This window comes from Petaurus breviceps, unplaced genomic scaffold, assembly GCF_028583685.1.
Source record: "Petaurus breviceps papuanus isolate PSGF00001 unplaced genomic scaffold, PetGlider_PUasm1.0 140, whole genome shotgun sequence".
Lineage (NCBI taxonomy): Eukaryota > Metazoa > Chordata > Mammalia > Diprotodontia > Petauridae > Petaurus > Petaurus breviceps.
The window spans coordinates 19,017,120-19,089,208 of NW_027185698.1; positions in this window are offsets into that span (position 1 = coordinate 19,017,120).

Here is a 72,089-nt window from a genome sequence, read left to right on the forward strand (position 1 = left end):
ATCCCTAGCTACTTCATCTGCTTTCCTGTTCTTTCTTTTCCCACAAAACCCTGACGTACATCTCCTTTATTTTCTCCCCTCTCTTCCTAAAGCTGCTTCTTACTACCTTCTCCTTTTCTTAAAAGTCCCCAGAGGATGCTCTGTATTCATTTAGGCAGATGTTAGTAACTCAGTTGTTTCTCTTCCCTTTCCATTTTGGGTCCTCACAGCTGGCCCAGCTGGGCCTGCCTCCCTGTTTTATGAGGACATGCACTTGGGCAGTTTGCATAGATATGTCCTTTGTCACCACAAATTCTCTTCTTTCAGGAGGCTCCACTCTGTCCAAAACCCCTTTTCCTGAGGGCACATTATTCTCAGAATATTTTTAAATCATCTCTAAAGCATGCCTTTGGCTGTCCCTTATCCCAGCCAAAACTCATCTCTATCTATAAATGAAAAAGTACCTGGCAGGTAGTTAACTCCATTCTCCAGATTCCACTGTTCTTCCTTGTCCAGACCCCCAAGCTGTCTGAAATTTTTACAGGACAAATTTATGCATCACAATATCTTTTAAACCATTTTATTCAGTGTCTCTTATATCATGAAGAAAATGAACAGAGCCTTGAGGAAATGGAATGACAAGGAATGACAATGGAAAGGAATGACAAGGTTCTTCCAGCAGTTCTCATCTTTTTTCTGCTTCTAAAGTTTCCAAAATAAATTCACTTTCTCTATGGATCTAAAATTCACTTCAAGTGTAAACATCTGCCAAAGTCCCCACATTAGCTGATTTCCAAAACACTTCTCTCAACCACTCTGTGCTTGCTTCTTTTCAGCAATACAATAAGCATTTAATAAGTACCTAGTAGGTGCTAGGTATGAGGCTAGGCATTTGGGATACAAAGCTAAAAATAGCCCCTGCCCTCAGGGAGTTTATATTCTTCATAGGTGTACGTGTGGGGTTGAAGGTGGCAACAAGTATACAGATATAAAAGCATAAAATAAAAGCAAATTGAAAACTATTTGTTGTGGTGTCATTGCCAACTGTGGTGATGAGGAATATTGTCATGTAGAAGATGATGCTTAAACTGAAGTTGGAACGAGTAAGTCAAGAGAAAAGAATCAGGAATTAGAATACAGAGCATTCTTTTTTTTTTTTTTTTAAGCAATCGGGGTTAGGTAACTTGCTGAAGGTTACACGGCCAGTTATTTCTGGGTGTGGTGCTGAGTATCTGAGCCCGGGATTCGATCCAGGTCATGCCAACACTGGAGCTTGTGCTTTTACTCGCTGAGCCACCTGGCCACCCCTAAGCAATTGGGGTTAAGTAACTTGCTCAAGGTTACACGGCCAGGTGTTTTGGGTGGGTGCTAAGTTTCTGAGTCTGGGATTAGATCTCCAGGTCATCCAGATACTGGAGCTGGTGCTCCTACTCGCTGTGCTACCTGGCTGCCCCTACAGAGCATTCTTAACACACAAAGTCAGGGAGATGGTCGATGGGAGTCTGTATATATACATATATATGCATGCATATATGTATTGTGTATATGTGTACATATGAATACACGGGCATATGAGTATATATATGCACGTGTGTATCTATGTACATAGATATAGATACACACACCTACACATACACACACATATGCATTTTGTATATGTGATGTCCAGTTTGGTTGAAATGTATAGTGCATGAAGAGGAGTAATGTGAAATTAGTCTGGAAAGATAGATGGGAGGCAGGTTGTGAAGGACTTTAAATGCCATCCCAAGGAGTTTTACTTTCTAGTATGTTTCACACATGCCTACATGTTTGCATGACAGGGGAAAACAAACCTCACACATCCTTTTCACAAGCTGGTACCATAATTGCAGGAGCCAATCCACTTCAGTTAAAAATGAGTGTGGTGTCCCAATGCAAGCCTGTGGTACTCTGTTTAAGATCATTATCCTGCTGGTTACTGACAAGGAGAGAAGAAACAGCCAATGCTTTTCATTTTCAGGCCCCTCTTTGTGGCTCTAGATAAGTTAAGATTTCAGAGTAGAAGCTTAGCCCTTTTAAAATAACACATGTTTACAAAGATGATGCTAAGTATTAATCAACAACTTGTATAGAAAATGGATCCTATTTAGGAATAAAGGTACAGTTCCCTCCAAAAATATTTTAGGAGGAGAAGCATAAGAATTATTATAATCTTTTATTGAAATGTAAGATTACAATCTAATAAGTATTGCTGTGAATACACATCCACTAATGTCCTACTTCAGTGTCTATCATTGTAAAAGGCTCATGACCCTTTAATTCCTGGAGGCTATGAGAGTGGAGTATAAACTCCAAATTCCACTAATGTGAATAGGCTTTGAGAACAGAGATCAGGGGAAACTCCCCCCCCACACACACCCTCCCTTAGTACCTTTCTCCCTTCATTGGTGACTTACTACTCCCTGGGACTATCATTTTGGGAGGGACCCCAGACACGACTCACCTCAGTCATACTTTGACTCTTTTCAGATTCAATCTCCATCTCCTCCTTAACCCACATGCCTGGAGAATATGTTTCCTCACCACTTTCTGCCCATACCCCCTTTACCAACATCCAACACCATTATCTGTATATATTGTCTTCCATTATAATGTATGTATCTTGAGAAGGGATTGTCTTGCTTGAATGTATGTGTATGTTTGTATATCCAGAATTTAGCACAGTGCCTAGCACATATTAAATCCTTGGTAAATGTTCATTCTGTCTGTCTCTGTCTCTCTCTTCCCCCTTTCCCTCTCTCTATATCTTCTCTTTTCTTCTCTTTCCCTCCCTCCCCTGTCCACTTTTTCTCCCTCTCCGTCCTTCTCTCATTCTTTCCTTCCCTCCCTCTCTCCCATCCATGGGTTGGGACCAAGATAGAAGTTCATCACTGAATTGGCTGCATGCTGATGGATTTTTCAGCCTTACAAATTATCAGAGATGACCTGTATGAGAAGAGAATAATCATAACAATGAAATTAGTATCCCTGTACTATTATTATTACTACCAAGCCTTTCTAAGAAATGAGTACAAATTACAGGAAGAGAAGCAATAGTTGTAGAAACTCAATATATTAACACATAGTCAACTTAGTGAATCTTAGACCATAAATTATATGAAAACTAACATAAATTATAAGTGATTTTATTTTATTTTGATTTACTCTAATTGTTTTTGATTAGTTGTACCCCCCCCACCAGTCCTTTGTGCCTCATTCTGTGGACCTTAATCTTGCAAAGTTCCAGTTAACTTTAATCCAACACCCTAAATGAAAAAAATAGGTTATAAAATACTTAGAGAAAATATTTACCCAATGCCTAGGAGTAGGTCAGATGTTTTAAATCAATTAATCAATCAATAAGTACTTATGGAGTACATACTCTTCAATAACATTTATTCAACAAACATTTATTAAGTCTTCTGTGTGAAGGATTCTGTGTGAAGTGAGAGAGAGAAAAAAATTGAGAAAAGACACAGTTCCAGACCTCAGGGAGTTTATAGTCTAGAAGAAGGAAAAGGAACATAGTGCTAATTATAATGCATAGTATTACATGAATAAGTGCATTACAGATAAGGTGAGATGCTAAGTCAGATGGGAAGAGGGTTGTTCATTGACATAGGTATGTGGGGGGTATCAGGGAAGGCTTCCCAGAGGACTGGCATTTGAGATAAATGTTAAATGATAATTAGAAATTCAATTGGCAAACAAAGAGGAGAAAGGACATTTCAGGTACAGGGAACTACATGAGCCAAGTTATATAGGCAGGAGAATGAGATCTATATTCAATGGATGGAGACTCATCCCTGAGCAGGCATTTAGGGGTAGTAAAGAGGAGTTCCATGAAATAAGGTTGGCAAGATAGTACAGTTTTGTAAGGCTGTGCAGACCTGAATTCAAGGGCAAAGGTGTTTTCAGGTCTTTTTTCATTCAGTAATAGAGCATCACTGAGGATTTTTGAGAAGGGAAATAACATGACCATACTTATACATAAGGAAGGTTATTCTAGCATGGTATTAAGTGCAGATTGGAGAAGTGAAGAAAGTGGAGAGGAAGGGACAACTGTTGGGAAGGTATTCCATTAGATCAGGCAGGTGATAACGAAGAACTGAACTAAGATATTGTCAGTGGGAAAAGAGGAGAGGACAGACTGAGAGATATGACTAAGGTAGTAGAGAGAGTCTGTAGAAACTCATAGATTGATACAGAAGGAAGAGTCATAAAATCTCAACTTGGAGGGAGCTGAGAAGCTAGCTAACCTAACCATTACTGAACAGAAATCTCTTCCACAGCAAAACAAAACAAAATAAACAAATAAAAACCCAGTGGTTATAAATCTGCTACTTGAAGATCTCTCCTAAGTGTACCCTCCCTCTCCCAAGGACACTCATTGTACCTTAGGGCTGTTTTAATCATTAGGAAGTGTTTTCTTATATCTAGCTGAAATCCATCTCTCTGAATCTTCTACCCATTTTAGATGGCCATACATAGGCATACATGCATGCACATATATATGTATGCAAGTACATACACATGTGTATATCTATATATATATGTGTGTGTGTGTGTTTCTGTGCCCGTAAGTATGTATACTTATATGTATGTATACATATGTGTATATTTATACTATGCATACACAAATATAGTCTATATTTTATTTCAGAAATCCACAAGTATTTATTAAACACTTTGTAATTGCTAGGGGGAAAGTGTGTGTGTGTGTCTATGTGTGTGGATTTTTTTCCAGAAATCAACAAGCATTCACTAAACACTATGTGCCAAGTACTCTGCTAAGTATTGGGGATATGAAGAATGGCAAAAAAAAAATTTTTCCCTGCCCTCATAGAGCATGCATTTCTATGGGGGAAGGGAGAGATAACATGAAAATAACTAGGTGCATGGAAGGTAAATACAGAGAAGTGGAAAGATAACAAAGGAACTGGAAGTTAAGGATGACTAAGGAAGGCTTCTGCAGAAGGTGGGCTTGAAATCAGAGCAGAGCAAGTCTAATACTTATGTACATGACAGACCTTTAACTATCTGAAAGTAGATAATATGTTTTCACTGTATTCTTTTCTCCTGATTAATTAAATCATCTAGTATTTATTAAATGTCTACAATGTACCAGAAACAGTATGTGGTGCTGTGCATACAAAGACAAATGTGAATATTTGAGAACAGTCCTAATTTTCAAGAAGCTTACATTACACTGGGGGAGATAACACACACACACACACACACACACACACACACACAGAAAGAAAATAAATGCAACATAAATAAAAGGGGATTTTGGCAGAGAGGGAACTAGCAACTGATTAGATGCTGGGGGTAAAGTCATCCTTTTAATAATATAACTCTAGCACTAAATGCCCTCAGTTCCTTTGAATTAGAATAATATAGCACAGTCTGTTTTTCCCTCACCATTCTGACTTCTCTTTTCTGTATTTATAATATTTTAAATTGTCAATATCTTTTCTAAAATGTGGTACATGGAACTAAACATAATATTCCAAATATGTTATAAGCATAATAAAATAAGATTGTGAAAGTTTCCCCTCATTCTAAGTAGTATGTCTCTCTTCTTTTGTTTTGTTTTTCTTGTTTTGTTGAGTGGGGATTTGGAGGGGGAAGGCAGGGCAATTAGGGTTGAGTGACTTGCACAAGGTCATAGTGTTATAGTAAGTGTCAAGTGTCTGAGGCTGGATTTGAACTCAGGTCTTCCTGACTCCAGGGCTGGTGCTCTATTCACTGAGCCACCTAGACACCCTTAGTATGTCTCTGTTAATTAAACCTATGATCCTATTAGGCTTTCTACCTGCCATATAGTACTACCTTTTTCTTACTCATTCTTTCTTTGTACATCTTCAGACTTTCAGGAAACTTTAGAAGCTCCTTCTGTTCATCAGTCTGTAAGCTTATAAGTCACTAAAATTCTTAGATTTTGCTATTCAAATAGCTTTTTAAAAGTTATACCTTCCCCCATTTTGTGCTTGGACAGTTGACTTTTTAAACTCAAGTGCAAGACTATAAATTTATTCTTATTAAATTTCATCTTATTAGATTTAGCCCTTCATTTCAGCCTGTCAAGATCTTTTGGAATCTTTATACTCTGTCACTCAATGTGTTAGCTATCCTTCCTAGCTTCCTGTCACATGCAACTTTGATAAATATGCTACCTGTGCATTCTTCTAGGTCATTTGTAAAAATAAAGAACAGCACAAGACCAAGGACAGCTCCCTGTAGTATTCCACTAGAAATTCTCCCTCCAATTTGACATTGATTCTTTATAGACTGTTCTTTCGTTCAATCATTCAACCAGTCCTGAAACTACATAACTGTATAATAATATAGAAGCAGCTGTGATGTAGCAGAAAGAGAATTGGGCTTTGAGTCAGAGGAATTAGGTTGCTTAGCTCTGCCATTTACTAGGTATATGACCTTGGGCAAGTCATTCCCTCTCTGAGTTTCAGTTTGCTCATCTGTTGAAAGAGGGGATTAGATAACCTTTAAGGTCTCATCTAGATTTAAATCTATTATCCCATTATTTTCATCTTGTTTGAAATCATATCATAAGTCTCCTAACAGACTTTACCTAATTCCTTTCCAAAATCCAGGTATGCAACGTGGAAGATTCTCCTGATCAAGCAGTATAGTTACCTTGTCAGAAAAGGAAATGGTGTTAGTCTGGCATGACCTATTCTTAATAAAGGATGTTGGTATTAGTGATCACAATTTCTTATGCTCAAAATTCATCCCTTTAATAATATACTTTAGAATTTTGCCAGAAACCAAAGTCAAGGTCACAAGCCTGTAGTAAGACTTCACCTTCCTGCCGGCAAAAAAAAAAATCTGGATATTTGCCCATTATCAGTCCTGCAGTACTCCTTCCTCTTGACATGATTTTTCAAATATCACCGACAACAGCCCAATAATTATAAGGTCTCACATCCATCTTAGACTCAACAATTAGGCTTATGGGCAATAAACAACCTACTTAAAGGGGACTCTAAGGCATCACAGATCCTAAGCCTCATTATTAGGTGATAGACAGTGGTTATTTTTGTTTGTTTGATTTCTGATGATTCAGTGGTCATGAATTGAATACCACTGACATGTGCCGGGTATCAGATAGGAAAGGGTAGAGTCATCGGATAACTCTGATGAGGAATTTTTAAACTCTGTTTCCTTAGAGTTTAGTTAGGTGTTAGAGTGAGAAAATTCTTTGCAGTTGAGTACTAGACTGGGGCTGCAACATAGGGTTACCATTCTTTTAACTTTACTGATGATCCAGCAGATACCCTTGACTTGACTTCCTTATCCTACTAATCCTAAAGTTTTCTAATTCATTAGGAGGACTTTGAACCTCCCAAAAATATTTCATTGGAGCAGGGGGCAATTACAGACAGCTCTCCTCTTATACTCACACATGTACACAATGCTGTGCCCTGATTTCTCCTCAATGATACTAATCTATCTGTCATAATTCATCCAAACATGGGGCCCAGTCAATGTCAGTGGCGTCATGGATTGTGGAGCTAAAATTGAAAAAGAATTAGCCAAATGAGGGCAGCTAGGTGGTGCAGTGAATAGAGCACTGGCCCTGGAGACAGGAGGACCTGAGTTTGAATCCAGAATGAGACACTTAACACAAAAACTAGCCATGTAACCTTGGGCAAGTCACTTAACCCCAATTGCCCTCCAAAAAAAAAAAAAAAGCAAAAAAAAAAAGTATTAGCCAAATGTATTTTCCTTAAGACTAGGAAAATTTGCCCTTCTGTGACCTCCAAAGCATATTAGCACAGACTTTATAAGCAGCTTAAAGTACATTATTGTTTATTCATTGATGTTAGAAAGTCAATAATTTAACTTATTGGTGCCATACAGACCTGCATCCCTATGGAATCAGATAGGCTTATCACTTATCACTGTTTAGAAGAGCAAGTCAAATCTGATTTTTGATCAAGGGTGATTAACATAATCTTAGTTCTGGCCTCCCATTATGATCATGGACAGATTTCCTGTGTCTAACCCCTGAAATCAATTCTATAGAATGTGAGAGAGGGGTCCTTAGAGGTGCGGGAGAAGAGAAGAGAAGAGAAGGGGTGGAAAAGGTGGTCACAGTGGACTTGTTTGTTGAAATGAGTCAGACACATTCCCCACTGTGCTAGTCTCATAAGTGTCTCCTAAAGGAGTCAATTAAAGGAAATACTGCTTTTCTTAGAATGCAGAAAAATAGATTTCTGTTTCTTCATATTTTCTTCATATTTTGACTAGTCACTTCCATATATCCATAACTAAGATTTTTCAGCCAAGAGAAACTTAGCTAAACTGCTCAGCAAATCTTACTGTCTTTGTATCTGCTCTGTGCCATCAAACTATCCCTAGAATATCTGTGGGTTTTGAATATACTAAGATTTTCATGACCTTGGAGCTTGCTTATAGACATTTGTGTTCTTTGTTAAGTATTTTTTTTTTGCTTTTTGGAGGGCAGTTGGGGTTAAGTGACTTGCCCAAAGTCACACCACTAATAAGTGTGTCAAGTGTCTGGGGCCAGATTTGAACTCAGGTCCTCCTGACTCCAGGGCCAGTGCTCTAATCACTGCACCACCTAGCTGCCCCTGTTAAGTATTCTTTATAGAAAAGGCAATTCTTTTGCTTGTGGAATTGTCTTAGAGTCATTTCATAGACCTGGATAACTTATTATCTAGTCTGACCAAGAGCAAATCACAAACTCTCTGGGGCAACTAGGTTAGCAACAGCAGTAGTTAGAGTGCGGGGCTTGTAGTCGGGGAGATCTGAATTGAAATCCAGACTCAAACACTTACTATCTGTGTGAGCCTGGACAAGTCATTTAACCTCTTTCAATTTCAATTTCCCCAACTTTAAAATGGGGTTCATAATAATAATGCTTATCTCCTAGGGTTATTGTGAGGATCAAATGAGAAATATTTGCATTTGTAAAGTACAGTGTGTTACTCATGAGAACAAACCCAAAGCTCTGAAATAGTTTTAAAAAGAAATGTATTATGTTGTTTGGTAGAAAAGAGTGAACCAGAAAGGAAGTGTGGTTCCCATAGAATTCTGACAAAGCATTTGTGCACTAGTCACCCATGAATCACCTGACAAAGATAGCACATGCAAGTCACACAAATCACCTGAAGGTAACTCAAAACAAAAGCTTGGGCTGACCCCAAACACAACTATTTTGGGTAAATCTGGAACCTGGGCAAATCCCAAATTCCTTGCAACAATCTCCTACCTTCCTAGAGAGTTCCTGGGCTTAGGAAAACATTCTGGGTACAAATAATCTCCAGTTAGATTTAAATAGTATAATAATCAGCTTTCTAAACAATATCATAAAACATTCTTCCCACAAGTGCTTGGTGCATAGCATGTGTTTGACAAATGTTTCTTTCATTCCTTCCTCTTGGCCTCAGTTTCTTTATATGTAGGATGAGGGGGCTAGACTATATGACTTCTAAAGTATAATCTAGCTCTCCATACATGATGTTACATGATCTACATACTACCATCCTTTCAGTCACCTAGATTCACAATCTCCTAATTATATCTTTGTCCCTTCTCTGAATATCACCCTATTACTATCCGCCATATAAAATCACTTTCCGAGTCCTGTCAGATCTACCTCCAGATCATCAGCCATATTCACTCCCTTTTCTCCACTCAACTGTTACCCTAGTTTGGCTCCTCATTATTTTTCATCTGGATAACTGCAACAGTTCTTTAATTTGTTTCTCTGCCTCATCTTTCCCCTCTTGAATTCATATTATACATAAAATTATATTCCTAAAACATAAATCCAACCATGTATTTCCCGTTTAAAAAGTTCTACTACCTCCCTATTTTATCTAGAATAAAACTTAAAATTCAAAATTCTTAGCTTGGCTTTTAAAGCTCCAATCTAATTTTCACCTGCTTTTCTGTCTGTTTCACATTTCTCCCCTTCAACCACCATACTCTGTTTTAGTCATGCTGACCCATTAGTAATTCCTCATATACGATATTGCATTTCTCACCCTCTGGAAAGGTAGTTCCCTCATATCTGGCATCATTCCTTTTTACCTTCCCTTTATAGATTTCCTAGCTTACTCAAAGCCAGTGGCACCTACTTCATGAAATCTTTCTAGATTCTCACCTCCATCCATTTTTAGGGCTTTCTCCTCCTTAACATGATTATATTTTCCATATGGGTAGTTAGGTGGCACAATGTATAGAACGTTGGGCCCAGAGTCAGGAAGACTCATCTTTCTGAGTTTAAATCTGTCTTCAAGAAACTTACTAGATAAGTGAACCTGAACAAGTCATTTAACTTAGTCTAGGTTTTTTACTTGTAAAATATGCTGGAGAAGGAAATGGCAAAATGCTGCAGTATCTTTGCAAAGAAAAGTCCAATTGAGGTTATGACGAGTCAGTTATGACTGAAATGACCAAAGAACAAGAACATTTTCTATATAACCTGGATATACTTATTTGTGTATGTGTTGCATTTCACTATCCTGTCCAATAGATCATAAGCTCCTTGTGGACAAGGACTGTTTTGTTGTTTTTATAACCACAGCACCTAGCACAGTCTCTGGCACAAAACAAGTTCTTGGCAAATTTTTGTCAAATTAAATTACTTTTCAGTTTGTCCAGATCTAAAAAACTTAACTTATTGTTGGCTGTTACATATGGCTTTACTATCTTTTCACTTATCTTGGACTTCAACTCCTAGTAAATCATTTTTACTTTATTTTTGTCCTCGCAAGGAAAAAAAAAAGAAGAAAAAAAGAAAAAGAAAGAAAAAAGGTATTATGGTTTGGTGAAAATTGGATGAATGACCTGGAGCTCATTAGATGACAGAAACAAGGAAGGGAAGTTCAAGGAAGGCATTTTGACCTAGAGATCCTGCTGCTGGGAGATCAAAGATAGGAAAAAAGGCAGGGGGAGGACTTATATACACCACATTATTCATAAGAGCATTTTTGTATCAGCAAAAAACTAGAAACAGAACACATGTGTATTGTTTGGCAGATGGCCAAGAAATTGTGGTACATGAATGTAATAGAATGTTGCTATGCTATAAGCATCAATGAAAATGAAACTTTCAGGAAAGCATGAGAAGACATGTGAACAAATGCCAAGTGAAATACACAGAACCAAGAACACAACATAACACAAGGGCTCCTACAGTGTAAGATAAGAGTCAGAACAACACCAAAAAACAAAAAGACAAAGGTGAATGTGCTTAATTACAATGACCAAGCCTTGCCCCTGAAAAAGAGAGGCAAATGCAACTCACTCTCTTCTTTGCAGAGACAGGTATATACTGTCATTCAATTGATGTGCTAGATAGCTTTACTCAACTGCATTTTTAGCCCTTCTCTTCTCTTATTCTTTGCTACAAAAGATGGCTCGCTAGGTAGGGATAGGAAAAATATATCTGAAAATTAAGGTGATGCAAAAACAAAAGGTACCGATATTTTTTTAAATAAGAAGTACAGGGAAGGGATGTTGGTGAATGTCAGTGAATGATTTATAGTAATGACATACAGTGTGCCCTAAAAATAAGTAGAATTTAGATGGGGAGGCAGGGGAGGGAGCAGGGGACAGTCTTACTGGATCATAAGATGTGGGTTTGGGGGTAGAGAAAAATAATGCAATGTTGGAGGGTTCTGGTGGGGCTAGATTATGATCTTGAAAGCCAGGCAGGATGTATCATAGCTTCAGAGAGAAAAGAAAATTATCTTAAATTTCATTCAAAATAATTGCTTTTGCTCTGTTGCTAAGGTTCCAAGTCCTAAGTTGTATTGATTGGACAAAGCCCTGCCTAAAACAGGGAATCAGAAACTTATGGCCATAAATTCTGACTCCCCAGCAATCTTGCTGTATGACAGTAGACAAATCTCAGCCCCTACTGCTTCTGTGCTTCTGTTTTTTCATCTGTAAATTGGATTTGCCTTATCTCCCCTACAGGAAGGTTAGGAGGAATAACTAAATAGAAGCAATGAAAAACATACACTTTCCTCACACTGGATTCTTTCTCTGATGTACCCAAGCACAGAGTGGACACTCAATAAATGTTGATTAACTGACTACAGTAATGTTCAGGTCATGCTAGAGCAGTCCTGGGGATAAGTGATCTAATTTGAACACCACCAATATATGCAGACTCAACACCTGCTACCATCTTGTGGAAAAGGAAAAGAAAGATCCAACTTGAGAATGGAATCTCCTTGGGTAAATAAGAATGCATCAAATTGATATTATTATATAGCTGCTGATATACATATATGTGGGAAAGTAAACCAAATGCCATTCCATTACTTACTAGAAAGTCACACCCCTTTGTTATATACTGATACCTTTCTTCTTAGGTCAAAATATTCAATCAATGAATTAAACTTTTTGTTACTTAAGAAAAGAAAATTGTACAAATTATCTTGTTCTTAAGGAATTTCATGGTATAAACAATTTCACCTGGTAAAAGATTTATTTTGGGATATCATTTATCTAATTCATATCGATAAACCTTTGGCATAGATGATAGATTTAGGGCTGAAAAGAACATTAGAAATAATTTAGTCCACCTTCATTTGGGTTAATGTAGCTGCCATGCTAAAGGAATAATAACAACTCATATTTTATCTAAATTTTAAGTTATGTACAAATACTTTCCTCATACCTAAGAGGCAGCTATTGCAAATGCTATTCTTGGTACTTCAAAGTTATAATATTTTATTTTTCTAATTACATGTGAAATTATCTTAACCTTTATTTTTTTATAATTTTGAGTTCCAAATTCTCTCCCACACTCCATCCCTTCCCTTATCATTGAGAAAGAAAGCAATTTGATAAAGATTATACATATTCTGATAGATTGAAAATATTATTACTTCCATTTTACAGATAAGAAAACAAAGACCCAGAGAGATTGTGTGATTGGTTCAAGGTCAGAGTGTGAGAACCAGATCTAGCGCTTTTTTGACATTCATGCCACCTCATAGAGTTGCTTTAAAAAGTCCATAAATAGAGTGCTGCTTTACCTATGACATCTCATTTTTTTTGAGGGAAATAAAACACATTTTAAAAGAAAAACTTGAGAAATATTGGTACATTTATTCAAAATGTCAAGGTTTAGAGCTTTTAACCTTAGCCTACAGGGGAATGCATGAATGCATATAGCCATGGTAAGAATAATAGCAGCCTGAGTTAACTGTGAGGAGAAGGTAGAGGTAGAAAGGAAATGAACCAGAGCATTGAAGGTCCCAACACCTACCATAAAACCATTCTGACACATCCAAGTTATCCCAAACAGCCAGTGCTCCCATGAATATATTCTTTGGGATTATGTTTACCTTCTTTTTCTTCTCTATATTAGTGATTGGGATGAGTTTGGAGAGTGTGGTTGTTATCAGGGTTTTGTGGAAGGAGAAGGAAGCAGGAAAAGAAGAATGGATGAGGAGATAATGCTATGATCCAGACCACTAAAGGGTGTTAGAGAAGGGGCAAGAAAATTGTGGGTCAATATAGTTTAATCACAGGAAGGCGAAAGAGTTCTTGCTCAAAATATCTCACTATTTTTTTTAACATTTACTAATGATTATGTATTCATATTCCCTGATAGGTGGGTTAAAGATCTCTTAAAATGTGGACTATATTTTCTATATCTTCTTGATCAACCATATAGCCTATTATAGGACTTAAGATCTCGTCAGGGTTCAGTAAATATTTGCTGATTGATTCTCTAGTGTTTTAAGATATAGATATACAGAGGAGACAGGATTTAAAAAAATTCAACTGTGCCAATTGTTTGGAATCTAATAGAATACCATTCATCTCATACAAAGTCTTCCTATTGTACTTTGATTAAATCTGTCATAAGTGCTTACTTGTCCTAACCACTTTTCTTCACTGTTTCTTACACTATTTCTATCGTAGGAGACTTAAGAACCCTGCTATCTGATAAATACCAAAGCACTTACAGAGATTTCCAAACTGCCCTTGTTTTGGTGGGATTTAAGTGAATATCAAGTAATTTGGGGATGTTTTGTCTGCTCCATATCACTGTGATCTTAACATGAAATTGACTACAAATACTTTTGCCAGCAGAGATGGGGACCTATATAGAAGCACTATGGGTTAGTGATAAGAGAACTGGATTTGGAGTTAGAGGACCTGGGCTTAAATCCTGCTCTTTTCATTGAGGCCATGTGATTCTGGACAAGTCTCACAATCTTTCTGGACTCAGGTTTCCCATCTGTAAAAGGAGGGTTTTAGATTTGATGGTCTTCAGGTCCCTTTCACTTCTAAATCTATAAATAATAACTGACAAGCATTTGTAATGAACATTTGGGATCCTGGCCTACCCCAAGCTGTAGATTTTAGTGACAAATGCAATGTGATCCTAAGTGCCTCCTTACATTATTGCTGTGCTAAATTTTAGACAACTGAAATAATGCTGAGCTATATACCAAAGGTTCTGTATATAGAAAGCAGGTTCTACATAAAGGTCTCTGAGAAAATAGCATCATGGTAAATCTGGCAGAGATTGCATTGCAATGTGCCTTGTTTGAACTGCCTCTGTGTTAATTTCTATGGCACTTCATCAGTAGAATGTCAGGAAGATGTCTGTATTTCATGCTCATCAAGCACGTGTGGAAAGTTATGCTAGCGAGATACCTTTTTCTTATGTTCAATACATTCTCTCATTTGCCTGAAGAGAATTAGAACCTGACTTCTGACCTCTATTAATGCTCCTAATCTAATTGTTCTCGGCATGCGTTTATAAGGATTATTCGCCACACTCTCTGCTGTGGCCTTGCTATTTCCTCCTCCCAGATGCTTAGTCACCTGCTGAGGCAGGCACCCTCATTGGAGAGCACAGGGAGGTGATGTGATATATGCAGCAAGGGAGAGCCTGAGAGGGAGATTTCAGATTCCCTTCAAAGGTAAAATTCAGAATTGTGGAATATCTGCTCCCAGGCTTTTCTAGAAGAGCACCTTCCCCTTTTTTTCCAGTGTATACTAAAAATGGTTAATATTTTATGCCATTTTGAGGTAGATGAGAGATTCTTAGATTAAAGTAGACAGCATAGAATCTTCAGGCAGGAAGGGCACTCAGACGTAATTTGACTCAACCCTCTCCCCATTCTACAGAAAAGAGAAATAATACAGTCAAGGGCAAGTAGGCTTTCTAGGACCCTGGTGTCTTGAAGTCTAGCCCTCTGTTTATTTCACTCATCTATTGCCTATCCCTCACGCACAGGGACACATACTAACTCTGTAGTTTATCTTGTCAGATGCTCCCTGTTCCATTTAGTGCTCCCCTTCCAGTTTCAGGGTGCTGGCATTTCTTAAAGACTGGGATGCAGTGAATAGAACACTGGCCCTGGAGTCAGGAAGACCTGAGTTCAAATCCGGCCTCAAAAACTAGCCATGTGACCCTGGGCAAGTCACTTAACTCCAATTGCCCACCAAAAAGCAAAAAACAAAAAAAAAAAAAACTGGGGTGGAGGGACTCTGACTTGAAATATGACTCCAGAGGAATTCTTCCATCTCTTCCAATGGCTACCTCCTTTCTAGGCCCCTTTAGGGTAATTCCTTATAAACAAGACACTTTCCATTGTGTTTTATTTACTGTAAATGTACTTAATATCTCCTTATCTATACATACGATGTCATTCCTTTCCTTTCAATGGATATAAGATCCTTAGAGACAAGGACTTTCTCCATTTTTGTCTTTTTAAAATTTCAATTTCATTCACTAGCACAGTGCTTGATCAGATCTGTGTTTTTCCAGAACTCCTACAGAAGAAATTCCCTTTTTCAATGCAGATCAGCCCCCAATTAATAATTTGCAGATTCATATTGTTGCCTGGGGCACTAAGATATTAAATGCCCTTAAATGCCCACATTTACACAATCATAAAAGCTCCAAGGTGGGACTCAACTCAGATCTTTCTGACTATAAGGCCAGCTCTCTATTCAGTATACCACACTGCCTTGAACAGAGTAGGTGTCTAATAAATGCTCATTGAATTGATTTAAACATATACCACTGTTTCCCTTCTCTACTGGGCTTTTTAGAGCTCCCCTGCAACTCACGAGGTCTCCCTGTCCTCATCTAGAAAAGGCCTCCATGCTCTGACAAAGCTGAATAATTATTTCTTACTGTATATTATGTTTAATGGCTGAGTTCTTTCCACATAACCTTCTATTAACCCATATCCTAAATAATTCCATTTCAAAATAGACTATAAATCCATTAGGCTGCAGCGAATGCTCACATTGCATGCTCCATTTACAGATGCTACCACTGTCCTTGATATGGGAAACCTCCTTTGCTCCCTCTCACATATTTTAACTGGCTTAGGGTAGGGGGTGGGGAGGTGGAGAAGAGCAGGGGGTGTCTCTGTTAGGTAAAAAGCCCGATAGGTAGCCGTTAATATCCCAGAAGTTGCAATAATGTTTGTCTGGGCACAATACCCCAATTCGGTGGCGCTCTAACCAGTCCCTCTTCTTCCCTTCATTCCCAGGCAGCACCCTAGGACTCATTTATCATATAGGAACAACTCACCCCTCTAGTGGTGGGAGCGTGGAACTGCGGCTCTGCACATAGCTCTTTCTGCAGCTTTATCAGTTCAACTGTATCTATAGATTTTTCAAATAAGGTTTTCCTCTTTATGCTGGTTTGTTATTAAATATAACCCAGTAGAGAAATCTCTTTAAAATGTTAATTTGCTTTCTTATGTTTATACACAACGAAATGCCTAAAGCTATAAACAGACATTACTAACACTAATAGGTTTTTGTTTACACTCATCTCCATTTTTTCCTTGTTTAGACCCAAATAGAAATTGATTGGGAAATGGTTTCAGTATACTTTACAGAGTTAAATAATAATGAAAGAATAGCTTTTCCAATAAGCTTCCAATAAAGACTTCCATTATGTTCAAATCAATAAGTGGCAGTGAAATGAGAGCTGGGTATAGACTGAAGGGACCTGGACTCCTCTCCTAGCAGTGCGACTTACCACCTGTGTGACCTTGGGCAAGTCATCTAACCTCTTTGCATGGGGGGGTCAGTCTCCTCATCTGTAAAATTTCAGAGTTGGACTAGATGACCTTCGAAGTCCTTTTTCAGTTCTTAATCTATGATCTGATGATTCAGCCAAAGAAGGAGAGAGAGATAAATGGTACTACAGAAAAGAAAGTATGGCTACCAGTCAATATTCATTACTCCATTTGAGGTGATATTAAATTCATGAAGCTCCTGCCAAGTTAATTTGGGGGGGGGGGGGTGAGGGGGGGGTAGGAATTTTCAGTCCTAACTTCCATAGACTATTTTTAAGACATAAATACATTTGAAAAATTTCCACCATGCATGGGACACTGTCACCCACCTCCAGGCTTATCTGTGGTTCTGCTCCAAATCATGCTGCCTTCCTTTTAGGAATTCTAAGGACAAGATGTAGTCAAGGTTGTGGCTGTAGCACATGTACTGTAATTTGATTGCCTGTAATCTGAAAGAATGGTGAGCCTCTCCCAACCCTGCATTTTCATTGTCCTCCCTCTCCCCTTTTAGGGAGCATATGGGCATATAAATTAAGAATATCCTAGGGCTTGATCCAGAGTTTTCTGCCAATAGGTTCTTTATTTCATTAATACTCAGTATTTCAGGAGTATTAGAATAATACTAATCTTATCTTTCAGATATGCAGCAATAAAATGGGATATAACAGTAGTGCTAAATGTAGAATTGGGATTGGATTTGATTCTTTTTTAAACTAAAAAGCATTAAACACAATGCATCTATTGAACCAGACTTCCAAAATAATTTCACTATAATTCAGACACTGTGACATATTAGAAACTAAAGATTGTTATAGTGAATATTAGCTTTTTTCTTTCTTCTGCTGACATCATAGCAATTTATAAGGAGGCATTATTATCTCAATAGATATGGATGTCACGCAGTCATTATCCCCAGATCATAACATGGTGGACCATTAATGACTCCTTCAGAGACCTTATGGTCTGAGATGTTAACGAGTGGTTGGGGAATCCTAAATCTTGGGACTGCTGGCAGGGTACTATGGACCATAGCAAAATCTTCTGAGCTATTACAGTGAATCCTGTCAATTTCCATTAAGAAGCTTCTTAATTCCCCAATCATTAACACAATGAAAGGACTTATTCTACTATACTGTAGTTAGGGCATGTCTAAGCCATAAATCCATGCTGTGGTCTACCTTTTTCCTCCATCTCTCTCTAATATGATATTGGGGAAGGCAGAGATTTAACAATAAAATATTTTGGGGACGCAGAACTATAATTTCATTGATATCAGGAACTTTGTGTGTAAACCTCCTTCACTGATGATAGGAATGGATAACACAACCCAAACTTACAATCTTAGATTCTTGCCTGGGTCACAGAGATGTAAAGTAACTTGCTTTTAGTCACTTTTTTTTTATTTCAGAGACAGGACTTAACCCGTTTAAAAAAAATCTGAACTTAAAAAGAGCAAATAAAACTACATTTCCATAGTATTAATATAGAAAAAGAAAATTGTGCATGAAACTAGAGATTTCTCTTAGTATAGCTTGTTTTTTTTAAGTTCATAAATCCAAGCTATACTTTCAGAATTGTCATGCTTGTCTGTGTTTCTTTCTGAATTTTCTTTTGCTGAGCCCAGTTCTCCCCACCTCCAAGTCTTTATCTACTATTCTATGTTGCCTCTCTGAGTACAGATTATTTACCTTTAAAATGTAGAGTTGTATTCCTTCTCAATATTCCATCCTAAAGTGAGATCTGAATGAAAGCTGAGACCCTTTGGGCCAAATGGGAAATTTTGAGTAGTAAGCTATTATGATAGATCCAGGAAGAAAGGCATCCCTTTCAAATTCTGTCATTCTTTTCTTAAATATAACCACTAAGTAAAGATTAAAGCAGTTTTCTTATTGCTGTGTGGATATAAAGTAGCATAAACTGTGGCCAGGGGTGGGGAACCTGTGACCTCAAGGCCATATGTGACCCTCTAGGTCCTGAAGTGTGGCCCTTTGACTGACCACCCATTCTGTGGTCCCTACTCTCAGGGAACACCTACTCTACTGGGGGAGAAAAGAAATAAACACATGGAAAGTAAAATCACAATTCACGACACTTTGCCAAGAAATGTCACAAGGCAGGAAATGATTAATTGTGCAATGAGTGCTACAGACAGTAGGTGCCATGAGCTCAGAGAAGGGAGAGATCACTATGGGACCAAGACAATTCCCTTAACTTTGGCTCATTCATCTGTGCCTTGGTTCCTCTGCCTTTGGAATCACAGCATTAGAACTTCTGCCTAGACACTATCACTAAAATAATATAAAACCATCTGATAGAGTATTATTTTTCACAAGAGCAGATAATCAGCTTCACATTTAGGTAATCGAAGCTATAGAAATAAACAGATAACTAAAAGTTTGATTACTATGAGTTTTAATTTTGAAAGTTTGTTAAGACAGACAGAAAAAAAGGAATAAAGAACCAATTACTAAGTGAAATTATGTGCTGCCACTAAAATAAAAAAAATGAAAAAATTCAATCCATTGACCTGGATGGTACAGAAACTTAAAGTTCCCTCATTCTTTTTGATAATCCTAGACTTTTCATCTAAATTTCATTCGACCTCAAGAAGACATGCATTTGGCTTATTACTGAAATTTCATTGCTGAAATTTCCCAGTGTAAGAAGTTTTCTAATCAGGAGCTAAATTTTTAGAAAATTTCCATGATACCAAGGAAGAAATAAATGACTTCTCTTTGAGTAGGACTCTTGGGAATTTGAGTTTAGTTTTATTGTGTTACCCAATGAGACCCTCAAGTCTAATAATAAAAAAAATTCTACATACTACTAAGAGCTGACAATTACATTGAGTTTTACAAACCCCCTTTGAACCTCTTAGCAATCCCATAAGATAGGCACTGCAGGTATTATTATAGATGAAGGAATTGAGGCTCAGAGAGGTTACTTGACTTGCCCAAGGTCACACAAATATAATAAATTTCAAAGACAATTCAGATTGAGATCTCTTGATACCAGATTCAGTACAATATCTACTAAGCCATGCTCCTTTCCCACATCTCTAGAATAGGTCAGGACATAATGAAAATTTAGAAAGGAACCAAAGTTTGCTGGAAGATGTTAATAAGAAAATTTTGGGTTGTAGTTTCTTTCATTTTGGATAATTAGAATTTTAATCAAATGCAGAACTGAGACTCTGGGATATTGCTTTGAGCTCCTTGGGTACAATGATAAGCCACCCCACCCCAAGACTTTTTTCCTTTTATTATGCCATGTGTGGCTATGGAACCAGCAAATCTGTCTATTTCCATTCAACCCTTTAGATAGTTTTAGAATGTCTGCACATTTTCAACTGCCAAGGACATTTTCATTTGCCTTCTCCTTTCTGGCCACACCTCATCCATTATAGTCCCTCCTACTGCCTCCTACTGCTTCACTAACACTAACAGCTCTCCAAGTTGCTAATGGCTCCCCATAACACTAACTGCATCCCATAATACTAAGCTTTGAGGATATAAACATCTCCCTGGAGCCAGAGCCAGAGTTCATTTAAAACAAACAAAAAACAAATTCTGTGAGAAAAAAATGAAAAGAAAGAGAAAGGAGGGGTAGGAAAGAAAAGAGAAGAGAGGTGCATTCATAGAGTGTCTAGTGTTGGGATATATATGCCCTTTATCTTTTCTCTCTGATTCAATATTTATTCATTCAATATAAACATTTATAAAGTGGTTACCATATACAATGAACAGTACTAGATACCGGGAGACCTTCAGGTTAAAGACTTTTGAACTGTATGGGACCTTAAAGATTATTTTGTCCAACCACCTCATTTTACAGATGAGGAAACTGAGGCCTAGACTATTTAAGTGATTTTTCCAAGGTCACAATCTCTAAGGAAACTCTATGTAACAGAGCCAAAGTTTGTATCTATGGTTTTAGACTCTAAAATACAATGGTCTTTCCTTTGCACTACAACTGCCTTGAATGATAAGTAAAACAATCTCTGTCTTTAGGGTGTTTACTACATGGTACAGAATAAAACATAATATAAAGAGTGTAAATGCATAATAATTGTTGCGACAATGAAAACAAAGTTCCATGGTATCAGGTGATGGAGAAATCTGTGTGCTACAAAATGGGCAGTCTATTTAGGAAATCATAGTTATGTCTTCAGTGCTATCAGATATTTGAATAATCCCCAAGTCAAATCATTGCATCTAGCTAAGGAACTGAGTAGCTTCTCTTTTAAAGCCCCCTTTGCTCTGGCAATGTGTCACATGTAAAATACATCTGCATTCTCAGTGAGGGCAAAGCCCCTATCTCTATCCTTAGATATGGGTGGTAAGTGTTTGTGTGCACACAAAGAAATATATTTCAGAGCTGTGGGGAAAAGATCCAGCATTAGCCCAAGATCAAATTAGAGATAAAAATCCAAATCTGTACCAAATGCAATCGCTTGAAGGGTAGATGTAAATTGGATAAGCTGACGTCCTATAAGGCTAACAGGAAGAGGGGAATCAGAGGCAAGAAAGAAAAGAACACCAGGGGCACATCTGAAGTGGAAATTAGACTGGAAGACACGTGACTGAACTGGGCTGGTGTCCTGCTTTATATAAAGGGCATTAGCTGCAGATACTCGGCCCTATGGAAAGTGTTCAGAAGAGAGCCTGAGCTGGGGTATTCTTGCTCCAACTTGGAAGCAGGGGCAATGAAGAGGGAGCCTTCAGTCTGCTTGTACAGTTAGAAGGTATTTCTAATATGGAAAGTTGATGGCTGATCCTTTAACAATAATAATAGCTAGCATTTATGGAGGGTCTAATATTTGCAAAATGCTTTACAGATTTTCTCTTAATTGAACTTTATAACAAACCTGAAAGTTAAATGCTATTATTATCCTCATTTTTCAGTGCCCAGGGTCACCCAGCTAATGTCTGAGCCTGAATTTGAATTCAATCCTTCCTAATCCCAGCCTAAGAACTCTATACATAGAGACAGTAGAAATTAGAAGATAAGTTCATCAAAAAGCTATGGTAACTCAAGAAAGGGGGAAAATGCAAAATGATGCTCATATAAATTTTTATGTATATAAGTTTATGTATTTTTACTATTCTTTTAACCCTCAGGGCACTCACACACACATACACTGTCTGTGATGAGGTGGTAGGGTAATTAAAAAGAGGGCAAATGGTAGTAATGCATAGGGATGAGAAAGTATAGGGAGATAACAATCTGCATTGATGCAAGAAGTATACACACCAAAGAAATCACAGATCTAATTGGTGCATTAAGGGTGCACCCCAAGAATGTCAGGGTGCCACCTGAAATGATGAAGAATAGATGTGCGGGTCTTATTGTCCTTGGACAGTCTCCAAGTTGAAGCAAGGCCTTTATAGGGTTAATGCACCCAAGCAAGCCTGCTCCCCATGAGGCAGAGCCCCCAAAAGCACTATTCTACATGGCAATCAGAGCATAATTGGCAGGCCCTACACCTACAACAGAATAAAATGGCCCTTCTTCCTGTAGGAGTCAAAGGCAGTTACTGATGCTAGGTGTTCAATTTAAATATAATTTTATGGAATAGGGGGAAAGGAGACAAGAGAATTGGAGGAGTAAGCATGGTTCTGAAATGCCTGGGATATGAGGTAGCCTAGAGGTGCCTTTATCATACAGGTAAGCAAAGAGAATAGGAGAGGGGAGGGAAGACTTATACTGGAATTGGGAGTGCTTTGGGAAAGCATATGGATAAGTCCACAGTGGAGGGCTTCAATACATAGTTTTCTCTGATCACTTTTCTGGCTGGTCACACCCTGCATCTTATCTCTCGTCTCACATTCTGTATCCTGCTTGCTCCATCTGCCTCAAGCACTCTTTTCTACTTCCGTCATTATTGATCAAAGTTTCAGTGACAGGAGAAGTACAAGGTCTCATGAGGAACAAATGAGGGATAGCTCACTCCTTCCTCACTTACTCTTTCCTGGGGGGAGGGAATGTGGGGAAGGGGTTGTGGTATACAGGTGAATAATGGTAGGAAGACCTGTCATTTGAGTTGTGCTTTAAAGAATTGATAGGATTGCTTAGACACCATGGGTGGCCACCTATTTAGTGTGACTTTTTCCAGGGCCAAAGGTTCCCCTATCCTAAGAGCTGTTGTCCAAACTTCTTTCCAATATCCCCACTATTCTTTAGGTTTTAAGGTATTGAATAAGGCCCCCTTTAAAATGTAAAGGAGTAAACTAAGATGTAAAACTCATTGGGGAATGGGGTGGAGGTAGAGTTTACCAAATTAGAGAATAGGAGACAGGGTATTCAGGGAATAAAATACAAAATAGGTAAATCTGGGGAGGGGAAGGTAAAAGAATCTTGTAGAGTATGGGGACTCTGCCAAGGAATGGTAGAACCTTGGGTGAAGCAGGGGGCAGTCAGGTGGCCACAAAGTAGTAGTGGGCACATAGGAATGAATAAGAAGGCAGTACCCAGAATGATGGAGATGTAAAGGTCTCTCATGTATACCCCATATCTATCTCAACTGCCACCTCACTCCCCCCACACACACATACCTGGGGAACAAAAAAAGGTCCTTGAGAAACCGTCATTCCAAATTGTTTTTGTATTCCCTGGTGCCTACCAAATTGCCTTTGATATAATAATTATTTGCTGAATTGAGTAGCTGGAAGTAATTTTTTACTGCTCCATAATTATATCTGAGACTGACTCCTATCAAACCAAAGAATAAAATACATATTTTTTTTAATTTGGTTTTTAAAGCCCTCCATAAGTTGACTACAATCTATATTTCCAGGTTTATTTGTTGTTACTCCATTTCATGCACTTCATATTTTAGTCAGTCATGTCTACTTGCATTCTCTGACCTATATATTTCATCTCCCATGTCCACACCTTTATATCAGTCCTTTTCATGCCTAGAATGCTGTTCTTTCTTAACCACTATTGATCACAGCTCCCTTCAATGCTTAGAAAGGAAGTCATTTCTTACTGATTTCACCAGTTACTTCTCTCCCTTCTCTGAAATTTCTTTCTAGTTCCTACTTTAAAGAGATATTGTCTTTCTTGGTGCAAAGCATATTTTATCTCTCCCTTCTGTTCCTCTTCCCCCACTGGGAGAATGTTAGTTCAGAGACTCTTGGTTTTATTTTTGTATTTATAGTACCCAAGTTTCTTACATGTATTAGGTATTTAATAAACATTTGTCCAGTGAATAAGGAAAGAAATGGGTTAAGGAAGCATTAAGCATGAAATGCAGTTACAAAGAACATAGAGAACAAGAGATTATCAATTTCTCTCTGGAAGATAGAGGTGGAATTCTCTCAGGCCATGGTGTATCTTTAAATTCAATGGGTCACAATGGAAGCAAGATTCCCATTTGTTGATGGACAAATAGAAAACTCTGTTAGCCATCATGGATGGCTGTAAATCACACACACACACACACACACACACACACACACACACACACATGACTTATACATCTAAAGTGGCGAATTACCTTTAAATCACTATACTAAGTTGGAGTTGCCCATAAGACAGAAGTCTGAAACACAAAATCAAAATAAATCATTTTTGCTAACTTCTAACAGATTGAATTCCTGGAGGGATAGGAGAACAACATAGGGCCTGCTGTGAAATGGAAGGAAAGCGTCGGGGATATGTGATGAAGGTAAGTACTGATATACTAATGAGCCATTTGTACCTGAAGGACCAATTCTGCTCCCTCACTTTCAGTTGTGGGAACTTTCTGTTTTCTTTTATTTTTACAAATTTGGAATAACTATACACAAGCCACAGTGATATGGATGGAAAGCAACTTATGCTGCAAAATGCTATCCAAGTAACTGCACCCATTTTAATTGATCAATGAATGGAGTCACCATTGTCTGACGGGGAACAAAGGAATGTTGGCACAATGGTGACATTAAAATTCTCTCATCTACAAAACACCAGCGTGTGTCACAATGCTGCAAGAGTTAGAAGGTAGTTGTTATTCATTATAGAATTTCCCAGGGAGCTACCACATTGACTCAGGAAAATTAGGTGTTTTATCTGATGCTAAGAATCCATTCTTCCTACAATATATCTACACGGGACCTTCTTTCCAAGGAACTCAAAGCCCTTTCAAACCTAACCTCATTAATCACTACTGCACCATGTGAGTGAGAAGGCAGGTGTTATTCACTGTAGCTGGAATGCTGAAACTCAGAAAAGTGAAGCTGTCATGTCCACAAGGAGAAGATGTAATTGACCCAGGGTATAGACCATGTGTTCTCACACCTTGTCCCATAAAGACTCTCAGTCTTAACATATTGCTTCTTCCATAGCAGCAGCACAAGGCATGATATGCCCAATTTCATCAGTGCTACAAAGTATAATCTCCAATATCTTCATTTTTGCAATGAAGCAATATAAGAGTAGAGAGGTAAAATGAATTGGCCACCAGGCAAACAAGCAGGGGACAGAGCTAGAACCAGTGATTTGTGTACCTGGGGTTAGTGGAATGAAATTAAACATCCACTCAATTGTTTGGGGTGGGGAGAAAAGGAGCACCTGTCTCACCATAGGGCCAGTGATTAGGAGGCTCCTGCCAGAGAAGAGAAGATGGCGAATGCGACTGGACTAGGCCCAGAAGGAGATTCCCTGAGGTTTGGGGGTGGAGGGTGTGCTGCCACGGGAGGATGCTGCTATCTTGGTAGCTTCTTATTTTAGCTAATTATTTTTGCTACCTAACTGCTAATCTCAGTTGTTTCTGTGCTATTTAAGGACTGAAAGTGCTTCCTATGTGCCTCTAAATTCCAGTGCCAGTGGTCCCAGCCTAATTATGACTCTAGCAACAAAGAGAGGAGAAAGCCATAGGCCTCCCTAGCCCAAACTCATGCCTATTCCTCTTCATTTCCCTCACCCTTCCAAGTAAAAGTCAGTGTTGGCTCTATGAAGTCAGTTTATTTTTCATGGCATAATTAGGGCCTTCAATCTAATAGCATGTTTAGAAGCTTCCTGACTTATCCTGACAGTCTCCCTCCCCCATCACCTTTACTTTTTCATGCTACCTTTTGTCACCAGTCTTCTGCTGTGAACCCACACTTCCCCTAAAGATTTTCTAATCATACCCAGGACCCTAGTCTCTTCAGAAGCCTTTCCTTCTACCTTTGTCCATGGTTCTCATTTATGCACAAATATTATCATGTGTTTAGCAACATCTATGCATATTACATATACTAAACATAAAAAGCAAACTATATCCATGTACATACATGTATCCATGGGTATACATGGATACATGTATATGTGTGTATTTCTATATGTAAATACACATTTGCATATGTTTTTCTATGTCCAGTACCCTCAAAAGCAAAATATATCACTCATCTAAGCAGGAATTTATCTTGAATTCTCAACTCTTTGTAACATTTTAAAATCTTGGGATTAAGAAAAGGGAAAATGGGGGGGGGGGGATAGGAGAGTAGACTGAGCCTCAGAGTAAATGTTTCATAAGCCATGCAGGAAAGTTTACCAAGTTTACTTATAGAAGGATCTGTCAAGTTCTGAGAGTTCATTTACTCTTACTTAACATACAATTCTAGGGAATTCAGTGATCTAGTTTCCTATCCCAGAGGAGGGAAAAGTTATAACTAGAGGTCAGCACCCTGACAGCATCCAGAAGTGATATCTGATGGCATAAGATAAGAAAGAGGAAAACAAATAGTGAAAAAAAAGCATATGTAAGAACCTCAGAGGGGAAGCTTGATGGGGTGGTGGATAGCATGCAAGGCCTAGAGTTAGGAAGACTTATCTTCTTGAGCTCAAATCTGGTCTCAGCACTTACTAGTTCTGTGATCCTAGGCACGTCATTTAACCCTGTTTGCCTCAGTTTCCTCATCTGTAAAATGAGCTGGAGAAGGAAATGGCAAATCACTCCAGTATCTCTGCCAAGAAAACCCCAAATGGGGTCACAAAGAGTAGGACATGACTGAACAACTATACAACCCTCACAACAAAGAACCACAGAAGCACAGAAGTCAGTCCATTGAGCATAGAATAAACTGCTTTACACCTGGAATTCTTTGCCTTTTCTTTGTGCCATGGACTCCTTGGCAGTCTCATGAGATCAGTAGATCCCTTCTCAGAATCATGTTTTTACATTCATAAAATCAAATACCTAGCATTATAAGAGAAGTCAATTACACTGAAATATATTGATCAAAATTCTTGCCTTCTCAACGGATGGGGGAGGGGAAGAGAGAAGGAAAATAATTTGCAAGACAAAGCAAAATAAAAATGAATTTTAAAAAAGGATTCATACCCTCACCCCCACCCCCAGGCTAAGAATCCCTGCTTTAAATAATTCACAAACCCATTCCCTATCCATCACTGTACCTGAACACAGTATGTTCACAATAATTGTAATATTCATACAGTAATTTCGCATTTGAAATATTTTCTTCACAATATTCCTATTAGATAGATAGTTTAAATATTATGTCATGCAATTTAGAGATTAAAAAAGCAACACAAACTCACAGCAGCATATTGACTTGCTAGGGTTACGTAGCTAGTAAGAGTCATGATACAAACATACAGGGTATCCCAAAAGTCTGAGTGCAGGTTTAATCTATTGAAGATACCCCCCCATATGCATGTATATGCATATGTGTGCATATATACATACTGTACACATACATATATGTGTGTATATGTAGTATGTATTAGTATACACACAAACACATATACATGTGTGTATCTCATATGTAAGCTTTAATATACAAATATAGTAAATCTTAAATATTTGTAACTCCAAGACTACTAACCTTTCTTCATTATACTATGGGTTGCTCAAACATTCTCTGTATAAACTAATAAAGGATGTGTGCTCTGTTGGTTGATTAAGGTTCAAAGGGTAGTTATTAAATCAGCTCTGACTTTTCGTTTCTTTCTTGATACTTGCATCTCTAGAGGCTGGGACATGGTAGGTGCTTTAAAAAATACATATTTATTGACTGATGGATGGAAAGTTTGAGTAGCTTGCCCATAACTACAGATGGACACTTCAATTAAAAATAAATTCCTCCCCCTTCTTTATAGTGTTTATATAAGCCCTTTCCTCTTCCTTCCATTTTAAGAAAACTTTGCTGTCTGATGAAACTACAATGCAAATCTACATTCAGCAGATTCCCACCTGCTGCTGCATCACTCATCCCCAACCCCTTCCCTTTCTTTCCCTCAATAAAAGGAACATGTTTAGACGATCAAAGTTTTTTGATCTTTAGTTGTTTGGCGGTATTACTGACCTATTTCTGAAAGGGCCCCATTGTATTTTATAAGAACATAAGTTTGGCTAAAGTCATTCCAGCCTAAGTGACCTGCCGAAGGGCCACCCTGCAGCCAAGGTTATAAGCAGTTACTGTAATGGGAATGCAAATTTGGAAGATCTTCCCTGCCCCTAGGCTAAAATGCACCTGAAGCCTGGGGAGGGAGGTTTGTTTTTCAGTAGATACTTCTTGATTTGGCCAGTGAGTCAATAAGGTTGTTACATTCTCTGAGCCAGGAGAAGGCTATATAAGCCCTGATGTGTAGCTTTGTTTTGGGACTCACTTTGAGAAGTGTTCTGTGATTTGATCTGAATTCTGGGAAGCCGTTGTTGAGAGTCCCCCGGCTTTGAAAAACCCAGATGTGGAAACCCAGATGTTGACTGGGTATGGATGTAATGGTTGGACAGTTTGGAAAGCTGTCTACTTGATCTGTTAATGTCTTGATAATTCTGTCTGTATATTTTGAAGTTTGGGGTGCTGACCTTTTTCCCCTGAACAAGGTAAACGATATATGTCTGACTGATTAAAGTAAGCTTGTTAACCCATTTTGAGTTGCTTTCCTTTAACAAAGCAGATCCAAGAACCTGTATGGGCGGCAAACCCTGAGGACGCGCTTGGGGTGCTTGCTGCTACAGTTACAAAGCAAAAATATCTGAAAATCCAAGCCTCAGAATCAGGGACCGAGAGATAATACTTGATTATCTCCCTCACCAATTCATATGTTCGAAAGTCAATAGCAGAGGTTAAGATTTGAGCTAGACCCTCTCCCCAAAGGCATATAAAATGATAGAAAATGGCAATTAGACTTGCACTGCTTCTCTGTTCATGAACATGGGATTGTATATCAACATATGTTTGTATAGGCAGGGAGATTTGCACTCTGGGAAACTGAACTGGCATGCACTGGGGGCCAAAAGCAATCACATCAAACTTTTGTTTGGACCACCTAGGTATAGAATGTGTATCCTTGTAGGTATAATTCAATTAAAGAGAAGGCAATAATATATGGGCACGAGCATGGTGTTACATCCATGCAAAGGGGAGCGCAGTTGATCTTGAAGGTAGAAAGGACTAGTTACCACACTCACCTTGGCAGATCTCAACAAAGGTGCTTGTTTTCTCCCACATGCTATGACTAGACTCTTGCCAGTACAAAACAGAAGGTAGGAAAATATGCAAGATGTATGTCAGAAAGATGACTATCAAGGCAGTTGAAATAAATATTTGGTACTTAATAAAGGTAAGTTTCAGTTACCTGGAGAAGTTAATTCCATGGTGTGCCTTATTCCCCAGTGGTTCCAACTACTGTTACTGTGTGTCTATTTTTCTACTCTTATTAGTAAGTTCTTAATGAAAAGGAAGAGATCTTCTTTCTCCTTTTGTCCCTCTATCTAGCACCTAGTTAAATGATCTATACACAAGAGGTATTCAAAAATATCACAGAATAAGTGACTGATTGACTCCAGTACCCTCCATTTTCCAGTGAGGAGAGAATGGGTCATCTTTGCAATTCCTATGCTCTTGGATACCCTTTAAACTTGCACTTTTGCCAGATAAGAGGAAAAAAGAGAGCAATTCTCAAAGTCACTGGCATTTATTGAAAGCCAAAGAAATTAGTGAGCTCTGACATTTACAGGTCTTAAAATATAAAGAAGTTGAAAGTAGCTCCAGCAAGGTTCATGTCTAGAAGGTAATATAATGATTGGTGCTAATTCTGTGATTATTTCAATGTTTGTTATTTCAACAGCTGAAATTTTGCTCCCCTTTGAACAACATGGTCTCACTGTTTCTTTTAAACTTGTCCATTTCTAAACTGAGCTGAAAGTTTCTGGGATAGAACTATTTCCTTGGAATATATGAATAAAAAGGAATCATTCACAAGTGAGCAAAGTAAGAGTAACCAGTTCTTCTTTCACTATTCCCTAGGAAGGAGAAAAGTTACCCAGATAATCCATAATGACAGATTAAAAAACAACAACAGGGCTTGGGTAGGCACTTTTGTACCTGTATTTATGTGGGTTGCTGGCATCCTAGAAGGGAATATTTTGAGTTAAATAAAAGGATCTTGGCACCAGGGCATGCTGCCTGCCTCAAGGCCCCAATTGGAACATAAACTCAATAATGGGAGACTTTAGGAAACTGAGTGGGGTCAGATTCTTGGGGAGCTACTCACCTGCCCTAAAGACACCCCACCCCATCCATCTGGTATGAGATAACTGAAGATCTACTTCTAACAAAATCTAAGGCCCTTCACAAGGCACGATCCCTTTTGTACTGGGGCAAGCCATTTGTGCCACAGATCTAACCAGAAGCATCTGGGAGCCCAATGAAATAGTTTAAATTCTCAGTGAAACCCCCTAAGAGTTTCAAGCAGTTGTCATTGACCTCAAATAGCACTGAGCACAGCAGTAGCACACCTGCTTACCTGACTACACTTATGTGACTGTTAACCTTCTGACTGTTGTCCCATTTACCCTTCCTACAGAATATCCTGATGTCATGCCAATGACATCTCTTCAAACTCCTTTCAACATAGTTATTAAGCATTTTTGTCTTTCCATCCCTAAGGTTTAACATATAATAGGTGGTTGGTAAATGCTTATGGATTGGATACATACGTACTATCAACAGACTAGAGTAGGAGGAGAACCAGAATGTTAAGATTAACATTAATATGGCCCTTGTCTTAATGGACTTCCTACTCTTTCTGAGTAAGGAGCATCTCCTCTGTCTCCCCCTCACCTTGATCCTTTCTACTTAACCACTGGTCAACCCAAGCCCCTCATATCTCTTAGGTTCTTCTCTTGAGGTGCCACCAGATGCCTTCTAAACAACTTCACTGTCATGCTGTAAGGACAATAGTTAAAGGAACTCAATAGAGCTGTAGGGAACAGTTGAATTACCTATGAAGTAGTTTAGTGCAATTTGAGTTGGAAAATCAAGGTTTAGGTGGGCTACTTAAGAAAAAGGAAATAGAATTACGCTTGCTTATGGATTTTAGGACTAGCAACCACTCAGATAAATATGTATGAGAGAGTATATATGAGAAAAATATTGAGCCAAAAGTGAGCTTATGGCCTTAAGAAGGATGTAACTATTGTCTCAGAGGCTAATTTCTGGATAGCCACTCACAGAAAAGCAGCCAGGTGGGGAAGATGCCATACCTTTATATCCTATCCAGGTATCTCCAGTGGCCTGACTGTGCTTGGTTCAGTCCTCTTAGACTAGGGAATTGACTAGAAGGTAGAGTTTTTGATGAGTCAGGTCTGCTTATATATTACTGTCCAGTTCCGAGACTTGACCCTCCAATTTGAAGATCATGTTTGAGAAGCCCGGGTATAGAAAATAATGGTAATGCTTTAGGTGTCCTCAGTTGAAGAATCTCTCCTCTAAGATACACATGATTTTGTTCCCAGATAATAGAGAACTCTCTGAAGTCCATGGTCAGAGGGTGGCTTGAAAGCTCCATGGGTATTAGGAAGGGGAACCCAAGAACAGCTGGGACCCAGTGCCCTTCATGAGGTGCTCATTGAAAGCCCCTATTTTCTACCTGAAAAGATTTACAATGTGATTCCCTTTCCTCTACAGTCTTTTATCCCAAATCATATTAATGTAGAAAGATACAAAAACAAAATATGTGAACATATATCATATACATACTTACAGAACTATAAGAACACTGTATAAAATTTAAAAGCTAATAGGTACCCATAGCTTGTTCACATTTGTATTTTTGTAGATTTTAAAGATGGGGAGGAGGGATGAATTAAGTGTGTGTCAGCAAATGCCTGATGAAAACTCACCTGGGGAAATAAATCCTCCCCACATTCACCTAAAGAGGAAACTTTATTCTAGGATCTAGATCTGCACCCAGGCAATTAGGAAAGGGAATTAGACTTGAGCCTTTAGGGAAAAGGTCCCTTGGCAACATGTTTACATCGGGAAAGAGGAATTCAAGAAATTAGGACCAGTAAATTTTAAGTTAGAAGTGGTGTCAGATTTCTATTTAAAGTAATGGAAAGAAGTTCCCACAATGGAATGTTTTGACTCTAAAAGCAATGTGGTCTCTATCATTATTAGTATTTATACAGAAGATTCAAGATGATATGGTGGGGATGTCAAAGATGGGGTTCCTGCATTATGAAGGAGATAGTCTAAATCAGTGATTCTTAATCTAGGCTCTTCAGACCCCTCAAGAAGAAGACAAATATCAAAAAAATCTAGGAACCTGGGTGGAAAAATGGAATCTTTATTTTTCTTAATTCTAACTGAATTTTAGCATTTTCTTCAATGATTTAAAAATGTTCTTCTGAGAAGGGGTCTTTAGGCTTCACCAGACTCCCAAAGAGGTCCATGGCAAAAAAAAAAAAAAAGTTAAGAACCCCTGAGTGAGATGATTCCTAAGATCCACTAATTCTGTGATTCTACTTCTTGGTTCTTAACTGGCCCATTTATAAGACTCATTTACTGGTCATAGAAGCTAAAGGGGGAGAAGAAAGTCCCTTTAAAATGAGAACATAAGAACTTTAGACTCTTAGAACTAAAAGAGACTTTAAAAGATATCGTAAGACTCTTATTTTCATTCATTTTTAAAATTTTGAGTTTCAAATTCCTCTACATCCTCCCTAAGACAGCAGGCAGTTGGATATAGACTTAAACATGTGCAATTACAAAAAACATATTTCCATATTAATCATAACCTAAAGAAAGACACAAATACACAAAAATAAACAATGTGTAAAATGGTATGATTCAATTTGCATCCATATTTTGTCTAGAGGTGAATAGCATTTTTTATCATGAGTCCTTTGGAATTGCCTTTGACATTTGTACTGTTGAGAAAAGCTAAGTCATTCACAATTGGTCATCATACAATCTTGCTGTTATTGTGTACCATGTTCTCTTGGTTCTGATCACTTCAATCTGCTCATGTAAGTCTTTCCAAGTTTTTTTTTTTTCTGAAACAATCTTGTTTGTCATTTCTTACAGCACAATAGTATTACATTGCAATCATATACCATGACTTGTTCAGCCATTCCCATTTCATGGGCATCCCAAAGAGTTTTAAAAAGGAAAATGAAAATGACCTATTAAGTACAAAAGTATTTATAGCAATTCTTTTTGTGGTGGCAAAGAATTAGAAATTTATTGGATATACATATGACTATACATAGCTTTGATTTCTTCATCTAAAAACTTCCTTTTTATATCCTTTGACCATTTATCTATCTATGTATTTGAGAAATGAGGCCTTTGTGGGAGACACTAAGTCTCTCAGGAAATGTTACAAAATTAAGGACACTATAAATTCATTGGTGATAGAGAATTCCCAGATATTCAAAGTCCCTCTACTGCTACAGCTCTCACCTGCTTTGCAACTAAGTCTTAAGAGAGTTGCCTAAAGTTGTTAAAGGTTAAGTGACTCACTTAGGGTTACATCGATAGTATAAGTCTTGAACACAGACTTGAACACAGGTCTTTCCTGGCTTTAAGATCAGAGATCTCTTTAGTACTCCATGCTATTACTCTCAAAAATAAGTAAGTTGATTTGTTGAACATGCAACAGTTGGTTCAAGCTGGGCCTAGAACCAGTGTTCTTTCCATTATATCACAAACTTAAAGAGTAGGAAGAGGAAGAATTTAAGGAAGTATTCCAAGGCTTACACCAGGCTTTTATTATACACTCTCTAAAAGTAGATGGAAAACAAATAACAAACACTACAATATGGTAGTTTAATTTCAGTTTTGCCTTGAAATAAGGCAATAGGTGTTATCTAGTGAATTTAAAACTAATTAAATGAACCTAAATAATACAGAAATTGTACATTTTCCTTACCCCTCCCCTGAGTTCCCTTTTGACCATTTTCCTGATCTTTGGAACCATTTCCCAAAGGTTGAAGGAAAAGGGGCTGGGGAAAGTCAATTAGCAAGTCAAAGGGAAAGCATGTGAGTTTAGCACTGTGCTAAGTGTTAGGGATACAAAAAAAGGTATTTGCCTTCAAGAAAAGTACTTGTCTTCAAGGAACTTATATTTTAAAGGAAAGGACTACATATAAATAACTAGATGAATGCAAGATGTCTACAGAGTAAATGGGAGTTAATCTCAGAGGGGGAGGAACTAGCAGCTGGGGGTGAGTTGGGAAAAGAGGCAATCCTTCAATCAATCTCTTTTGTTACTAGGGAAAGATGATGTTGGGAGGAGATCCAAAATCTTGGCTAAAATGAGATTTGGGCATTATTTATGGATTTCATTTACCTACCTTATCCTTGCCCTCCATTAGCACCAATCACTGAGGGTTGGCTGCCTGTCTTACAAAAAGATCTGCTTCACATGCATATAAACAATATGCATAGCTAATGCATCACCCTATAACTGAAGGCAGTGGAGGGTAACATCCGTATGAAACTAATTTGGAAATTTCAGGAGAGGCAGGGCATTTGCTTACTGGTCTTAAATGAAGTAAATAAAATCTAGCAAACAAGCTTGAAGCAAAGACAAAAACAGGCTGTGATGAGACCAGCAGGCTCACCCTTGAAAGAAACCATTTTGCCTGAATAGGTCTTGAGCCTGAACGGTAGATGAAAGAGCAGATAGAAGAAAAATCTCTTTCACCTCTTCCGAAGGAGACAGCAGGGCTCAGTTGGTATGGGTGAATGAGAAAACTCTTGGCTTTTCAGTGAATGCAGAATAAATGTCACTTTCTTTGGAAATGACCTTTCTGCTATTCTCATCTTTGTATATAAAGTTGCCTTGTGAGAAAATCCATGCCTATGAATTTCATTTCTGAAGGTACAACAGAATCATTCCATAGGCATTTTAAAGATGGATGGACAAAGAGGCATCCGAATCTTAGGAGAGAGTTCCTTTCTTGGGCGAGCTTGAAAGAATCAGCAACCTTAGATTCCCATCTTGAGAAATTCCATGGGGGATTTCCAATTTGCATAGGATAATAATTTGGACCCAGGTTCTTAATTTACCTTATATGGTACTGACTGGGAGGGAAGTGATAGTTGTTTTGTTTCATTTTAAATCACCATAGAAAATAAGCAACATATTACCTGCCCTAAGTAATTTATCTTTGTTTTCTGTTGTTGTTTTGTCCATAAAACACAGTCAACATGAATTCCCCTTGGAGATTTAGGAATTGGTGTATTCTTCACTAGGGACAATGAAAAACCCTCTTTATAGGAGAATTGCCACAAGACACATATCAGGACTGGCTTGCACTTTTGAACAGGTAGGTACAAAAGCTAGTTTGGGTTGAAAATACCCCACATCATTCTAGTGCTACTCATACAATGACAAAAGCAATTATGTTTTTTGTTTGTTTGTTTTTAACTCAGATGTCCTGCAAATGGATGATTGTTATAGCAAATCACTATGCACCTTAGAGCAAATGAAATTTATAGTGGGGTATAATTCATTACAAAATTTCATCCCTAAGCTCAGCAAGGGAGGTCATTTGTCTCAGTGCTCCAACTAAAAGATGGTTTCAATTTGAAGTTCTCACTGTGGTCTAAATTAATAAGTAGTCTACTATTTTTCCCTCACTTGGACCATCTTATTCCCTGATTGGTGATGCATCTTTAATATATTAATGGGAAAGATTCCTCTGTTGTCTCCTGAAAATGACATCTTTTATCTGAGTCTACCACTGAGAGTGAAATTTCAGACAAAGAAGGACTTTTGAATGGGTATGTATCTGGACACTTAATAATATTCAAGTGGAACTATAGGGTCAATAATATAGATGTTTCCTCCGGTAAAGATCACAAACTATTCTTATGAATTGTTAAGAAGGCATGGCTTGTGATCTGCACTGGAGAAAATATCCTGTGCAAATTTTTGAACACCCTGTGTGATTTTTGCCTAACTCCTCTCCTAAGTTTCCCACAGAGGATTCATTAATGTGATGAGGGTCTTCTCCCCCTTTCTCCTGACATTTTGAGGGTACCAATAGAGTACATGGTATTGGGTCTCCTGCCATCCATCAATGAATGACCCATCCAACTTATGTTTCTAGCATACATTTCTTTGATTTCATCCTTTCCTTTGATTCTTTGTAGTTCTTTGACATATACTGCAGCCTGCTTAAACCTATCTTGGGTCCCTTTATTGCCATCTGGATAATATGTACTTTTAATTCTTCAGAGAGAGTGGTGTTCCAGGATTTACAGCCATTTAGACTCCATTACCATCATGGGGAACATGCGGGTTTGAGGCCACATGTTGCCTTCTAGGTCCTTAGGTGTGGTCTTTGGACTGAGTCCACATTTTACAGAAGAAATCATTTTATTAAGGAGATTTCTTCTGTAAAGTTTGGATTCAGTCAAAGAGCTACACTTGAGAACCTAGAGGGATACATGTGACCTCAAGGCTGCAGGTTCCCCACCCTTGGTAAGATTTGTAATAATTACATAAGGGTTGATCTATTGTTTACCTTTATACTTCAATGGAACTAGGACTTCAAAGATATCTCTTTCAATGATATAGAGAACATTTATACCTTCTTATCCTGTAGGACTCAACTATTTCTATGTCATTTATGCCGTTTCTCCCATGTCTCTTGAGAAGGGCCTACATTGAACATCCTGGAAGAATTTCCTCTTACTGTCTTAGTATAACTTAGGCAGATGGTCTAAAAGCTGATTCTTAGCTGTACAGACTCATTTTCTGCCATTACCATTGTCATTGGAAAAAGAAAAGAAAGGCTAGGGCCATTTTGTACTTTTTTTGCTATTGTTGTTTTGTGGACTGTTATGGACAAATAATTTCTAACAGTGATCAACCTACAGGGGCTGAGCCTTTCTTTGCAAGGATAAATAACTTTCCTGGGGTCACATAGCTAGTAAGTGTGAATAGGAGAGATTGAATTAACTAAATTGAATTAACTAAAATCTCCATGTTCTCTATCCCTTATGCCACATAGATTCTTATATTAAATATGGGCTTTAAAATCCAAACCTTATTTTATGGCCTCAGAATGCTAAATTCTTTTGCATTATAGATGAATGCATTTTAGCTAAACATATGTGATGACTCATGGGATTTGGAGTCGGAAGACCTGCGTTCAATTCCCTACTCTCCTACTTGCTATCAGCTTCTCTATGTTTCAATTTCATCCCCTGAAATGGAAAGGATTGGACTATATCATCTGCAGGGTTCCTTCTGGCTCATAATTCTCTAAAATACTAAAAAAGAACTCGTAGTTTTAAAGCATTTTAGAAACATCCATTTATATGAAAATAATTCATATTCATTTCACATTATCTTGATCTACTCATTAAAGCCTCAAGAGGCTTTCTATGTGGTGAGAGATCACTGGGCTGGAGTCAGGAGACTTGGATTCTGAACCTGGTTCCTTCATTAATGAGTCATGAGATCTGAGCCAAGTCACTTAATCTCTTTGCAGTTTCCCCTCTGTTAAAACAGGGATTTGGACAACATGATCAATTTGGTCCCTTCCAGGATATTCTATGATTCTGTGACCTTGGCAAGACATCCTAGCAATGTTCCATATTGTGTGAATTCAAAAAATTAAAACGGCTTTGTTAGAATGGATTTACCCTCCAAGTAGGGCTTGGCCTAGATCAGTGCTGTCAAATAGTCGTGGAGGCTACTAAACCATGTATTAGGATCTCTACAAGTCACACATTGCCTTAGAAAACTGTATATGTTTCCATTCATTCATTATTATATGAACACATTATAATCAGATTAAAAACTGCATTTTAAGTTGATTCGGACTGCACTCAGGAATGTTCTGGGCCACATGTGGAAACGTGTTTGACACCTCTGATCTAATGACTTTGGATTCCAACTCCTTTCTGTCCTGAAGTTGAAACTCACAAGGTTTATTTATATTTGACAAATGTTGTTTGTCAATTTGCATATGTTCATGGTTCCAGTCCTTGTGGCTGTCTTCCACAGCTCACTCCAGATGCATTCATTATAATTGGGACAGGTTTTCTTATTTTTAAAAATTAAGATTGTATTACTGCCCAATTTATTTATAAAGCTTTTTGCTTATGTTTTTTATTGCTTTTCTCTTTCCAGTAGTTTATGCTCTCTGGTAGTTTTGTCACATTTGTTTGCTCTATAGAGACACCTTCCCATTGGTAATGAGTTTCGATCCAGAAGCACACAAAATATACATATGCAGAAGATCACTATATGAATACACTTCACATGCTTAGCTCTGTTCAGATCTTATATATAACTAAAATTACCACTTCCTCAACCATTTCCTCCTCCCTTCTTGCCAAACTCTCCTAGTAATAAAGAGAATTTGGGATTTGAAATGTGTCTTGGCAATAGCAGAAAAAAATAAAATATTTCTCCTCAGTGATTCCTAAGGATGAAGGGATGGCATGAAATCATAAATAGTCAAATTTCTAAGAAGGCATTTTCAGGTTACAAGTAGAAGAACTGATGTACCAAACAGTGGAAAGATTTTCAGAGGTACACTTGAGTAGGTGGGGGCAAATGAATTAATTCAGCCTTATTTGGCTATATGCCCATCTTCTGATGTGTGTATGCAACATTTTTATTCAAATAAACATTATTCCCTTGTACTTATAGTGCTTTTAAGTCCCCTCACTCTGGATCTCCTGTAAGCTTTTCCAGGTTCTAACTTGTTTGTAGGTAATGCTCATTCTCCAAACTATAGTTGACAAGCTCCAATGAATGCATCTTATTTTAATTTTTTACCAATAACACAAAAAGTATACTTAATTTATAAGGGTTTTAATTAAAAAGAAATGCAAATGCAAAGTAATAAGATAACATTTCCTTCATAAATTTTGAGCTCCCTTTTCCATGTATACACATTTAATGAAAAGAGTGAAACTTTGCACTGCTCTCTCTTGTTTATTCATAAATTATTCACCTATCCATAAGTCTTCATAGGTAATATGTTCCATATTCTTCAGATTTTATTATGATATCTTTCTTTATGTCTAGTTCATATATCCATTTTGATTATCTATATATACAAATGTGTGTATGTATATATAAATATATATATATATGTTGTGTGTAGATGTTGCCATCACAATTACATGTCAAAATGATTTTTTACATTTTTTTAAAGTTTTGAATTCCAAATTCTATCCCTCCTTCTCTCCCTACCTTCCCCCCTCCCTGAGGGGGTAAGTAATCAGATATAGGCTGTACATGTCCAATTGTGTGAAACATTTCCATGTTAGTCATTTTGTACAAGAAGATTCAAACATAAGGGAAAAAATGAAAGAAAGAAAATGAAAAATGGTACCCTCCAGTCTATATTCAAACAATATCAGGTATTTCTCTGAAGGCAGATAGTATACTTCTTCATTAGTCCTTTGGGATTGGAACATTATATTGCTGAGAATAGCTAAGCCATTCACAAATCTTCATTAAACAATATTGCTGTTACTGTGTACAGCATTCTCCTGGTTCTGTTCACTTCACTATGCCTCAGTTCATGTAAGTCTTTTCACATTTTTATGAAATCACCCTGCTTGTCATTTCTTATAGGGTGATCATATTACATTACAATCATAAACCACACAGCTATTTCCCATTTGATGGGCATCCCTTTGATTTCCAATTCTTAGACATCACTAAAAGAGCTGGTATAAATATTTTTGGACAAATAGGTTCTTTTCCCTTTTTTGGATATCTTTGGGATATAGGTCTAGCAGTGGCATTGCCAGATCAATGGATAGGCATGGTATATATGTGTGTGCATGTATACATAGAGAGCACAGGGTGAGTTGAATATGAAGAGATGATATCTAAAAAATAAAATTAAGAGGTGAGAGAGGAATAATTAAAAAATTAAGAGGAGAGAGAAGGAGAAAGGGAGAGATAAAACAGGGTAAAATATCTCATATAAAAGAGGCAAGAGAAAGCTATGACAATGGAGAGGAAGAGCAGGGAGGTGAAAGGAAATGAGTCAACTTTACTCTCATTGGATTTGACTTAAGGAGGGAATAACATACACACTCAATTGAGTATCTTATCCTATAGGAAAGTAGGGAGGAAAGTGATAAGAGGGTGGGTATGATAGAAGGGTAGGCAGATTGGGGTAAGGGGTAGCCAGAAGAAAATATGTTTGAAAAGGGACAGGGTCAAAAGAGAAAATAGAATAAATGGAGAGTGGGATAGGATAGAGGGAAATATAGTTAGTCTTTCAGAACATGATTACTATGGAAATGTTTTGCATGGCTGCACATGTATAGCCCATATTGAATTCCTTTTCTTCTGAGTGGGGGTAGATAAGGAGGGAAGAAGGGAGAAAACTGGAACTCAAAGTTTTAAAAACAAATGTTAAAAATAAAAATTGTTGTTACATGTAACCAGGAATAAGATATACAGGCAATGGGGTATAGAAATCTATCTTGCCTTACAAGAAAAGAAGGGGTAAGGGGGTAAGGGAAGGGATATATGAGAGGGCAGACTGGGAAAAGGAGTAATCAGTATGATTGCCATCCTGGGGTGGGGGTAGAGAAGAGATGCGGAGAAAATGTGGAGCTCAAAATCTTATACAAATGAATATTGAAAACTAAAAATTAACTAATTAATTCTGAAAAAAAATCACTTCAGTCTATATTTGGATCAGTATTGTATAACCACTATACAATTATAGTGTGACTTGCCATCTTAATAAAGTATTATAATCATAAAGAAAAGGGTAGGCATAGTTTTACAATTCTTGGGACATAGTCCCAAATTGCGCTTCAGAATGGTTAGATCAGTTCACAAATATACCATCAATGCATCAGTATACCAGTTTTCGACATCCCTGCCAACATCCAACATTTCCTTTCTTTGTATTTTAACCTCATCTTGATAAATGGTATAAGATTTTGGTCTTAGGGGTGGCCAGATGGTGCAGTGAGTAAGAGCGTCAGCCCCCAGGTCGGGAGACCTGAGATTGGTTCTGGCCTCAGATACTTGGCACCCACACAAAAATAATAACTGGCTGTGTAACCTTGAGCAAGTTACTTAACCCCAATTGCTTTAAAAAAAAAAAGTATTTTGGTCTTTTCTGACAGACTTTTTTCCCAAAATTTTTTGCCAAAAAATGAAGTCTTATCCTAAATACAAGGTTACTATATTCATTTGTTACTATTAATTGTAGGTCTACTCTGTTCCACCTACCTTTATATTTCTTAGCCAGTATCAGATAATTTAGATAATCACTGTGTAATACTGTAGATTAATATCTGGTACTGCTAAATCTCCTTCCTTTACATTTTTTTCATTAGTTCCTTTGATATTCTTTACTTTTTGTCCTTCCAAATGAATTTCATTGTTATTTTTTTCTAATTAAGTAAAATAATTATCTGGTAATTTAATTGGGATGGCATTGAATATATAAATTAGTTTAGGTAAAATTGTCATTTTTATTCTATTGGCCTTGTTTACTTATAAACAATTAATATTTCCCCAAATATTTAAATCTGATTTTATTTGTATAAATTTAAAAAAATAATTTTGTTATTATTACTTTGTTAATATTACTATTCATATAGTTCTTCATAGGAATTGTGTAGGCATTCTACCTAAGAGGAACAGGCCATCTATACACATAAGGTACTACATATTCACGGAAAATGTATAAAGAGGGCATGTGTATGAAAAATCAACTCATAGCTGCAAAGCTGCTGATGTTTTATATTAATATTACTGAGCTGCTCTCTATTGGACCAGCTCCCGTTACTCCTGGTACTGCTGTCTGTCAAGCATTGCTCTCTGTTCTACTTGGCCGTATTCGAGACCAACTAATTCCTTATAAAAAAAAATCACCAAGGATGCAATACTTATAGCTTTTTACTAACTTCTTTAGCTACATCCATTACCCTCTGGATGGGTTAATTAATACATGTCTCCATTGCAAAAGAGAAACTACCATAATTTCATCTAAATCTAGAATCCCCATCTGAAGTGTTATCTTCAGCAATACTCACAACTCATCTTTAGGGTTATTGGAGGTGCCGTACTAAATCTGTCCCTGGCAGAGGATGCTTGCCCTCCACAATCTTTCAATATCTATCAAATTTCCTGTAGTCTTCTTATCCAGAGGCTATTAAGTATCATTCTACTTAGCCAGACTGCATTAAGAAGCACAGAAGCCTATCTCTGAATCAGTTCAGTCCCTATTACTTCTTACAATTCTGTTATTCTTCTCTGAGTTTCTTTACATTTTCAAGTTCTTCTTGACTCTGACCTGAGTTGAACTGCTTTCCCCTAACCATCCCCTAACTGACAGTCAGAGATACCTTTTACAATTTATTAATACCTTTTGCCTGAAATAAATTCCCCACCCCCTCACCCCTTTTAGGCAAATTCCTCAAAAAGAGAAGAAATTAAGATACATTTTAGGGAGCAGGGTGGCATGGTGGCTACAGCCCTGGACCTTGAAGTCAGGAAGACCTAATTACAAATCCATCCTCAGAGGCTTACTAGCTGTGTGACTCTGGACAAGTGACTTAATCTCTGTTTGCCTTAGTCCCTTCAACATCAAAATTGGGATAATAACAACACTATCTTGCAGGGTTGTTTGAGGATTAAATGAGATAATATTTGTAAAAAATATATATATTTAGTGCAGTGCTTGGCACATAGTAAGCACTATTTAAATGTTTCTTCCTTTCCCTGCCACTTTTCCCTAGTAAGAAGACTCTTTTACTCTCATATCAGCAGCCCCTCTATTCTCTGCAAAATAGCAACCATCTTGACGGCTACATAATTCTAAAAGGCTGTTCTATGAAAATAGTGACTACTATGCTGCCTGTGTAATTCTGAGAAACATTAAGGTTTCCTCATCCCCTTTCCCTGAGCAACACATCACAGTTTGACCTCTTTTTTTCCACCTGCTTACACATTAAATGTTTGTTTTTGTCACTGTGAGGAATTCCTTCCATTTATGCTGACTGCAACCTTCCTATGACTTAGTGGAAAAGTCCTCTGGGAGTTGTCTGAGGTTCCTAGAGGCTTCATGGGTTGTAAAGGGTCACAAAAGTGGTGTCAGAGAAGGGAATGAGCCTAAATGTTCCTAACTTCAAGGGCATCACTCTATTAGGACACACAATTCCTTAGATTAAATATGGCTTTTCAAATCTGAGCCATTCAACAACATGCACCCCTGATGAAATCTATAAACTTTGCCATGCTTTGATGCTTCTAGAGTCTGTTTGCAAAGATAATAATACCTCCTCAGCTTCCTACTTTTTCAATATGAATAATGAAAACTCAAGAGTTTGAGGACTGAAAAACCGTATTTGGAAACCATTGAGTTTTTAGGAGGAATCCAATTACCAACTGAATTTGGGGTTCTCTTTCCAAGACTGTTAGTTTTTATAGGGATTTATTCCTAACATGCATGGAAAGGGTGCTTTTGTTATAACCACATTTGCAGATTTCATTGAAATCTTTTGGATTGTTTCATGCAATTTTTTCTTGATGAATTGTTGCTGTTTAGTGGTTCTGGGGGTTTGCAGTTGCCTTTATAACTCTGTAACATCATAACACCAAGGCAAATTTCATGCCAACACTAGAAAAAAATTCAAGACTGTTCACAATCAAATTTATACTTTGGTCATTTGATTTCCTCCAAATAGAGCACAAAGCATAATCAACAAAGCTGCTTCCTCCCCTCCTCATATAATTCCCCAAACTAGGATACCAAGGAAACAGTCAGAAAGAACTGAAATGAGAACAGAAGGGACTCCTTAAAGACCCAGTGAAGCAGTTTGGAGCAATCAGTAGCAGGGGAGTGAGAAATAGCAGCAGTGGGTAGGCTCTGCAAGTCCAAATCAGTTAAAATTGGGCTGGCATCATTGGCACAAAACCCTAAGGAGACTAAGAACGAGCAGAAAATATTTTTTTCTTTTCAATGTTAGCATGAAAATTGCCTCTGCATTATGATATCACCAAACTACAAAAGTCCTCAGAGCATAGAAAATATATAAGGACTGTTTCTCCATTCATCCCCTACCAAGTTCCTATCAATGTCTTTGACAGACCTGGCATTGCCAGGACATTATGGGAATGGCAGTGAAGTATGTGTAGGTGTCAACTTATCACTGTTAACCCAAAACAAATCTCTTACCCTGACATTGATGCTCAACTCGTCTCCCCAGAGAGTGTGAATCCATTCGGCAACACCTGCTAACAACTGAAAAGGAGAATGAATGGCCTCCTGAAGGGACAAAAAATTTCACTCTTTCTGTGATCTAATGTGTCAGTTAGAGAGAAGCTTTGCGATGGGGTCAAAAGTACTGCTATTCCCAAGCTGCTGGGCAGCACTTTCCACTGTCCGCCCTAAAAATATATTAGGAATTGGCTGGGGAAGAGAAGAGATTTAGAGTTAACAGGCTCCTTGAAAAGTGGTGGGGAAGCCTTTGAAGATCAGGTTGGAAAGGAGAATGACTCTTACCTGGGAAGTGCCAGGTGCAGAGAGAATCACAGCTACATATGTTATAAAAGGAATAGCATGAATTGGCCCAATGAGACCTGACCTCAAGTATACCCGAGATATTATTTGGTTAAATGGGCAACTCCTTTAAAATTGTTCAACTCTATGAACTGCAATATGAAGTCACAATTCTGAGCAGTTTTTTTCTTCCTGATGTTTTCTTTATCCTGTAGTGGTTTCTGAGAAATAGACCTCTATTAGATCCTCACTCCCACCCCTCCTGGTCATATTTTGCCAGTGGAACATCAATCAAAATTAGAGGATTGAATTGAGGTTGGAGAAGTCAGGTCCAGGCCCCCTGAGGAATGGAGAAACAGTTCCCTCCTGCCTTAGTAAACTGTTACTCTAGAAGCGATTTTGACCAATGAGAGGAACTCAATGTTAAAATAGAAATGAAGGAACTCTGGAGAAGGAATGGGGTGGGGAGCAGTCCATTTCAGAATTTGTGTCATCTGTGACAGAGATGAATTGGAAATTTGGACATAGTCTGACATAGACCCTGTGTATGAGGATAGTAGATTTCAAAAGATTTAGTGGAAGAATAGAGGCAGAATCTTTGTCCTAAAATTAATATTGGTAGAAGGCAGGGAAAGGTGGATTAGAAACTCTCCAGAATGAAAGTCTAATGAAACAAATATGAATGATTCTGATGAAGAAAGAAAGAACATGATTGACTAATCAGATCAGTAGAGGAACAGAGAACACATTGGCCAACTGAATTTTTTAAAAAACCACATCTATAAATAAAAGTAATGATTGGTAATGGAACATGAACAAAAAAGCATGTTATAATCCTATAAGAATGGCTGGTACAATGAAGAAGGATTAGCCTTGGTCTGATTGGCCCAAGAGGTTAGAATAGGAGTGACCTTAATGCCACATGTGGCCTTCTAAATCCTTGTGCAACTTTTTGACTGAATCCAAATTTTACAGAATGAATTTGTTCTATAAAAAATTGGATTCAGTCAAAAGGCTGCCCTTAAGGATTTAGAAGGCCACAGGTTCCCCACCCCTGCACTAGAACAAGGAACAATGGGTGGAAGTTACAGAGGCATATTTTGGATTGATGAAAAGAAAAGTCTCCTATCAGAGACATTGAAAAGTAAAATAGGCTGCTTTAGGGAGTAGAATGCTTCCCCTTTACATATTGTCGCCAAAAGGATGAATGACTGCTTGTTAAAAAATATCTTTTCAGGGATTCCTATTCCAGGTATGGGTTGGGCAAGATGTACACTGAGGCCCCTCTGAACTCTAAGATTCTATCATTCTGCTAATGGTATCAATCCTGTAATAAATCAGTCACTATAGTCAGGTCCTGAGGGTAAAAGTTAACAGGAAGGGCTTCACCAACACCTTGTTAGGCCATAATACTCCACAGTATTATACCTAGAAAACACATAGCTCCAATGGTTTCCCTTCTATTTAATGATTCTGATGAATAAAAATAAAAACACTTAATAAATTTCTCCAGGGTAGCTGTGCTTCTCAGGTGATTAAAACCACTTGGCCTTAAGCCTCTGCCTTATAGGACCACCCAAGATGTGCAATAATAGCCTAGAAGTACACTCCCGTCATGGTTTTATTACTCAATTAAGGCAATATGTGTAATAGAGAATTACTAATGTGGGACTACTTAACACAAGTTGGGAGGAATTGCTATACAGTCAATGTTGTTCTGTATTTTATGACACTGAGAACCACACTAAAATATATTGAGGTTTAAAAAAAAATAGGATCCCATATTTCCAGGTCACATTGAATAAGACCTCATAGCCCATATAACTCTCAAGTCTAAAGTCACTTTAATGGGAAAGAAAAGAAATAAATGAGAGAGGAAAAGAAGGAGGAAGGGAGGATTCATTAAGTACCTACTATAAACTAGGTTCTATGCTAAATGATTTATGAATATTATCTAATTAGATCTTCACAACACCCCTGGGAGATAGATACTATTATCCCCACTTTATAATTGAGAAAACTGAGGTTAAAATGCTGACTCAGCTAATAAGGATCTAAGTCTGGATTTGAACTCAGGTCTTCCTGACTCCAGACCCCTGACTCTATCCATTGGACCACTTAGTTGTCTCTGGACAGGCTATACAAGACAATGTGTAGTTGAAAAAACTTTCGTCTTAGAGTCAGAAGATAGATTCTATTTCCATTTCTATTGCTTATTGTATGGCTCCCAGCCAAGTCATCTAACCTCTCTGAGCCTCTGTTTCTTCGTCTATACAATGAGGAGAATGAAACCCAGACTACCTACCTTGGCCTTACAATCTCAATCTAAATGGCCATGGATCCTGGAACAAATAGAGGCACTATGCTTTGTACTCCTTGCCGTCTACGCCATAATGTAATATAATGCCAAGCAAAGGCAACTTCCCAGGTTCAAAATACCAGCATAGGTGCTCTCTATTTTATTCAGTGACAAACCAAGAACAGAGAAGATCAAAACATGACATCATTCAAAATACAGCATTTACTAAGTGTGATTAAATAATCTCCAAGTACTACCCCACCCCAGGACCTTCCAATCATTCAATCAATTACAAAGTCCCAGTTCTAAATACTTCTCCACCCCTAGGCTATACCTTAATTAAGTCCACCACAAAGCCCCTCTTCTCAAATGGAGATTAGTTTCCAAACATAAGGTCAAAAGTTCCCCACCCCTGGATCACAATTGAATCTACCCCAGAGTTACATCAAGTTTAAACACAGCACTTAATACCCAAATGGAGGTCTTTTCTTCATCTTGACACTAGGCAAGTTCTCAGCAATCTTAGTTCCTGGGGAGACAAGGCTTAGCAAAGCCACAAGATACATTGCCAGTCCCTTCATGAATTTATCCTCTGTCTATAGAACAGTCCTAGAACCCCTGAACACATTAGCAAAGCCCTCTCCCAGGATTTCTGTAAACATACAACAAGAAAATCCTTCTTCAGGGCTTCTGAACCAACAGAAAGGCTCCCAGACCCCTGCAACAACAGCACTGTCCTTCACCAGTGGACAGTATTCATTCTGTCTGCAGGACAGTCTCCAGAACCCTGCAACAACAGCACTGTCCTTCACCAGTGGACAGTATTCATTCTGTCTGCAGGACAGTCTCCAGAACCCTGCAACAACAGCACTGTCCCTCACCAGTGGACAGTATTCACTCTCTGTCTGCAGGACAGTCTCAGGGCTTCTTAGCGAACAGCCAGGTTCCAGGACTTCTTCAACAAAAGGACTGTCTTTCACCAGTGGACAAATCTGGCAAAATAACATCAAAACAGACAGACAAAGTACCAGCAAAACAGCCATGTCTCCTCAGTCCTTGGCAGCTCAGGGGGCAGGTCTCAAAAGTCCAGGGCAATTCAAAGCGGCCACCAGCAATTCTCTTAGTCTCTCTCTCTCCACGAGGTGCTGCTTCCAAAAAGATCTTCCGCCTCTCTCTAGTGTCTCTCCAAATCTACCTCACCAGCTCCTCCCAGTTCAGGACTTTCTTTTTCACATCAACAAGCCCATCCCACAGGTGGGATTAACAAACTCTGGGTTTTAACACAATCAATTTGAAAACCAAGCCAATACAGGGGAATCTTTAATTGCCATTACTATCACACCTCTCTGGGCTACTTAGTGAGGCAGAGCCGCTTGGACAATGTGTTCATGCTCAACATCCTCCATATCATCATGACCAACATCACCATAGCTGCAACAAGTGATCTTTATTCGTCATATAATTTGCCTGATATCATAACATCACATATTATCACACAAGCCTTACAACAAGTCTGTGATGTAGATCTGGTCATTATTGTCACCTGTGTTTTATAATTGAAGGCAAAGAAAGGTGAAATGATTTGTCTGAGGTCACACAACTAGTTTCAGAGGTGGGAGGTGAACCCAGGTGTTCCCAACGTCTGTGACAGTGATGTATTGAACTTGGAGCCAGCATGTCCCAAATTGAAATCCCACCTCCAGTATTTATTGAATCCATGCCCATAGGCAAATCACTTAAGGTACTGGGTCTTGCTTTCCTCATCCGTAAAATGGGTATCATAATGGCAGTACTTATATCTCACAGAGTAGTTATGAGGTTTGGATGCAATAATGTGTGTAAAGTACTTCACAAACCTTAAATGGCAATATAAATAACTATTATGTACCTTAAAGACTGAGGTAAAAATGGATTATTGCATAGGCAAGTCTATATGTAGTGTGTCTTTTCAAAAACTTATTTCATTTGGCCACATTTTGCCTTGACACATCTCTCCTGATTACAGGGCTCCGAAGAAAATTCTGGGTGTTGCCTTTGCTATTGTCACTGAGGCAGGGCGCACACACCTCACATCCTAAGTAGCATTGAATAAAAAGGCAAGCCACAGTTACATCTTCGTCCCTTCTTGACATCCAAAGTATCACAACAATTACATCACCTTAGACCTTCCGAAACTTATTTTTGTGTTTCTTAGAAATGGCTACTTGTCTCATCTACTCTGTGGTCTTTCTTCTCAATACTACCCCCTGGACCTATCCCTTAAACAGCTAGATTGTAACATGGATCAAGCTCAAAAATCCTGAGTTTGAGTCCTGCTTCAGACTCTCACGAACTGTGTGACCCTGGCCAAGTCACTTAACCTTTCTCAGCCTCAATTTCCTTGTATGTAAACTGAGAATTACGACAGTACCAACATCACTGAGTTATTACATTATCAAATGGGATAATGTTTGTAAAGCACTTTGCAAACTTTAAAATGCTATCATAAATGCTATTCTCTTTATCCCTAGCATGTAGTTAAGTTAAAATATTCCTAATTGTGTCTTGAGGCTCTGAGAAAAGAGATACAGGTCTGGAGTGGACTGGTCTTAGAATTAAATTCTGATAGGAACCTGGTGTCACATAAAAGCAGGCTATTGTACCTCCATTTGTAAATAGTTAAGTATTGAAGTCTTGAAGAAAGACTGAAAACTGCTAAGGAAAGTTTATCATTTTGTTGAGTAATTAAAAATGAAGTTACTGCTTAGAAAAATGCTCAACTTGTGGCTTTTATTAATTGTCTTTATATGCATGTACACGAATGCCTCATTGATCAAGCATCTTTAGGGACTAAGTTGTTTCACATAAGTGAATTCTCCAGATTACTGAAGCTTACTCCTCTAAGCACCATAACTTGGTTAATTTTAGCTACTTTTTGATTGAAATTTTTTCTAAAATAGATTACACACTTGTCTTCATAAATGGAGGAAACCAGACATAATTGAGCTTTTCTTTGATGACTCCTGGTCAAGGTCACAGTCATTCTTTTTTGTACTCTTCTCTAATTCAGTGGGGCCAACAGAGGCTAATGGAGTCCACAGGGTTGTTTGCCCCTACACTGAATGGCCTCAGGCTGTTCGACTTTTTTTTTTTTAATGTAATGTCTGGTTTTCACAGTGTTTTGTTTCCTCTCAACGTCCTGCTGTCCCTTATTGCTGCTTTCAGTGTGTTTATCTACAGCAACATTTTACTTCTCAGCTTTAGATCTACTGGGATGTATTAGTAGTATGTCTAAAATTGAAATAAACTGGTTCTGAATAAGGACCTGGGGGGTTTCTTCTTTGAATTAAGTGCATGAATTTCCTAGAATGTATTTTAGTTTTTTAGGGACTCTTTAAAAACCATCTATTTAGGTTCTTGGCTATGTTGCTCATCATTGAATTTACTGCTTTATTGATCACCTGCTAAGTGAGGTGTCATTGTATGTATTTTGCTTATCATTTTAAACAGGTGAGTTTGGTTGGGTGGTGGGCATGCTCTGTGGGAGTCTTCCACAACCATTACAAATGCAAAGCCCCAAATCCATACAATTCCAAGCTTACAAACGCATTTCATATGTTGTTTGGTTGAAGTACAGAATACATTTTGCCATGAGGAAAAAAAATGTTATAAATAGTGGTTAGACTCCAAGTTCAGCCCTCAAAAGCTCATTTAACCCACAATGGAGTTTAACAATACTGCAATAGATTACAAAGCCTAGCCACCTTTTATCATAATGCTTATATGGGAAAATGCATTCAAAGTTCAAACTTTCCTAGGAACCATACACAATTTCTCTTTGTTAGCAAAAGCTGTTCTCTATGAAAATTCTTGCTATAATAGCTTATTGTTCTTAATAAAAAAAATACTCAGGAAGTTCAGGGGCTTCTGAAAATTTTATATGAATTTAAGGGTAAAGAAATGGGAAAGACTTGCCAGAACCTTCCTCAATTCCTCTGGTAAAGAGTGTTTTTAAGTCACTATGATATAATTGAAAAAAATGGATTTGGACTTCAGAGTAGGTTTGAGTCCCAATTTTGTCACTTGTTAGCTTCAGAATCTTGAGCAAGTTCCTCTGGGCCTCAGTTTGCTCATCTGTAGAATGGGGGAGTCTGATACATGATTTCTAAGCCCCCTTCTCTCTCTCTAATATTCTGTGATATTTTGAAATCCTGGCCATTCGTGGTCTGTGGATTTCCATTGCTTATTGAAAGAAGGGCAAAGGAAAACTTTGTCTATGAAATTTGCCAAAACTACTGCATTCAAACCCTGTAACCATCTTCTTATGAGCCACCTAGCCACCCAGACCAGAAACTCTGGCCCCAAGGATTTAACCCTTTGGTTCATGGAACTCCAGCTATATGGCCTCACTGTCCTCATTGGGGGTTGCCTCAGTCAGTATACCTAGTTTAATAGCCCTAGTCACGCTTCATTTCTCTCCTAAACCATGTTCTCACTAACTTTCCATTTGGGGATCCATAATCAAATCAATTTGGAATTTCTTCTGGAAACAATGTGGGTTCTACTCTCATAGTGCTTCACTCCCCTCCATGTAATTTTCCAAACCAAAATACCCCTCTCAGCTCTCTCTGTTCCTATGTGCTATGTCCCATTTTCAGAATGGAAGCTATTTGAGGAAAGGGACCATCTTTCCTTTGGTATTTTTATCTACAGCCATCAATAGAGTGCTTGGCACCTAGCAAAAAGATTAACAAATGCTTTTTTTCATTGACTTGTTCATTCGTTCCCTATGATTTGACTTGGAAATGTTAGTTATTCTGAATTTCCTTTTGTCCTCTGACCCTGGGCTCTGGTTGCCCCTCCTTCTGAAATATATCTCTTCTTATAAGGCATGTAATCTTGTTTTGGTATTTGATTTACTGAACCAAAGACTGAGTATTTTCTCATCTAGGAAACTTGGGTTTCTGGTGAAGGGCAGATAGAGTTAGAGGTATAACATTCTAGGATATTTTGAAAAATAAATTTTGTTATTATAATAAGCGCTTCAGAATCACAACTGTAGACTCACAGGACCTAGATGATTCTATTTGGTAAGTCTCACACATTTCTTTGACTAAAATTGCCCCTACTCAGTTTTTCTCCTGGGAACATCAGAATTTTATTTGCATCTCAAAGGACTCCTAATTCCCATGCAAACACTCAGTCTAACAAAACATGAAATATAGAATAGGTTTGGTGAATTTGACAGCAGAGACAAAAAACTTGTACCTATGTCCATTAGTAGGCAGAACAATTCTCCCCATAATAGATTTTTCCTCCTCCAGAAAAGTTCCTGAAGTTAACTACTTCCCCAAGTATTATTTCTACCACCAACAGAGAAAAGGAATTCAGGGTTTCTGGGGAATTAGGCAATAATCTTACTCGGTAAACATGCTTCAACACCAGAAAACTACATAATCCTTCGGTCCTAATAGCATTACTCTAGAGTACCATGTTGGAAAAGGCCCCATTGGGGACAAGGTAATGGTGGTTCCTTCAAACCATCTGTCTTTGCTGTGCTAATCTTTCTTCCCTTTTTTGTCTGTGTCATAATGGCTCCTTTTCTTCTACATCTCCCTTAGTGATAAATCTTTTTTCTCTCTTTCACATCTTTAACTTTTCATTGGTTTGTCTCTCCATCTATCACCAGTTCTGTGTCTCCTGGGGAGTCCTATGATTCCCTGGAGTGAGATTTCCTTCTCAGGAATAATTTCCGCATTTATATGGAATTCATTGAATTTCCCTGTCCAACAATAGCATCTCTTTTAAAGACCAAAGCCAAGAGGTTAGTTCAGGTTAGTGAATTAGTGCTGAACTTGAGTTAATAGCAGAACAAAGGCCTCATCAGTGGGCCAATGAAGACTCGAGAACGAGGATAACTTATCTGGGGTAATTCATACTTTTTCAAAAGCATAGTGGGGGAGGAAGGCTTACCTGGGGCATTCCTGGAACTGCCCAGTACATTAGTAGTTTCTTCCAATTCATGTCTTCATTCTCCCCCCCCCCCCCCGATGCTAGTTACTCCCCTCCCCCAAGTTACCCTATTATTGCCTTGTATATATTTATATGTGTATATGTTGTTTCCCTCAATAGATTATAATCTCCTTGGGGAAAAGGATGGTTATTTTTTTCTTAATACTCCCAGCAGCTAGCACTGTTCATGGTACATAGAAGGTACATAGAAATTAGTCAATCTTTATTGACTGAAAGAACACAAAACTGAATATCTGGGTTTAAGATCAAAATCAACCAGAATTTATTAAGCTCTTCTGTATACAAACAATTGTGCTAAGATATTAGGGGAAACATAAATTTAGATAAAAGGGCCCCTGCCATGCCTGAGGAGTTTCATAGAGGTTCTGGGACCTATGTGGTATTGATTTGACTAATTTGGTCCAGGAAGCCTCTGAATACATCTTGGGAGATAGTGATTTTTTTTTTTACAAGCTAGATGGAAAACTTCCCTAGGGCACAGAATCATCCAGGGGTCTATTGTCTAATTAGTTTCCTAAGGTTAGAATTCCTTCAGTGGGTGTTCTCTAAGGAACCTGATAGAAAACACTTATGGGACATCCTCCTTGGGAACATAAAGACTCTGAGGGGAACCATATCTATTGATCAATGCATAGAACTCCAAATGGGTATTTCCTTTTCTTTCCCCCAGCAACTAACTGTCCCTGAGCCTACTAATGCTCTGAGATGAATGTTAAGAGTCCAGATGCATCCAAGATATCAAGCAATGTTTGACCATCTTTCCCTAAGGACATAGAAATAAAGAGCAAAGTATTTTGTAAGCCAAAAGTGTTTTAGCCTGGTTCCCAGAAAAGAGATGAGCTTCAATGGAACAGAACTGTTGCTGTTCTAAGCCTTTAAACAGATGAGAAACAAAGCAATATTTTAATGCATATGAATATATACACCATATCTTTGAAGGATCTATAGGATTTACAACCATTTTTGTAAGGAAGGTGGACATTATTTTGTCTAATGACTGAATGATATAACACCCAGGGCCTAGCACAGTGTACACAGTAGGTGATTAATAAAAGATTGCTGACTTAAATTGAGAGAGTCACAGAATACTAGAACTAGAAGGCACATTAGAGATATCTAGTTCAGCCTCCTAATTGGATAGATTAAGAAACTGAAGACTAGAAAGAAATACCTTGCCCAATGTCATACTTCCCAATCAAAGGAAGAACAATGATTTTATCCCAAGCTTTCAGACTTTCTACATGCTTTAGGTTAGTTAAGTGATTTCAAAATGGGACCACAGCTGGGCTAAATTTGGGCTAAATTATCCATGCCACTCTGAGCTTTTTTTTTTTTTTCCATAAACCTCTCTGCCTCATTGCCTCTATTGCCCAATAGATTCTTATACATAGTAGGCACTTAAATGTGTGTAAGGGCAAATCAGATTATTTCTCATGGAAAGTAAGAGAGTAGTCAAAAGTAACCCATTGCAAAGTAGCATTCAATACAACTGGCATTGTGCTGCACAGATAATGCAACCCTACTTTTCTCTTAAGAAACTTCAGGTGACTTGGCTAGCACATGCCCCAAAAGGAAGCATTGCAAGAATGTGGGTCAGCACCACAACCCAACTTCCTCCTGCAGCAATATGTTAATCTTAGTGGTTTCCTTGGCCCCCTTTTCTGATTTCTCCTGTGTCTTCCTCATCACCCCTGTTCTTGTTTCTTATATCCTATAGGTCATATCCAACCTCCATTCCTGATGTTCCTACTCTTCCTTCTGTCTCTGTTTCAGTCAGGCGCTGGGGGAAAGATAAGGAAATGCTCATGTGTAGTCCTATGTAGCCAGAAGGAGATACCGTTCCCCTCAGAGTCTTTTTGCTCTCAAGGATGATGTCCCATAAGTGTTTTCTAGTTGGTTCCCAGGAAAACACCCCACTGAAGGAGCCCTCATATCTAGTGATTTGTAGACTGCTGGTCTCATACAGTCATTGCCTTTATCTCTCCCTTCCCCTCCTCTTATTTGTTTATAATGACCAACTGTCCCAGGAATCCAGAATTCTAGTTATAAATTCATATCTTAATACCCTGAGTATTGGTATTATCCTACAATACTGTCTACAAGGGGAAGGTAAGGCTGGTGGATCACTTGAGTTCAGGAGTTCTAAGCTGCAGTAAAGGCTAACATCGATCAGGGAGCTGGGGAGCTGCTGCTCAAGGAAGGAAAACTGGCCAGGTCAGAAAAATCTAAGCAGGTTAAAACTGATCAGCAGATCAGTATTGGGACGGGAGATGTTGCTGTTCAGTTGTTTCAGTCATGCCTGACTCTATGTGACCTCATTTGGGGCTTTTTTTTTTTTTTGGCAAAAATAATGGAGTGATTTGCCATTTCCTTCTCCAGCTCATTTTACAAATGAGGAACTGAGACAAACAAGGTTAACTGGGTCACACAGTTAATAAGTGTCCCAGGCCAGATTTGAACTCTTAAAAATGAGTCTTCCTGATTACAAGCTCAGCGTTCTATCTACCATGCCACCTAGCCACCCATAAGATAGGAAGAGAAGCAATCTCAAAACACAAAACATACAAGCAAACAAACAATATCTCTTACATCAGCAAGCAAGCTGGGCAGGAGACTTGATGTGACTGCCAATAAACATGAGCCATTCCAATCTGGCATCCTCCTTGTGTCTGATCTGTTCTTTAGTGTCTGGCACATAGAAGGTGCTTAATAAATGGTTATTGATTGATTGATAAGAGCCATTTAAAAGAATAGAAAAGCATTTATTAAGTAATTGCTATGTTCAAATCACTATGTTAAATGCTGAAGATAGAAATACAAAAATGGAGACAGTCTTTACTGTCAAGGAGTACACCTGCCATTGCGGGAGATAAAAACATAGAGGAAGTTCGAGCCTTGACTCAGATACAAAGGTATTGTGGCAAAGCACATGGTAATAGTGTATATTCTCTAATGTGATTTCCAATGATAAAACCATATCTCTTTCTTTCTTCCTTTCCTCTTTACTTCCTTCTTTTCTTTCTTTCCTCTTTGCAAAGGGGTTAAGAGACTTGCCCAGGGTCACACAGCTAATAAGTGTCTAAGGCCAGATTTGAACCCCTGAAGTAGATGTAATCTGAGGGGTCCCTTCCAGATCTAAAATTCTATCATCCCATTTAGCTCTTGAGACTATTACCATTCTCACGTCTACCTTACAACATTTAAGGGTGGGGTATTGGTGCTTCTTTTTGACTCTCCCATGTACCTGTCATTGTTTCCTGACCTGACCTCTATTAGCTATAGGATCCACAGGCGACTGGGTGTCATCAATTGTGACGTCCTGTCAGCCTTCACTTCTATTTTCTATTCAACCTTGGTCTTGGGTTCTTAGATTTCAGATCTAATATCTAAGTGCCCTGGATGCCTGTCTTGCTTTGCCAGGTCCAGAATCTATTTGCATGATAGGCCTTCCTTTACTATCTCAATGAGATCATATGTCTAAAGAAGTGGGAACTGTCACGCCAGCCAGCAACTGCCAAAACCAAGTTAGGATAATGCATGAAGAGGCATTTCTTGGATTCTAAAGGGAGCTAGAGTGAGCTTTACAGGACTCCCCACTTCTGTAATCACGTGAGAAATCATGAGAAGCTTTAAGGAGTCCACGGAAGTATCGGGAACATACATTCCCACCTACTTATCCCTAAAGATCCCACTGTAGTCCTGGGAGTAGGGGTACCTATTGTTATTTGCTTGGTTTCACTCCAAACCTAGGGGTCTACAACCTTACTCCGCCCAAACCACACCATTTGGAGACCTTCTAACAAGAAACAGTCATATATAAAATATGGACCCCTTTAGACGTGTGTGTGTATGTATATGATATGTTTAGTTTATCTAACATCTCCTTCATGGTAGCTTTACCTGCCTACCCCTGCCCCTTTGTGGGGAGAGGAAGAACAAATACATTTTCATTTTCTTTGGTTCACTGATGTGTTGTTCCCTGCAGGTTAATTTCATGTCCTTATAGATTCCATTCTTTTATTTTTCTGTATAAATATGAACATGCACTTTATAATAAGGTTCAATCAAAAGTCTCTCTGGTTATCTGCAAGAATCTTTTGTTCTATTTTTGAAGAAACAGAAAGTTAGGGAGAAAAAAGGAAAGTTCACTCTACTATTTAAAATAAGCTAGTGTCTGTTGTCTAGGGGTTACTACTAGGCATTTGTGCAGCGCATGTTGATTTGTAAGTGCCCTGAATATCAGTTTCTGGTTCCAGAGCATCATTGTCCTTCACCACTCTGATTTTCAGGAGACATTTGCATTTAGATGTTATCTACATCCAATGAGAAATAGAATTATAAACAACCTGAAGATGATGAAGAGGACTAGGTAAGGGGAGGTGAGAAAAGAGAAGGCTATAAAAGGAGAAAAGTGAAGAGAGCAAATGAGAAGAGGGTGTTCATTGATTTTGCTTCGTGCAAAATAATGGGAAATCAAAAGATGCCCAGGAAAAAGTAAAGGCGAGTGAAAGAAAAATCAAAGGCAAAGAGGATGCTATTTTCTTATATTAAAATATACTTAATATTCCTTATACTCCTTAAAAAAAGGAGAGGATTGTAGGAGAAAGGAGCACAAAGGAAATGTGGAAGAAGGAAAATAATTTAAGGATAGGCTGAGAATAAGAGACCAAGAGTAAAATCAGGGAGATAATGTGGTCAAGGTTATGACCCATGAAACCAAAGTCAGATAAGCAACTGCTCATGTGATGTGATTTCAGGCCATTTCTGTCTCCGAATTTCTCCCACATCAACTGAAAAACTCATCTTTCTGGGGTGTTCTATGAAGGAAAGCAAAAATATCATAGTAAATGTCCATTTAGTCCATAGGTGGGAAGCAGTATGCTCAAAGAGAACTAGCAGGTTGGAATGAAACCGTAAGTTACAAGACAAATTAATGAATAAATCCATTCATTCATTCAATGCACATTTATTATATATCTGGTATGTTCAAGATACTGTCCTAGGTGCTAAAGGATATAAAGAAAAAAATAAAAAGAAAAGGCATATAAAGAAAAATGACATGGTTCCTGTTATCAAGGAGGTTATAGTCTATTCAGAGATAAGATAGTCACACCAATAATAAGACAAAGTTTGGTGTTGTTCAGTCATTTCAGTAGTGCCCAACTCTTTATTATCTCTTTGGGGGTTTTCTTGGTAAAGATACTAGAGTGGTTTGCCATTTCCTTCTCTATCTTATTTTATGGATAAGGAAACTGAAGTGAATAGGGTTCAGTGACTTGCCCAGGGTCACACTGCTAGTAAGTGTCTTAGGCCAGATTTGGACTTAAGAAGAGGAAGGTGAGTCTTTCTGACTACAGGCCCAGCATTCTATTCATTGTGCCATCTAATTGCCATAATGTAAAGTGGAACATGATATATTTGTAAAAGAGAGTTCTTTGAAGAGTTAAAGGAGACCATTTCTAGTTGTAGCGAACATTATGGATCAGGAAGGCTTAACAGAAGAGCTAGAAGGTGAGTTTTAAAACAGAATATCATGTTACAAATGGAGTGGGTATTATGGGTAGAAGGATAATGTGAACAAAGGCATGGAAGCAAAAACCTATTTCATTTTAACTGGAGAATGGTGGATAGGAAGAAATCAAGAGAGCCTTAAGCTGGAGGAAAGTGAGACCACTAAAAGACATAGAAATATAAGAAGCAGTTTTAGGGAGTAAAATGTTGAATATGGTCTTAGACATGGATAATCGGAGATCCAGTTAGACACAGGGAAATAAAGGAAAGTCTAAAGTTTCAGAAGGAATTTAAAGCTATCTAGCTAACTATTAATAGATGAATGGATAGCTAGACAGGTGTCCTTTTGGAATTCACCCATACAGATATACTAGTAAGAATTTTGAGATTAAATGACTTTACCAAGGGAGAGAGAGAGAAATCCATGAATCAATGACAAATACAAAATGGAGCTCAATCTTGTGCACCCTTCTGTTTTTGTAGGGGCAATAGCAGATTGCCAGAAAAGGGGAGCAGACCTTGTTAAAGATGACATAGACTTTTGTATGACTATAAATATTAACTTTACTGTTAGTACTCTAAAATCTGAGATCCTGGTCTAGTGACTAATGAATGAACATACTCCTGGAGAACTGAATCACATCAATCTTGACATTCTCCTTATGAAATATAGGGGACAAAAGAATGGTGCAGCTCAATGAATACATAGGTCACAGGTTCTCTTTGGAAATGAAAGCTGGTGAAATTGGTTTTTATCATGTGACCAAAACCAAAAGAAATATTATTTCATAGTACTTTTGGTAATCTTTTACTTTGGTGTTCATGATAAACATTTGCAAAAAAGGCCACCATGAAAATAATTAAAGCTTATGTATTAACATCTGTTGCAAAGCATGAAGGGGTAAAGAAATTCTGCAAAGAACTGAGTACAATATTCCAAATTAAATACACATATATTTTAATACTGAGTGACTTCAATGTAATTTTTTTTGCATTTTTGTAAGGGAAAATACCTTGGAAAACATGGGTTGTGTAAGAAAAATGAAATGTCAGGAGGCTTTCGATATGGTGAATTACAAAATAAACCTCTCTCTCTCTCTCTCTCTCTCTCTCTCACACACACACACACACACACACAATTGCAAATTCATTTATTTGACTTTCCAAGGAGAAACTGTGAGTAGTCTCTCTTTCCTCATCCTTTGACCAGCTATGTTAATCATATCAACTTTTCTGTATCTTTTGATTTCATTTATTAGGGGATTGTCAAGACTGATATTGTTAAGTTCATTAATTGGTCATAAGACAAAGAACTCACAGGTATAGTGACAACTAACATAATCTTCATAGATGGTATAAACACTGTCATTCTTAGTCTCTTCTGTCTCCTTTTCTACTGTTTTACCACCACTTAAGCAGAGGCAGAGAAACACTGCATGGGACTGAGGACCACTTCATATTTTTCATCATTCTATATATTAACACAGCTGAAAAATTCAATACACGTCAGTCAGCCATTTAGTTATTTGTGAAGTGTTCACTGTTTCAAGCACTGTGCTAGATACTAGGGAATAGAAAAAAAGCCAAAATGTAGAGATTCAACATTAAATATACTCATATTGTACCATTCTAGCAATGGTCACCCGATCAATTAGCAAAGGCCTCTAGCTTCAGTCTCTAACTTCTAGTTTATAAATGAAACATCCCCCAAAATAATGGTTCATCTTATATATCTGTAAGAGTTCAGTTACATATTAAGAAAGAATATATGTATATTGATCTTATGCGGCCTTTCAGCATCCTAAATCAATTCCAATTTATGGGAGGTTAAGTGATTTGCCCAGTCATACAACTAGTAAGTGTATAAGCCAGCATTTGGTCTCAGGTATTCCTGACTCCAAGTCTAGCATTCTTTCCATTATTCTTCTAGTGTTAGTTTTGTCATTCCCAGAATTAGAGGTAGAACAGAGGGAGGAGAATATGATCAAGGATAGTACCCAAGATTCTATATGACATGAAAAGGGAATCAGGGAGCATGATGGGTCTGAGCTGGGCTAGTTATGGAGAACTCTCACCAGTCAGGAACAAGAAGAGCTTTAGAGCACTAATTTTCTTGCTTGTTTGTTCCATCCTTGGTTTGTACACCTTCTGACAGTTGGACTCCTTAGGCTTGGTTACTAGTCACCATAATAGTTGTACATTTATAATTATTGAGCTCCCACATCATCCTTGGCAAAAGCAGAGAAAATGATTCAGGTTGCCTTGAATGGTTACGCTCTTTCATCTATGTCTCTTACTGGAATCTACAAGAGCCAAAGCAGAAAATGCTGGCAAAGCTGAGGATGCAATTTATAGCTATGATTGAAGATTTCACATGATTCCCTCATGCAGGAAATCGCTACCATGTGTGCCCCAGCTTTGAACAGTGGATCTTACTCAGTTGCTCTGAAAGCTGCTCCAAGTGACTTACATTGGGCTCTCCTCTCTTTAATATGTTCACAAATATTTCATGCTTGGTAACTAATTTCTCAACTTAATTCCTGAGCATCATCACTAAATATTTACTTTTTGTTGTTTTTAATATTTCTTTTTAAAATTAAATTTTATTTTTAAAAATTAGGAGCATTGATTCTCCTTCTCCTTGGGTAGTTTGGTGGCACAGTAGATAGAGCACTGAGCTTAGATTCCTCTTCTTGAGGTCAAATATGGGTTCAGATATTTATTAGCTGTGTGACCCTGGGCAAGTCACTTAACCCTGTTTGCCTTGGTTTCTCATCCGTAAAATGAGGACATGAAAAACCACTCTAGTTTCTTTACCAAGAAAACCCCAAATGGAGTCATGAAGAGTTGGACATGACTAAACAACAACAAAACCTCCTTTCCTGAAGATAAAGAAAAGAAATCCTTCTAACAAATACACAGTCAAGAAAAATAAATTCCCACCCGGTCCATGTCCAAAATATAAATGTCTTATTTTCAATATTTATACGTCATTGTGTTTCTGTCAAGAAGTGGCTAGCATTCTTCATCAGTTGACCTCTGGAATGGTGATTGGTCATTTTGTTGATCCGAGTTGTATAATCTTTCAAAGTTGCTTGTTTTTAAAATTTTTTTTATTCTTTTAATTATTCTCCCGTGTCTACTCATTTTACTCTTGATCAGTCCATACACGTCTTCCCACATTTCTCTGAAACTATGCCTTTTGTGGTTTTCTCTTTCTTTTTTTTAATGGTAAGATGGTTATTTTGTTGTTGTTCAGTTGTTTTCAGTTATGTCTGACTCTTAGTGTCCCCGTTTGGGGTTCCCTTGGCAAAGATCTTGGACTGGTTTGTTATTTCCTTTGCCAGCTCATTTTAGAGATGAGGAAACTGAGGCAAACAAGGTTAAGTGACTTGTCCAGGGTCACACAATTATTAAGTGTCTGAGACCAGATTTGAACTCACAAAGAGGAATCTTCCTGACTCCAGGCCCAGTACGCTGTCCATTGTATCACCTAACTGCCCCCTGATAGTATGCAATCACATTAATATACCAGAATTTGTTTAGCTATTCCTCAATTGATGGATACCTATTTAGTTTTCACTTCCAACTCTTTTAAATAAGTATATAAATGCTTCTTTTAGATAAGTGATTTACTCTGGGAGAGATGTAGGTAGACACTCAGCAGCTTCAGAAGGCAGTAGCCTCTTGGTACCAGGGTACAGCCCAGGCCTGAACTCATGCTCTAAGATCTTTGTTTCCCATCCCCTCTGCCTTACAACCTAAGTCTCTTCAAGCCTAGCTTGGTGATTGGTTAATTAATCTCTGATTAAGTTATTGATCCTAGGTTGTTGATGGCTGCCACTGGATTGATGTATTATTTAGCCTTTGTCTTTTTCCATTAGAATGTGAGTTCCTTGAGGTCAGGGACTATATTTTTGCCTTCCTTTGAATCCTCAAGGCTTAGTAGAAAGCATGGCACATAATTACATGGCACATAAAGCAAACTGATTGATGGAAACATTTAAATGTTAATAATGGAACCCCCAAATTCTAAGGTTTTAATAAAAAAGAATAAACGTATAACAGTAGAAATTTTAAGCACTGAGGCAGAGCTATTTTTTAAAGGGTAATAGTAAAGGTAGCATTTCCCTATTCTTTCCTTCCTTTCTTTAAGAAGCACTTATAGGGGCAGCTAGGTGGCGCAGTGAATAGAGCACCGGCACTGGAGTCAGGAGGACCTGAATTCAAATCCGGCCTCAAACACTGAACACTTAATATGACCTTGGGCAAGTCACTTAACCCCAATTGCCCTGCCCTCCCCCCTCCAAAAAGCAACAAAACAAAACAAAACACTTATAATTCCCAAGGAACTATCAAAGACCTTGGGGGTCATAAAAAAAAAAATGTCTGCCCTCCAAGAGATTATACTCTACAGGATACAATATTTAAATGTGCTTTTGCACTCTTATCTTATAGTTAACTACTATAGTATAACTACTTCAAATATAGATAAGGCCATCCCTTACTCTGCACTTGAATAAAAGGACATACTCCCTCAACTCTAAACTATAGGAATTCTTTGTCTCTTGATGCGTTAAGTTCTCTTACCTTAGATATCTAATTACCTAGAGTAGCGGTGACAGACGCCAGAATATTTTAGCCAAATTGGTGTATCATGTATAACTTAAAATGCAGATTTTAATGACAGCTTCTCTTCTGCACCCTTTAAACACATCAGGTTGTCATTCTAGTCATAATCATACTAGCCCCTCTTGAAGGACAAGGGCCCAAGAGCATGTCATACTTTTCCTGGTCGTTTTTACTGCCAGTTCTGACTATGCCTTGTTTTCTGTTAATTAAAAGGTGGAGGCACGCCTGAGGTTGGCCTAGTCCCCTGTGTCAGCACCTCTAGTGATAGCTGCCCTGGAGGTGGGCTTCAGGCAGAGGTCAGCTCTGACTCCCAGTAGAGCCTAAGGGAACAGTGGTCTGTCTAGTCACCCCAGGGCAGGTGCAAGAAGAGTCTGTACCTAGATCCCATGGCTGATTATCAGCTGCACAGATCTTGCTGTATCAGCTTGCTCAATTTACCTAGTATATTGGCCGTGCGTCCAGACTGTACTTGTCCAGAGTGTGTTTGTCCGCTAGGACCCTAGGACCCAAAGCGCAGGGCCCCTGCATTATTATGTAACCTTCCTCTACTTCCCTTAATGTGCAAAATTCATAAGCCCACTCCAGAGTCAGGAGCTTAAGTCCTGGCTCACAATAGGGTTTCCTTTTCATCAGTGTAGCCTAGAAGTTTAAATATGACTGTGGGGCCCCATTGGCCTATACATATCTTCTAATTCTATAAGTAAAGGGGTATCCATTTATGAGTAAAATCACCAGCAGGTTGGCAGCCTAGGATATATTTTAGCTAACGGACATTTGTATAAAGGAGAATAATCTGATACTCTATCCTCACCTGAGAATATTTAGAAATAGAAGTGAGAAATCAACCTACCGCAACGATAACAACTAGAATTTCTGAAGAAATTCAAGGGATGCAAATTTCCTCATATGAGCTAGCTGAGGCAAGTAAACACAACTAAGATTTCCTCTATTTTATACATAATGAATGTCAGAAGTAAGCTTTGAAACCAGTTTCCTCCCTCTAAATCCAGCCTTCTTTGTATTAAACGAGTATACCCTAGATCAGAGATGTCAAACATGCTGGTCATACACAGACCATAACACTCTCAAGTATGACTAGAACCAGATTAAAATATAATAAGGAGATATTGATCAAATAAAAATACAATAAAATATAGATAATGTTAGTATGTGATTTTCTCAGGCAATATGTCACCCATAGGGTGTCCAGTTTAGTAGCCCTCCCATTCTTTGAGTTTAATACAACTAGTCTATGTCTGAATTTCTCTGATGAAAAGGGGTCTTGGATTGTAACATCACTGACTAGTGAGACAAGAATGGGAGACTAACACTTACACCCTTTTCTTGTACTAAGAAGGCTAGAGGCTCTCCCTGAGAGGACTCCTCTCTTCTTAGAGATATGGAGTATTATTAAGACATCAAGAAGGAGAAATGTAGATAAAGAAACTGGAGAACACAAAAGGATCTCTTTTTACTATAATTTCCAGTTTTAGGCAGGACATCAAAAATGTGCATCCTCGGTACCCAAAAGAGGACACCTGGGATGGTGAGGAGACATGAGGCCATGCCCTTTGAGGATCAGCTCTATATTTGAGAAGAAGAAGAAAGAAAAAGAAGGAAGAAGAAGAAGAGAGAAGACAGAAGAAGAGAGAAGAAAGAAGGAAGAAAAAGAGAGAAGAAGAAAGAAAGAAGAAGGAAGAAGGGAAGAAGAAGACAAAGAGGGAAGAGGGAGGCAGGAAGAGCAGTAACTATCCAAATATTTGAAGAATTGGTTATTACATGTACAAGGAATTAGAATTATTTTGCTTGTCTCCTGAAGGCCTAACTTGAGGAAATGGTTGTAAAGGCAACTTTGAGGTGAAGTAAATCTCCCTAAACAAAGGAGGTGCCCAAAGATGGATGGACTTCCTCTAGAGAGATTGGGTTTCCCAGGACTTCAAGAAGAAGGTGGACGACCACTTAGTGAGGGTGTTGTAAAAATATTTGTTTACATAAAGTGTTTGGTTATACTGTCTCTGATATCCCCAGTAGGTGAGATTTTGGGATGCTCTGATTCCTTCCTCAGAAATTTGAGAGGGAGGGATGAAGAGATGGAGGAAGATGGGAGGGGGAGTGGGGGAAAATGGGGACAAAAGTGGGGAGGGAGAGAAGGGGAGGAGAGGAGAATAAATGTTTACTAAGCACTTACTACATGGCAGGTACTATGCTAAGTTATGGAGATACACAAAAAAAGACAAAAAACAGTTTCTTCCCTCAAGCTTACAATCCAATAGTGAAAACAATATGGAACAAATATATACAGAGCAAGCTATATGCAGCGTAAACAGAAATTTTTAACAGAGGGAAGGCATTAGAATTGAGAGGGGTTGGAAAAGGCTTTCTGTAAAAGATGGGATTTTAGTTGGGACTTAAAAGCCAGCAATGTCAATAGCTGAATTTGAAGAAGGAAAGCATTCCAGGTTTTGGTAAAAATAAGAGAAAATGTGTGAATGCGTGTGCATAAAAGATAGAAAGAGATATAGAGATAGAGACAGAGACGGGGGCATGTCTAATTTTCATGAGCTGGTGGGACTTAAGGTGCAAGAATTTCTGTTCCCATAATGATGGATCTAATACTAAAGGGCCCAAATGAAGAATGCCAAAATAATGATAAGAGATCAAATATCGATGGACTCCATTATCCTAATATCTCTCTGCAGAACTCCATTCTCAATATAAGATTGTTTAGAAGGGATAAAGCAGTGCTGAAGTAGGAAGCCTAACTCCACCAGAACAATTTTTCACCTTAGTTTTGAACTGTTCAGCTAGAGTCACTTGCCAATGGCCGCAGGAAAATATAAGATGAATGTCCATCTGTTAGAAAATCTACAGAATCATCTGTTTTAGTGTGTTAGGAATCTTTTGTCAGCCTGTCATCCTGCTTGATATAACTCAACCTCTTCATCTTCTTCCAGCTGTTTTGGGCAGTATTTCAATTGGTGAACCCCAAAGCCCATTTATGGTTTTGATATGCCTTTTTGCTAAGTGTGTTCTTCATCTATTTGGAAAGCCAGCAAATTACAGTGAAATGTTGCCTGGCATCTTTGCTCTGTTCTACCAGAGAGAAAATAATAGAGACTCCAAAGCAAGACAGCATGCTTCCTAGTGGAGATGCAAGGCTCAGTTATGCTAATGTGATTCAGTTATTCAAAATCTACTGCCAAAGTTATTAAAGTTTTTGTTTTCTATGTACATCATGGAGTGAGAAATAAAGAGAACTATATAAATTCTCTTATCTGGCTTATCCAGTAGTCTCAGTGTTTCAATTAACAATTAGGAATGGGTCATGCCATTTTCACAGTTACTGCTGAGAGCTCTGTGACCCTCTGGAGGAAGATGTGCAAGATAAATTTGTTTAGGTCCATAGTGCAATAGTGTCCTCTAAACCAGTACTTTCCAAACAGTGTGACTAGCATCAAAAAAAAAAAAGTAAAATTTAGGGATAGAATATATCCAGTTTACATCACACTATTAAAACAACTATAGTTAGACAGAAATGTTTTTCCATTTTCACAGTATTGGCCACATCATTAGGAAGGCATTGGTCCAAGCTAGAGCCATTAGTGTTTATGAATTGTGGTTGTCATCCTTTGTTCTCAAAGAGGACCAGAATGACATCGCTATGTCGGGGCCAAGGTACAATGTGTTCCAACTGTGGCTGACCAGATCAATATGAGTTCAGAAGACTCTACCACAAATTGGACACAAATAGTCCATATTTGGAATGGAGATGCATCTAAATTTGTGCATCTTGTTTCTTTTGAGCCACTACAATTCTATTTCACTCAGAACACAGTGCCTTCTTTGATGTGGGCACACCATGTTGGGAGCTCCTTTGCCAATGTCTCCCTTGTCACTCAATCGATTTCAAAGTTCTTTGGAGAGATAATTATTCCTCTTAGTTGAACATGTTTTAGATAGTGACCCACAAAGAGAGTTGACTACTTAATCTGACCGTTTTTTTTTCCTCTGTAGTTTTCAGTCTCTATCTACTAGTTCATCTCCTGCTGTCTACAAATATACCCAAGTCTGACCTACACTTTAAAAGAATATTCATTTGATCCTACTATTACTTCAAGCTATGGTCCTATCTCTCTCTTTCACATTCCAAATCATAGGAAAAAAGCTATATATTTGATACCTCTACTTTCCCTCCACCCATTCTTCAACCATTTGAAATGCTTCTCACCTCATCACTCGACTAACACTGCTCTCCCCATTGACATTTTAGTTGCCAAATCCAATAGCCTCTTCTCAGTCCTTATCTTTATGGACCTCTTGGCAGTAGTCACCATGATATGCTCCTGGATGTTTCTTCCTTAGTTTTTGTGACTCTGATGTTTCCTATCTTCCTATCTGATATTCAACTCAAATGGGTAAGGAAATATTCAGTCATCGGTTCAGTCATTCAAAGAACAAAACTAGGAGCATACACATTGCCACAAGAGATATATGCTGCATATGCATCTCAAACTCAGTGTGACCAAAACATAATGTATAGGCTTTCCTGCTACACCAACTCTTCTTAACTTCTATATTTCTATAGAGAACATCATCTTTCTAATTTACCATGTTTACAACCCAAGAGTGATCTTCAAGTCTTCCCTTTCCCTTCTATCTCATATCCAAACAATATACAGATATGTATATATACACACATACCATCACATGCATATAGGTACAGATGATATACGCATGTAATAGCCAAATGCTAGCTATGATATCATTTGTTGATTTCAATCTCACACTTCTTTTATCTCTCTCCTCTCTACTCATACATCTACCACTACTATAGACCCTTATCAGCTCTTGCTTGGTTACCTCATAAAAGCCTCTTAATTAGTCTCATCACCTGTATTCTCTCTCCTCTCCAAACCAATCTTCTGCATAATTGTCAAAGTGAGCCATGTATTTGCTTTCAATAGAAAATAGAATTTCCAGTGAAGTCCTTCTATCAGGGCTAATAAGTAATCACTCTGCAATTTATAATCTCAGAGAATTGCCTGAAGCAGAGAAGTTAAAGGACTTGCTCAGGGTCACACAGTAAGTAGATTTCCTAGGACACACTTCAATCCATCTGCCTCCAAAGACATTTCTTTATCCACTACACCATGCTGCTGAATGTATATCTTTAAGAATAGGTCCAACAACTTCTCAGGAAGCTCCAGTGTCTCCTAATTGTTTCTGGGATAAAATGCAGGCTCCCCTGTTTGATATTTAAAGCCCCTTACAATTCTCCTCTAGTCTACCTTTCTAAACTAATTATGTTGCTCTCAAATCACTGTGCATTTTCAGCCAAACTGACTTATTTGATATCCCTAATACATGACTCTCTCCCCTACCTGTGACTTCACACAGGTTGTCCTCAATATTTAGAATACACTCCCTTCTCCACTCTGCCTCTGCAATCCCTAATTCACTTCTAATTTGAGGGAAAGTGTCATCTCTTCCTCATTGGAGATTATTATGATTCCTTTAGTTTCTTAGCACACACCCTGAAATTATGTTTTTATATATTTTGTAATTCCTTATCTGCATTCGTGATATTTTTGTCGAGTAGAACATAAACTCCTTGTAGGCAGGATTTTTTATCTGTATCCCCAGAATCCCAAACTGCGGCACTACAACATTGCTTTTTGAAAACAAAGGATGAAAAACGGGTACTTAATAAATGCTTCTTAAAGGGATGAGTAAATTCAGAACAATTAAGCATTTATAACATGATGGGTGTCCACTCAGCACCCTGAGGCCACAGGTAGATATATAAAAGAATTCATGGAGGCCCCAAGTCTGATCTTCAGTTACTATTCTTATAGTTATCTTGATAGATGATTTGCAGTGATTGCAGGCACTTTGCTAAATGGTTCCCATGTGGTTTTTCCCCAAGGCCAACTGGGAAAAAAAAGAAGTTATTGAACTTTTTTCCTAAAGAAAAAGGCAGTATGTTATTTTCTTTATTTGTTACCAAAGAGAATCTTTTAAAACATATCTAAGAACCATAATTATGAGGAACTGAGGACCCTGCAGCTCAGGCCCATCTCTTTGCTTTCCACAAGTTAATATTTGCCAACATTTGAGAGATAAAAATCCAGACAACATTTTGCAGCAGCAAGCTAAATGCAGCAACTTTTCAGAGTAAATTTTATCTGTTGTGAACATTTTTGTCTAGTAACAGTCAATGGACCTATTCATCTGCTCCCTAAGACAATAGAAAGCCCAGACCTGCCAGTGGTATGGGATCTATCAATGTCAAGCTCTCAATTTCTAAGGGATGGCCATGTGAACTATGTTGTCTGGATGGAGGTAATGCCATTCCCATGGGGTCTGTTCTATCCCTTGAAAATCCTGGTTTTCTCAGGTATATAACTTCAGTGCAAGATAAAGGTATTCCCTCTGATGATTTAAAACTCCCTCTTCTCTAGAACACAATTTGTGTGATTTAAGAAACAAGTATCTTCAGTGGCAAGGAAGAGGAGGCCATGAAATCCAGGCTACCCCTTCCTAGTAATCTAGGTGACCCATCCCATCCCACCAAAATTCTGGGACCTCTCAAGATCCTCATTAATGCCAATATTTAGCATTCTTTTTTTTTTAATATAAAACAGCAGCAAGAAACATAATATTTGGCATTGATGCAATGCTTTTATGTTTTCAAAGTACTTTACATATGTTATCTCATTTGATCTTCACAATGACCCTAAGAGGTAGGTGCTTTTATTAACCCATTTTTTACAAATGACTGGGAAGGGTTAAGTGACTTGTGCAGGGTCAAACTGCTAATTAAGGTCACAGGCAGGATTTACAATCAGGCCTTCCTGGCTCCAAGTCTGGTCCTTAATCCACTGAACTACTTACTGACCCACCAAAGGGCTGGATCTTTTTAAAACTACACCAGCTGACCAGGAAGGTATATAAGCCCAAGATAGTCTTAAGATGCCAAAGTAAAAAAAAAAATCAGCTGAGACTATTAAAGAACTAAGTAGTTACTCTTCAATATTGATTTGTGGTTCAGTTGTTTCAGTCACATCCAATTCTTTGTGACCCTGTTTTTGTTTGGTTTTGTTTTCTTGCAAAGATACTGGAGTAGCTTGCCATTTAATTCCCATTCTCATTTTACAGATGAGGAAAGTGAGGCAAATAGAGTTAAATAATTTTCCCAGAGTCATATAGCTAGTACCTGAGGTCAGATTTAAACTCAAGAGGATGTCTTTCTGACTCCAGGCCTGGATATCAACTTTCTTTAAAAACATACTTGACCATCCTCTCTACCCCACCATGTACTCTGCCATTTTGTGATACTAATTTCATTGCTACTCCTTGAATAATACATTCCATCTTGTAACATTTTCATTTTCAGCAACTGTCCCCCATGCCTGGAAAGATCTCCCTTCATATCTATGCCTCCTTGTTTCCCTGGCTTCCTTCAAATCTCAGCTAAAAGACTACATTCCACAGGAAGCATTTCCCAATCTCACTTATTTCTAGTGCCCTCTCTCTGTTTATTATTTTCATTTTATTCTGTACATAGTTTGTTTGACCATTCCCCACTAGACAGTGAGCATCTTGAAAACAGAAACTATCTTTTGTCTTTCTTTGTATACACAGCATTTGGCACAGATCACATTAGTATTTACTAAATATTTATTCACTAAGTGATTAATCTTTCTATACTCATTCCCAGTTTTGACTTGTAAACTTCTTGCCATCCCCCAAGACTACTTGGGTTTCTTTCTTAGTGCCTCTGCCCTGCTACTGAGTTTCCCAATAACTCTCAGTTATTCATAACTGGAAACTTTTCTGTTGCTTCAAATTTTCCCCCAATGGTAATGCGGCCCAGGACCCTGTGATGTATTCATTTATTCAGCCAGTAAGCATTTATTTAGCACTTCCTATATACCAGATTCTTTGTTAGGTACTGGGAACCCAAAGATAAAAAAATGATTCCTACCCTCAAGAAACTTACATTCTCCTAGAATATCTATTAGAAAATATTAATCTATGCTGACTACACAGGACAATCAAAATCAAACTTTAGGCCATTCAGGAAGGGTTGTTTCCAAGTTTCTTCCTCCTGATTAAAATGAAGTTGCATAAGAAGACTATGGGACTTCTAAAAGCCTTTTTTTTTTCACTTGAGGATGTCCAATTGCCCAAATGACACAAATTCATGTATCTTCACAACACCCTAGAGACAGAGGTAAGGAGGATTGTTGTCCCCACTTTTCCAGTCTGGAAAGCTAAGGCATAAGGTGATTAAATGGATTGTTCACGGTTGCTAAACCAGTCAACCAGAGTACATAGAAACATTTGATCTTTCCAACTCTGTTGCCAATATTCTAGCTCCCAAACCAACTTCTCCCTCCTCTTCTTCATTAATAGTACTGAGCTACCAAAATGACAAGTCTATAAGAACTGTTTGTGCTTAGATATAATGTATTATTAAAACAATACCCATAGCCATGATCTAATTGTTTTCAAAAATATAAAACTCCATGATACAAATCAATAAGTGAGAATCGTTTGAAAATAAACCATCATTTTGATTTAAGTTGATGTTTATATAGATCTCAAAAGTTTACAAAGAATTCCCATATTTTTTTCTCATTGAAGTAGGTTGAGGGATAGATGGAGTGTGCCAGACTGGAAGTCAGTAAGACTTGAGTTCAAATCCTACCTCAGACACTAGCCATATGACCTTGGGGAACAACCTCTTTGTGTCAGTCTTTTCATTTGTAAAGTGAGAGGATTGGACTTGATGGCCTCTCAGGTCTTTACTGGCTCT